The 71,763-nt window shown below is 42.0% G+C and overlaps 2 protein-coding genes across 7 annotated transcripts; both read left to right on the top strand.

Annotated features, from left to right (window-relative positions):
• The first annotated feature begins 14,934 nt into the window (after nucleotides 1-14,934).
• SPATA5L1 (spermatogenesis associated 5 like 1) lies at nucleotides 14,935-32,972 on the top strand. Of its 6 annotated transcripts, XR_006344076.1 has the most exons (9): nucleotides 14,935-16,108; nucleotides 17,895-18,080; nucleotides 23,034-23,192; nucleotides 27,680-27,889; nucleotides 28,693-28,917; nucleotides 30,184-30,318; nucleotides 30,621-30,669; nucleotides 31,059-31,184; nucleotides 32,631-32,653. XR_006344076.1 is itself a non-coding variant. In XM_043920596.1 (8 exons), exons 1-8 carry the CDS (start codon nucleotides 15,014-15,016, stop codon nucleotides 32,796-32,798), a joined length of 2,304 nt encoding a protein of 767 aa, XP_043776531.1. In that variant the 5' UTR covers nucleotides 14,936-15,013; the 3' UTR covers nucleotides 32,799-32,972. The 6 variants fall into 6 exon arrangements, 3 of the variants coding, with proteins under 3 accessions (XP_043776531.1, XP_043776532.1, XP_043776533.1); XM_043920596.1 differs by lacking the exon at nucleotides 30,621-30,669 and having other exon boundaries at nucleotides 14,936-16,108; nucleotides 32,631-32,972; XM_043920597.1 differs by lacking the exon at nucleotides 30,621-30,669 and having other exon boundaries at nucleotides 14,936-16,108; nucleotides 28,693-28,885; nucleotides 30,188-30,318; nucleotides 32,631-32,972.
• Nucleotides 32,973-41,316: 8,344 nt separating this feature from the next.
• Nucleotides 41,317-44,755, top strand: C12H15orf48 (chromosome 12 C15orf48 homolog). Its single transcript, XM_043919943.1, has 5 exons — nucleotides 41,317-41,422; nucleotides 41,561-41,621; nucleotides 41,781-41,866; nucleotides 42,775-42,835; nucleotides 44,389-44,755. The coding sequence occupies exons 2-5, from the start codon at nucleotides 41,586-41,588 to the stop codon at nucleotides 44,455-44,457; spliced, it is 252 nt and encodes an 83-aa protein (XP_043775878.1). The 5' UTR covers nucleotides 41,317-41,422; nucleotides 41,561-41,585; the 3' UTR covers nucleotides 44,458-44,755.
• Nucleotides 44,756-71,763: the final 27,008 nt, after the last annotated feature.

Below are 71,763 nucleotides of genomic sequence, written 5' to 3' on the forward strand. Positions count from 1 at the left end.
ACATCCATACATGACTACTGCAAAAACCATAGCCTTGACTAGACGGACCTTTGTTGATAAAGTAATGTCTCTGCTTTTGAATATGCTGTCTAGGTTGGTCATAACTTTCCTTCCAAGGAGTAAGTGACTTTTAATTTCATGTCTGCAATCACCATCCACAGTGATTTTGGAGCCCAGAAAAATAAAGTCAGCCACTGTTTCTACTGTTTCCTCATCTATTTGCCATGAAATGATGGGATGGGATACCATGATCTTAGTTTTCTGAATGTTGAGCTTTAAGCCAACTTTTTCACTCTCCTCTTTCACTTTCACCAAGAGGCTCTTTAGGTCTTCACTTTCTGCCATAAGGGTGGTATCATCTGCATATCTAAGGTTATTGATATTTCTCTCGGCAATCTTGATTCCAGCTTGTGCTTCCTCCAGCCCAGCGTTTCTCATGGTGTACTCTGCATATCAGTGAAATAAGCAGGGTGACAATATACAGCCTTGATGTACTCCTTTTCCTATTTGGAACCAGTCTGTTGTTCCATGTCCAGTTCTAACTGTTGCTTCCTGAGCTGCATACAGGTTTCTCAAGAGGCAGGCCAGGTGGTCTGGTATTCCCGTCTCTTTCGGAATTTTCCACAGTTTATTGTGATCCACATGGTCAAAGGTTTTGGCATAGTCAATAAAGCAGAAATAGATGTTTTTCTGGAACTCTCTTGCTTTTTCGATGATCCATCTCTTATCCTCCCTTTATTTGTGGAGACTTTGGTTTAATAGATAATAGCAATTCCTTGAATTTGTGGGAAGCTAAACTAAATTATAATTGTATAAGATAGTAAGTTTGGACAGATTAAAAAAATAAGCATATGATGTTAGAATATGAATTTAAGTAGTAAACACCTCTTTGGGGGATACCACCATGGCTACCCTGGTGGTCCAGGTGGCAAAGAATCTGCCTGCAATGCAGGAGACCCAGGTTTGATCCCTGGGTCAGGAAGATCACTTGGAGAAAGAAATGGCAACCTACTTCAGTATGCTTGCCTGGGAAATCCCATGGACAGAGGAGCCTGGCGGGCCACAGTCCATGGGGTTGCAAAGAGTTGGATGTGACTTAATGACCAATACTTTCACCATGGCTGAGAGGATTCACGTCAGTAAACTTTCCAGATAACTGAAATGCATTTCTTTAATCACCAAGAGGGTTTTTTTTTTTTTAATATATAAACTTCTCCCATTTTTCCAGCTGCCTTTCCAAGATGTATGCTTTTATCTTCTTGAACAGAATATTCTGAACACAAATATAATGTTGTTACAAAGACTGATCATTATACTGAAATTCACAGTGATGATGATGGTTAAACTTGACCTCAAAAGTTTTTTCCAATCCAAGTTTAACAACTATCAGACAAAATTAATGATGCTCTGTCCCCAAATAACCAAAGACTTCTTGTTTTAAACCTGAGGTTTTTACCTTCAGCTGGTGTCAGCCTTACTTCTAGACCGGAAGGAAGCAACAGGTGTTCACACAAGAGCATGCAGGACAGCTCATGCAAATCGCTCAGGGAGGTGGTTAAAAACCAGATTCTGATTCATACCTGAGATTCTGCATGTCTAACAACCTTCCAGGTGGTGCTGGTGCTGCTGGTCCATAGATTGCTCTTTGAGTGGCAAGGACCCAGGAACTCTACCCACCAAACTGTGCAGTCTGGCTGTTGGCAAGGCTTTAGGAGGCCAGGAAGTTCCTGGCACAGAGCAGATCTGCCAAGAACTTTGACTAGACATGGATCATTCACAAAGTACAGACAGAGCTTAGAAAAAGAAGGAGCTAGGTGACAAAAATAAATCACTCATCCTTCTAAAATAATCCAAAGGAAGGAAAGAGAATTCTCTTCCTTAAGAGATGTATTAATACTTTAGAGACAAATATTTTCTGGTCTCTGTGGTTCCTTTGACGTTGAAAGAAGTACCCAGGCCACATCAAAAAAATAATAAGCTAATGTTACATAAAGATCAGTTTTGTGGAGAGAGGTCCACTTCTACAGCTTGAGACTTCTTATCCTAAAATTACACTTGAGAATTTTAGGATGCACTAATGTGCGTTTTATATGATTGCTTCTATTATTTTCTCACAAACAAAGGTTGGTTTGTCCTTCAAGATCCAAGCCACCACAGCCAAACCCTTAGCTGCTTTCAAATTAAGCTAATATGACATATGGAATCTATTTATTTAAATCTAAAATGATTCCTCACTACCCAAAGAGGGTTGGCTCCAGGACTCCTGTGGATACCAAATCCATGGCTGCTCAAGTCCATTATATAAAATGTTTGCATATAAATGATACACATCCTCCAGTATAGTTTAAAACGTCTCTAGATTACTTATAATACCTAATACAATGTATATGCTTTGTGTATAGCTGTAAATGTTAAAGCTATGTAAATACCCTCCTACATTTGGTGGGAATGTAACTTGGTACAGCCATTATAGAGAATAGTAAGGGAGTGCCTTAAAAAAAACAAAAATAGAGCTATCATAAGACCCAACAATTCTACTCCTAGTCATATATCCTGAGAAAACCGGAATTTGAAAGGATGCATGTACCCTAATTGTCATTGCAGCATTATTCACAATAGCCCAGTAAAGTAATCCTCAAAATTCTCCAAGCCAGGCTTCAGCAATACGGGAACCGTGAACTTCTAGATGTTCAAGCTGGTTTTAGAAAAGGCAGAGGAAGCAGAGATCAAACTGCCAACATCTGCTGGATCATCGAAAAAGCAAGAGAGTTCCAGAAAAACATCTATTTCTGCTTTATTGACTATGCTAAAGCCTTTGACCATGTGGATCACAATAAACTGTGGAAAATTCCGAAAGAGATGAGAATACCAGACCACCTGACCTGCCTCTTGAGAAACCTGTATGCAGGTCAGGAAGCAACAGTTAAAACTGGACGTGGAACAACAGACTGGTTCCAAATAGGAAAAGGAGTACATCAAGGCTGTATATTGTCACCCTGCTTATTTCACTGATATGCAGAGTACACCATGAGAAATGCTGGGCTGGATGAAGCACAAGCTGGAATCAAGATTGCCGGGAGAAATATCAATAACCTCAGATATGCAGATGATACCACCCTTATGGCAGAAAGTGAAGACCTAAAGAGCCTCTTGATGAAAGTGAAGGAGGAGAGTGAAAAAGTTGACTTGAAGCTCAACATTCAGAAAACTAAGATCATGGCATCTGGTCCTATCACTTCATGGCAAATAGATGGGGAAACAGTAGAAACAGTGGCTGACTTTATTTTTATGGGCTCCAAAATTACTGCAGATAGTGACTGCAGCCATGAAATTAAAAGTCACTTACTCCTTGGAAGGAAAGTTATGACCAACCTAGACAGCATATTCAAAAGCAGAGACATTATTTTGTCAACAAAGGTCCGTCTAGTCAAGGCTATGTTTTTTGCAGTAGTCATGTATGGATGTGAGAGTTGAATTATAAAGAAAGCTGAGCGCTGAAGAATTGATGCTTTTGAACTGTGGTATTGGAGAAGACTCTTGAGAGTCTCTTGGACTGCAAGGAGATCCAACCAGTCCATCCTAAAGGAGATCAGTCCTGGGTGCTCACTGGAAGGACTGATGTTGAAGCAGAAACTCCAGTACTTTGGCCAGCTTATGCAAAGAGCTGACTCATTTGAAAAGACCCTGATGCTGGGCAAGATTGAAGGCAGGAGGAGAAGGGGATGACAGAGGATGAGATTATTGGATGGCATCACCGACTCAGTGGACATGAGTTGGGGTGGACTCCAGGAGTTGGTGATGGACAGGGAGGCCTGGCGTACTGTGGTTCATGGGGTCAAAAAGAGTGGGACACAACTGAGCGCTGAACTGAACTGAACTGAGTTCACGGAAGGAACCTAAACGTCCAGTGACCGAGGAATGGAGAAAGAAGATGCAGTCCGTGAGTGGTATAGAATCTAGTCAGCAGTAAAAAAGGAATGAAATAATGCCATTTGCTGAGATGTGGATGGACCTAGAAATTGTCATACAGAGTGAAATAAGTTAGAAAGAGAAAAACAAATATGGCATAATATCACTTATATGTAGAATCGAGAAAACTGGTACAGATGAACTTATTTGCAAAGCAGCAATAGAGTCACAGTTGTAGAGAACACACTTACGGTTACCAAGGGAGAAGGTGGGGTGGGATGACTTCTGAGATGAGATTGGGATTGACATATATACCCTACTATTTATAAAATAGATAACCAATGAGAACCTACTGTATAGTACAGGGAACTCTCCTCAGTGCTATGTGGTGACCTGAATTTGGGAAGGAAATATCAAAGAGTGCATATATGTATATGTATGACTGACTCATTTTTCTGCAAAACAGAAAGTAACACAACATTGTAACGCAACTATACTCCAATAAAATTTAGCTTTACAAACCATGTAGACAGACACCAGAGTGCACAAAATTCAAGTTTCACTTTCTGAAACTTTCTGTAATTTTTTTCTAAATATTTTTGATCACAGTTGGTTGAATCCACAGATGCCCGAACCTGGAGATACAGAGGGATGACTGTGCAATGAAATTATGATTCCTGAGTGAAATGTAGTGTCTTTATTAGGGCAACTAACGAAGGATTTCTTTCTTTTTAAAATTTATTTGTTTTATTTTTGATTGTGCTGAGTCTTTATTGCTGTGCACGGGCTTTTCTCTAGTTGCGGCGGGTGGGGGCTTCTCACTGCTGTGGCATTTGGCTGTGGAGCATGGGCTCTAGGCACACGGCTTTCAGCATTTGCAGTGCGTGGGCTCGGTAATTGTGGCGCACCGGTTTAGTTGCTCCATGGCGTGTGGAGTCTTCCCTGATCAGGGATCAAACTTGTGTCCCTTGCATTGGCGGGCGGATTCTCCTACCACCAGAGAAGTCCATGAAGGGGTTCTTGACTGTGAGAAAGCTTTCACATCATCATATGCGTTACAGCAGGCTTTTGGAAATAGTTCTGGTCAGAAATTCAGTACTGAGGGGAAAACACCACAGACGGATCTGGAGACCTGAATTCTAGCCCTGCTCAACCAGTAACCATTTGGATAACGTTTACCACTTGGGCAAGTCACTTAACCTCTCTAGGCCTAACTGTATAAACCAGATGACCTCAGGGTTTCTTTCAAGCCCTGGTTTTTCACCACTCCATTCCCATATCTCAGAAAGATGTTTTGTGTACATTTCAAAATAATACTTATCCCTGTTTACAGTGTCATTAATAAAGCTGATTCTGCCAACATGTGCTTAACCCTTGAGCAAGTAGAAATTGAATGTTATATCAGATAAATATCAGAGAAAAAAATAGCTGAGATTTGACCTCATTTCTTGAGTAGATATGTTTGTGGTTGTCAGCTAGCTAAGCCACTATTTTAGTTAATATTATACAGAGTTATTGCTAAACTCGCCTTTCCCCCAGATAATGACTAAAAATCAAAGTTTATAGCATGGGTTATTACCAGTTGGTAAAACTCTGAATTCATCATACTGGGTAGCAAATATTATATTAGAGTTTATTTTATTTATCTATTTAAGAAATTTTGGCCGCACCACCCGGCATGTGGGATTTTAGTTCCCTGACTAGGGTTTGACCCCCTTCCCCTTGCAGTGGAAGCACGGAGGCCACTGGACTGCCAGGGAAGACCCCAGAGTTGATTTTAGATAGAAAAAAATGACTCTAGCATCATTGACGGAAATATAAAAGGTAAAGAAGAAAAGTGCTAACTGCTGCCTGAAAAAATTTAGCTTGGTAAATATATATCTGAAAGTGGCAGGCACTGTGGCAGGGTGAGATGCAATCAGCATAGCAGTGAGAACATGGGTTGCAGAGCTGTATATTCAGATCTGAAGTCTGACTCTACCACTTGCAGGCAGTATGACTTTGTGAAGTTGCTTAAACCCTCTGGACCTCAGCTTTTTTGAATGTGACAGGAACAATACTAGTACATAACTCACAGAGTTGTTAGGATGATTAAATAATACATGTAAAGCACTTAAAACACCACTCATTACATGTTCACTGTTGTTACTGTTATTAACAGGAACTGAAATGGGGAGAAGGAGAACTAGTCAAGACAGGAAGGCAAGCGTGGTCACATTAAGAAAAAGATGCTGAGAGCAAGTTCAGAAATGGGGAAGATAGTAGTACTTTCCATGTCTACTTCCTACATCGATTATTCTCTGGATGTGACTACAATACTCTTGTATATAACCCTTCACTCTCTGCATGTGTGTGGGTAATATTTCAAAGTGATTTCATACATATCTCATTTGATTATCAGCAATCTAGGGAGGTAAAATCTCTTACCCAATCTAGCAAATACTGCTGACTGGCCCAGAATGTGGGTGAGGCAAGCCCAGGACAGTCCCTGAGAGCACATGAGCACAGTGCCCGAGAGCACGGCAGAGCACAGAAGGCTGGCTCCTATCTGGACGCCCAGAAGTGTTGCTGGGCTCTTTATATGCCACTGGAGATGTAATGTGGGGTTGTTTCCTTTCCCACGATGACCTTATTGTACATTTTTTAAAAGCATTACGTTTGATCATCCTCATAGCTTCACATCTACCATCTGTACCTCATGTTTGTTGGTACTAATAGTAAGCATATTTTGCATGCTTCACCCAGACTTGCACTTCCCTTGTGGCTCAGCTGGTAAAGAATCTGCCTGCAATGCAGGAGACCTGGGTTCAATCCCTGGGTTGGGAAGATCCCCTGGAGAAGGGAAAGGCTACCCACTCCAGTATTCTGGCCTGGAGAATTCCATGGACTGTATAGTCCATGGGGTCGCAAAGAGTCAGACATCACTGAGGGACTTTCACTTCACTTCAGCTCACCTCACCGGCTCTAATTTTGTATCATGTAGCCATTTAAAGCACTTTCTTTGCTTAACCCTGGGAGGCACTTGTATTGCTGCATCTTATGTTGTTTGTTTTTACTATGATAGCAAAGAAATATCCTATGGAACAGTGCCACAAAAATATTTCACATAGAGTTAGGGAACCCATAGAAAAGGTCTATATGGTAATGATGGAACATAATCTCTGGCTGAGTAACAGGAAATGTGTCATAGAAGTTATTGGCTTCTTATTATAAATTAAGACAATAATTAACATTTACCACCTTCTGTGTGCCTGGCAATATGCCAGGTGTTTTATGTGAATGTAATCCACATGATATTGCAGTATGCCCAGCATATAGCAAACAGTAGGAGTTTAATAGATATTTGTTGAGTAAATAAATCTGTGGGATAGGAATTACTTTTATCCATTTTACAAATGATGAAAATCAGTTTAGAATTTTAAGCTTTGCCCAAGATCACATAACTATTAAGTAACTAGTGAACCTAGTTGGTCAACCGAAATTTGATTGTAGCATAACATAGTGTAATGGTTAAGCGTGGGAACTCTGGAGACAGACAGACCACCTAGTTTCAAATCCTAGCTCTGCCACTTGCAAACTGTGTGACCTTGAGGAAGTTACTTGGCCTTTCTGTGCCTCAGTTCCTTCATCTGTAAATTAGAAATAATAATTCCAACTTCCCAATGTCATTGAGACAATTAAATAAGATCATACATGTAAAGCACTTAGAACTGCGCCTGGCACTCTCTAAATATAACTATTACTGTTTAGTAGAGTCTTATATTACATACCAGTAGAGCTTTCTACTTTTCAAAGAAAAATTTTTATAAATTATCTCATAATATCCTTATAAGGTATGCAATAATTATTACAATTAATATAATAGTATTTTATGGAGTATAACCTATAAAAATATTGAGTCACTATGTTGTACACCCAAAACTATTATAAGTCAACTATATGTCAATTTAAAAAATAATAGTATCTCACTTAATCTTCACAAGAGTCCATTTTATAGATTACAAGAATCAGGCTAAGAAAGATTAAATGCATTGCTGAAGATCACAAAGCAACTAGTTAGGCCCTGTTGGGAAAAGGTAGAATGAAATATTAAAGATAACACACAGTGTCAACTCTTAGAATAACTTTTAAGAAGGGAGTAGAGGGAAGACAGATAGGAAAACAACTAGCCCATTCAAGGCATAATGAAGGCATGTGCTAAACAGGGTTCAGGTTACATGTTGAAAAAAGCCAAAAGAAGAATTGATGAATTCTGTTTGGAGGTAGTATGTTTGCCTAGAATCCATCCCAATGGCACCAAAGCAGGTCACTGTTTTCATGGCAATGAAACATACTGCGTCTGCTTGAAGTCAAAAAAGTTTGAAGGTCTGGGAGTAGCAGATAAACATGGAAAGGAGTTTCCCAAAGAAAACTTTGAAAAATGCCTAAGCATTCATAATCACTCCCACACATTTGGGGACGTGGGAAGGAAACAGTGACCTTCATTTTAACAGACAAATGAAGTATTCAGTACCAAGGATAATGTGAACAGTGTAGAAAATGAGTCGACATGGCCTGACCCATGTAGAAATTATGTGAAAATAAGTAACTATATAGACAACAGACTGTTTCATACACCTGGGTGTGAATCTTGGGAAAACCTAGAAGCCACAGTTGAGAACAATTCCAACTCAAATCTTAGGGCCTCTTTGGTTCTAGACTCCCTCTAGTGGTTCAACATTGGTGCTTTAATTGGTACTCGTCAGTTGATAGAATCACCAAATTTGGGATCATATTAAAAGCAAATAAGCAGGGAATTCCCTGGTGGTCTAGTGGCTAAGACTCCACACTCCCAATGCAGGAGACCCGGGTTCCATCCCTGGTCAGGAAACTAGATCCCACGTGCCAAAACTAAGAGCTTGCATGCTGCAGCTAAATGTCCTGCATGCCACAATGAAGATTGGAGATCTTCACTGAGTGCCACAACTAAGACCGGTGCAGCCAAATAAATAAAAGCAAATAAGCAAAAGAACCACACAACTCTTCTTAAAATGGTTTCTCACAAAAAGAAACTATTTTGTTGAATGGTATAATTTCAACTATTGAGGTAGTGGGAATAATAGTGTTGCAAATGGTCTGATCTAAAAAGGAACACAGTGGATATCACAGGCTGACTGGAAAAGCCAGTTATAGTTCTGCTGATGTGTGGGTAAGAGCTGAAGGTCAAGGAACAGGGTTCCTGTATGCTTTTGTTTGCAAACTAAGGTGAGAACACAACTTTTTAGGGATAGAGAAAAGTGGATATTTTCTGGGTATATGGATCCTACAGGGTCAGAGAATTCTAGCTTGGCCTTGTATAAAGTCAACCTTTAGACTAACCCAAAGAAATATGTAGTTTCTTTCCTATCATATTCCTAATGTTGCAGCCTCTACATCTCTATTAAACCAAATTCAGAAAATTCCAAGAGTGATATAACTGTTTCCCTGCACTGGCTGTGGTTACACCCTTTGGCTATGTCTTTAAAAAGTCTCCTACTTCTTCTACACGACCACATGAGGAGGAAGACTTCTGTGTTTCCCTTCCTTCCAGTTCTGTATTATAGATACACATAAATCTGCCAGCTTTTTAATATAACAGCCCTTTACATATTTAAGAGTGTTATCATGTCCTCATGAAGTCTTCTTTCCCTTTTTTGGATTTCCAAAGCTTTTTGGGACCAGAATAAAGGAACCTCTGTGAGGTACAGCTATCATGATTGAATAAATTAATGGGCATTTGTTCAAACCTTCAGAGGTAAAAACACTGGCTTAAAAAAATATGTATTGGAATATAGTCGACTTACAATGTTGTGTTAGGTTCAGGGGCACAGCAAAGTGAATGAGATACATATAAACATATATCCATTTGCTTTTTTAGATTTTTCCCCCATATAGGTTATTACAGAATGTTGAGCAGAGTTCCCTGTGCTATTCAGCAGGTTCTTGTTAGTTATCTATTTTGTATATAGTAGTGTAGTAGTGTGCATATTATGTTAATCCCAATCTCCTAGGTTATCTTCTCCCGTCCCTTTCACCTTTGGTAACCATAAATTTGCTATGTCTGCAAGTCTATTTCTGTTTTGTAAATAAGTTCATTTTTATCCTTTTTTAAGATTCCACTTGTTAGTGATATCATATGATACTTGCCTAAGTTCATCCGTGTTGCTTCAAAAAACAATGGCTTTTTATTTCAGAAAATACAAAGCTGTTCTTCAGGATAGAAAGCCCAGAGATGAATCCATGCACCCATGGACACCTAATTTATGACAAAGGCGGCAAGAATATACAATGGAGAAAAGACAGCCTCTTCAAGTGGTGCTGGGAAAACTGGACAGCTACATGTTAAAAAATGAAATTAGAACATTCCCTAACACCATATACAAATGGTGTTAAACAGAATGGATTAAAAACCTACATGAAAAAAAAAAAAAAAAAAAAAAAAAACCTACATGTAAGACCAGGCACTATAAAATTCTTAGATAAAAACATAGGCAGAACACTCTTTGACATAAATTACAGCAAAATCTTTTTTGATCGACCTCCTAGAGTAATGAGAATGAAAGCAAAAATAAACAAATAGGACATAATTAAACTTAAAAGCTTTTGCACAGGAAAGGAAACCATAAACCTGACAAAGAAACAGCTCTCAGAATGGGATAAAATAATAGCAAATGAAGCAACTGATAAAGGATTAATTTCCAAAATATACAAGCAGGTCATATAGCTCAATGTAAAAAATCCAATTAAAAAAATGGGCAAAAGACCTGAATAGATACTTCTCAAAGGAGACACAGAGATGGTCAACAAATACACGAAAAGATGCTCAACATTACTAATTATTAGAGAAATACAAGTCAAAACTACAATGAGGTATCACCTCACACTGATCAGAATGGCTATCATCAAAAAATTTACAAACAATAAATTCTGGAGAGGGTGTGGAGAAAAGGGAACCCTCATACTCTGTTGGTGGGAATGTAATTGATATAGACACTATGGAGAACAGTATGGAGGTTCCTTAAAAAACTAAAATTAGGTATAACACAGCAATTCCATTACTGGGTGTATACCCAGAGAAAACCATAATTCAAAAAGACACATGCGCCCCAATATTCAATGAAGCACTATTTACAATAGTTGGGACATGGAAGCAACCTAAATGTTCATCAGTAGAGAAGTGGATAAAGAAGGTGTGGTACATATATACAATGGGATATTACCTGGTCATAAAAAGGAATGAAATGGGGCCATTTGTAGAAACGTGTATGGATTTAGAGACTGTCATACAGGGTGAAGAAAGTCATAGAAAAGTGAATATCCTTATTAACTCATATATGTGGAATCTAGCAACATGGTATCAGTTCAGTTCAGTCACTCAGTCGTGTCTGACACTTTGCAACCCCATGGACTGCAGCACTCCAGGCCTCCCTGTCCATCACCAACTCCCAGAGTTTACTCAAACTCATGTCCATTGAGTCAGTGATGCCATCCAACCATCTCATCCTCTGTCATCCCCTTCTCCTCTCATCTTCAATCTTTCCCACCATCAGCATCTTTTAAATGAGTCAGCTCTTCCCATCAGCTGGCCAAAGTATTGGAGTTTCAGCTTCAGCATCAGTCCTTCCAGTGAATATTCAGGACTGATTTCCTTTAGGATTGACTGGTTTGATCTCCTTGCAGTCCAACACCATACTTCAAAAGTCTTCTCCAATGCCATAGTTCAAAAGCATCAGTTCTTCGGCACTCAGCTTTCTTTATAGTCCAACTCTCATATCCATACATGACTACTAGAAAAACCATAGCCTTGCCTAGATGAACCTTTGCTAGCAAAGTAATGTCTCTGCTTTTTAATATGCTGTCTAGATTGGTCATAACTTCCCCCCCGCCAAGGAGCAAGTGTCTTTTAATTTCATGGCTGCAGTCACCATCTGCAGTAATTTTGGAGACCCCCAAAAAAGGCAGCCACTGTTTCCACTGTTTCTCTGCCATGAAGTGACAGGACTGGATGCCATGATCTTAGTTTTCTGAATGTTGAGCTTTAAGCCAACTTTTTCACTCTCCTCTTTCACTTTCATCAAGAGGCTCTTTAGGTCTTCACTTTCTGCCAGAAGGGTGGTGTCATCTGCATATCTGAGGTTATTGATATTTCTCCTGGCAATCTTGACTCCAGCTTGTGCTTCATCCAGCCCAGCATTTCTCATGATGTACTCTGCATATAAGTTAAATAAGCAGGGTGACAATATACAGCCTTGACGTACTCCTTTTCCTATTTGGAACCAGTCTGTTGGTCCATGTCCAGTTCTAACTGTTGCTTCCTGATCTGCATACAGGTTTCTCAAGAGGCAGGTCAGGTGGTCTGGTATTCCCATCTCTTTCAGAATTTTCCACAGTTTATTGTGATCCACACAGTCAAAGCCTTTGGCATAGTCAATAACGCAGTTCAGTACAGTTTAGTCGCTCAGTCGTGTCCAACTCTTTGTGACCCCATGAATCACAGCACGCCAGGCCTCCCTGTCCATCACTATCTCCCAGAGTCTACTAAACTCATGTCCATTGAGTCGGTGATGCCATCCAGCCATCTCATTCTCTGTCATCCCCTTCTCCTCCTGCCCTCAATTCCTCCCAGCATCAGTGTCTTTTCCAATGAGTCAACTCTTCGCATCAGGTGGCCAAAGTACTGGAATTTCAGCTTCAGCATCAGTCCTTCCAATGAACACCCAGGACTGATCTCCTTTAGGATGGACTGGTCAGATCTCCTTGCAGTCCAAGGGACTCTCAAGAGTCTTCTCCAACACCACAGTTCAAAAGCATCAATTCTTCGGTGCTCAGGTTTCTCCACCGTCCAACTCTCACATCCATACACGATTACTAGAGAAACCATAGCCTTGACTAGATGGACCTTTGTTGGCAAAGTAATGTCTCTGTTTTTAAGTATGCTATCCACGTTGGTCATAACTTTCCTTCCAAGGAGTAAGCATCTTTTAATTTCATGGCTGCAATCACCATCTGCAGTGATTTTGGAGCCCAAAAAAATAAAGTCTGACACTATGTCAACTGTTTCCCCATCTATTTCCCATGAAGTGATGGGATCAGATGCCATGATCTTAGTTTTCTGAATGTTGAGCTTTAAGCCAACTTCTTCATTCTCCTCCTTCACTTTCATCAATAGGCTTTTTAGTTCCTCTTCACTTTCTGCCATAAGAGTGGTGCCATCTGCATATATGAGGTTATTGATATTTCTCCTGGCAATCTTGATTCCAGCTTGTGCTTCTTCCAGCCCACCGTTTCTCATGATGTACTCTGCATATAAGTTAAATAAGCAGAGCGACAATATACAGCCTTGACGTACTCCTTGTCCTATTTGGAACCAGTCCGTTGTTCCATGTCCAGTTCTAACTGTTGCTTCCTGACCTGCATACAGGTTTCTCAGGAGTCAAATCAGATGGTCTGGCATTCCCATCTCTTTCAGAATTTTCCACAGTTTATTGTGATCCACACAGTCAAAGGCTTTGGCATAGTCAATAAAGCAGAAATAGATGTTTTTCTGGAACTCTCTTGCTTTTTCAGTGATCCAGCAGATATTTGCCAATTTGATCTCTGGTTCCTCTGCCTTTTCTAAAACCAGCCTGAACATCTGGAAGTTCACAGTTCATGTATTGCTGAAGCCTGGCTTGGAGAATTTTGAGCATTACTTTACTAGTGTGTGAGATCAGTGCAATTGTGTGGTAGTTCAAGCATTCTTTGGCATTGCCTTTCTTTGGGATTGGAATGAATACAGACCTTTTCCAGTCCGGTGGCCACTGCTGAGTTTTCCAAATTTGCTGGCATATTGAGTGCAGCACTTTCACAGCATCATCTTTCAGAATTTGAAATAGTTCAACTGGAATTCCATCACCTCCACTAGCTTTGCTCATAGTGATGCTTTCTAAGGCCCACTTGACTTCACATTCCAGGATGTCTGGCTCTAGGTGAGTGATCACACCACTGTGATTATCTGGGTGGTGAAGATCTTTTTTGTACAGTAGTTTTGTGTATTTTTGCCATCTCTTCTTAATATCTTCTGCTTCTGTTAAGTCCATACCATTTCTGTCCTTTGAGCCCATCTTTGCATGAAATGTTCCCTTGGTATCTCTAATTTTCTTGTAGAGATCTCTAGTCTTTCCCATTGTACTATTTTCCTCTATTTCTTTGCACTGATCACTGAGGAATTCTTTCTTATTTCTCCTTGGTCTTCTTTGGAACTCTGCATTCAAATGGATGTATCTTTCCTTTTCTCCTTTGCTTTTTGCTTCTGTTCTTTTCACAGCTATGTGTAAGGCCACCTTAAACAAAGCAAGAGTAAAGACAGAGACATAGAGAACAGCTGTGTGGATACCAAGAGAGAAGGGTTGGGTGGCAGGAATTGGGAGATTGGGATTGACATATATACACTATTGATGTTATGTATAAAATAGATAACTAAGGAGACCCTACTGTATAGGGAACTCTACTAAATGATCTGTGGTGACCTAAGTGGGAAGGAAATCCAAAACAGAGGATATGATTCACTTTGCTGTACAGTAGAAACAACATTATAAAGCAGCTATACTCCAATAAAAATTTTTAAAAATTACAAAGCTGTTCTTGAGAAGTCTGAATTTACAGTCTTTGTTCTTCAAAGATAGCAGAAAGCAATAGGATTAAGAGAAAGAAGAAAACAGGGTTTAATTGATGACTTCCCCATCTCAGGATCTTTTCTCAGTATAGTTTCCTGGTTCTTTTTAGGTTGTTCCAGCCTAGAAGCTGGAAACAGACAGCAGAGGTCAGTAAGTGACTATGGACTCCAGAAGTCACTCATAGTGTCTGCAAAGCTATAAAGAGGGCGATGAGATTTTACCAAACCCAACACCGTGGCAAAGTAGCCTGACGGTCCCATCATTGTCTAACTTAGTGTAATTTCCTATTGGTCCTTTCCACCTATCAGGGACTCGCATCTGCGGCTTCCCTGGCGCATGCGCATCACCTGCTTCCGGCCGCGGTGTGCCGGTCTTTCCGGCCCGGTGGAAGTCCTACCTTATTTTCCTGGCTTTTGCGTCTTTCGTCAGAAATGGCTCCGGACTCGGGTTCCTTTCCGGAAGGACCTCCCTTAAAGCTGCTACCCGTAGATGCCAGGGATCGAGGCACCCAGCGCTGTCGTTTGGGCCCTACCGCCCTCCGCGCCTTAGGCGCCCACCTGGGCTCGGCGGTGAAGATCTCGCTGCCTGACGGTGGCTCCTGCCTCTGCACCGCCTGGCCGCGGCGGGATGGAGCGGACGGCTTTGTGCAGCTGGACCCGCTGTGCACGAGCCCGGGGACGGCAGTGGGGGCGCCGGGGTCTCGGGGGATTATTAACCTGAACCGATTCCGCTTAGTGCCCTGCCCGCCACTTCGGCGCCTAGCGGTGTGGCCGGAGCTGAGGGAGCAAGCGGGCGCGTCCGGTGCCCAGAGCGCAGCCGCGGTGCTGGAGGCGGTGCAGGAGCTGCTGAGGCACCGTCCCGTCTCTCGGGGCCACGTGGTGGCCGCTCCGCCAGGCGCTCCGGGTCCAGTGGTCGCCCTGCACATCGTTAGCGGGGCGCCCAGCCCGAATCCGGCCGGGCTGGTCACCCCTCGCACCCACATCAGTCTGAGCGAGGTGCCTCGGTCGGAAGAGGAGCCGCAGTCCGAGGTGACCCTGGGGGGGCTTTCGGAGGCGGCCGACTCGCTGCGGGAGCTCCTTCGCCTGCCGCTCTGCTACCCGCGCGCCTTGGCCTCTCTAGGGCTAGAAGTGCCACGCGGGGTGCTCTTGGCCGGCCCCCCGGGAGTGGGCAAGACCCAGCTAGTGCGGGCAGTGGCCCGGGAGACGGGCGCGGAGCTGCTGGCGGTGAGCGCCCCCGCGCTACAGGGCTCTCGGCCCGGGGAGACGGAGGAAAATGTGCGGCGGATCTTCCAGCGCGCCCGGGAGCTGGCCAGCCGCCGTCCCACCCTCCTCTTCCTGGACGAGGTGGACGCCCTGTGTCCCCGGCGGGGCGGCCCACACCAAGCCCCCGAGAGCCGCGTGGTGGCCCAGGTGTTGACGCTGCTGGACGGCATCGGTGAGGACCGCGAGGTGGTGGTTGTGGGATCCACCAACCGGCCGGATGCTCTAGACCCAGCGCTACGCAGACCTGGGAGGTTCGACCGAGAGGTAAATGCTCAGCCAGTGAGCGCGTTACCCCTGAACCTGGCCTTATGTGCCTCTGGTTGGTTGCCCCGAGGCGTTTCCCACTTAACTTTGGAAGTCGGGGAGACTGGAGTGGGGCTTTTTTTTTTTTTTTTTTTAGAGAACCCGTTCTCTGGTCTACAAATGATCTGCGAGCCAGGACCCTTTCCCTCGCAGAGTCAAATTGCTCTGAGAAGCCAGGGGGCCGTTTGGGATTGTTGTGCAGGCCCTGAGGATGAATACTGTTACCAGTAGTGTTAGTTGTTAAGGACTACTACAAGCTATTAAATGGCAACCTACTCCAGTATTCTTGCCTGGAGAATCCCATGGACCAAGGAGCCTGGTATGTTATAGTCCATGGGGTCACAAAGAGTCAGACATGACTAACACACAAGCTATTAAACTCTTAGGTTTTGGAATGAGAATCTAAAGTAGAAAGATAGCCTCAAGAAACAAATGTGTTGAAATAAGAAAGAAGGCAGGGAAGAACTAAATCAAAGCAGACGTTAACTCTTCTATCTAGATTTATTCATTCCTTGTCTGAATGCCAGCCTCCTGTACCACAGTTGCTCTCTTAGTTGCCAGGAAGATTGAATATTCAAAATATTCAGATATTCAAGTATTATTTTATAAACTTCAGCCCTAAATTGATTCTTGATTTCTGTTAGATAGTTTGAATAGTGGTTGTGATGTTTGAACTTTGTGGTAGGATTGTAAAGAGACAGCTGATAATTGCAGACATTAGCATAATCTGTTTAGAACTTGAGTGGATTTCTTCCTCACACCATCTAATACTTGCCTGCTGAATAAGATCCATAAGGGCGGGGACATAGACTTTCTCATTTACTGGCTCCTAGAATGTGGTAGGTTCTCAAAAATAACAAAATAAAAACTTCCTGACGTTGTTGTTCAGTCACAAGTCATGTCTGACTCTTTGCGACCGCATGGACTGCAGCACACCAGACTTCCCTGTCCTTCACTATCTCCTGGAGTTTGCTCAAGCTCATGTCCGTTGAGTCAGTGATGCTAAGTAATCATCTCATCCTCTCTTAACTCCCTTCTCCTTTTGCCTCCAGTCTTCCCAGCAGCAGGTTCTTTTCTAATGAGTTGACTGTTTGTATTAGGTGGCCAAATTATTGGAGCTTCAGCATCAGCATCAGTCCTTCCAGTGAATATTCAGGGTTGATTTCATTTAGAATTGACTGGTTTGATCTCCTTGCAGTCCAGAGGACTGACTCTCAAGGGTCTTCTTCAGCACCACAGTTCAAAAGCATCAATTCTTAGGCACTCAGCCTTCTTTATATGGTCCAACTCTCACATCTGTACATGACTACTGGAAAAACCATAGCTTTGACTATATAGACCTTTGTCAACAAAGTGATATCTCTGCTTTCTCATTTGCTGTTTAGATTTTTGTCATAGCTTTCTTTCCAAGGAGCAAGCATCCTTTAATTTTGTGGCTGCAGTCACTGTCCGCAGTGATTTTGGAGCCCAAGAAAATAAAATCTGTCACCGTTTCCACTTTTTCCCCTTCTATTTGCCATGAAGTAATGGGGCCAGATGCCATAATCTTAGTTTTTTGAATGTTGAGTTTCAAGCCAGCTTTTTCACTCTTGAAAAGAAGGATTTTCTCATATTCAGAATCTAAGATATGTACTTAAGAGTACTCAGTAATAGTTCCAGATTTGTTCGCTAAATTATTATACATGTTTGTGAAGATAAAAAAATATTTTTAAGCTGTAAATGTTTTCTTTTCTTGCTTCGCACATAGGTTGTCATTGGAACTCCCACTCTTAAACAAAGAAAGGCAATTCTACAAGTGATTACTTCAAAGATGCCTGTCTCTGGTCAAGTTGATTTGAACCTCCTTGCAGAAATGACAGTTGGCTATGTTGGCGCAGACCTGACTGCACTCTGTAGGGAGGCTGCCATGCAGGCTCTGCTTCATAGTGAGAAGGTAAGAAGTATTGGTTTATGACCTGCATTAACCCTCTTATTAATTTAACAAGTTAATTTGGGGACTTAAAAAAGTGGTAAGTACCTTTTCTTGAAACTTTTGATACCTTAGACATCTGTTTCTTTTTTTTTTTTTTTTCATTTATTTTTATTAGTTGGAGGCTAATTACTTTACAATATTGTAGTGGTTTTTGTCATACATTGACATGAATCAGCCATGGATTTACATGTATTCCCCATCCCGATCCCCCCTCCCACCTCCCTCTCCACCCGATTCCTCTGGGTCTTCCCAGTGCACCAGCCCTGAGCACTTGTCTCATGCATCCAGCCTGGGCTGGTGATCTGTTTCACCATAGATAGTATACATGTTTCAATGCTGTTCTCTCGAAACATCCCACCCTCGCCTTCTCCCACAGAGTCCAAAAGTCTGTTCTGTACATCTGTAGACATCTGTTTCTTATATGTATTTTTACATCTGAATTCCATATATAAATAGTGTATGACTGAAAGTGGGGACAGAGAGCTGACTTCTCTAGGTCGGCCGAGGGACTGTTCCCGTTCTCCCATGCTAACTCTTTAGTGCTAAAGCCCAGAGCAATGAGGAAAAAGACACTATACCCCCAGAAGAATCAAACATGTGTCTTTAAAATTTTCATTTTATTTTGAATCTACTTCAGACTTAGAGAAAAGTTGCAAAAATAGTACAAAGAATTTTTGCATTTTCTTCACCCAGATTCTTCAAATGTAACATTTTATCACCTTTGCTTTATCATACTCTCTTCATGTGTATGGTTGTTTATATATATATATATATACTCATACTCTCAAGTGCAGCCAAGATGCCCACATAACTTTGAAAATTTGAGTGTTTATTTCCTAATATCAGACTAACCAATAGTACAATAATCAAGATGAAGAAATTAATACCAACTTTCACTTAATCTATATAGACCTTATCCAAATCGCACCATTTGTCCCATTAATTTTCTTTGTAGCAAAAATTTTAAAAGGAAAAAAGAAAAAAAAATTTTTTTGATCCAGTATTACACATTGCATTTGTTAGTTGTCATGGTTTTCTTAATTTTTAATCTAGAAACTTCTTCAGTCTTTCTTTTATGACTTCAATTATTTTTAAGAGTACAGTTCAGTTGTTCTGTAGGATATTCCTCAGTGTAGGTTTGACTGATATTTTCTCATGGTGTGGTTCAGGTTTTGCATTTTTGGCAGACATATTCCAGAAATGATACTGTGTTCTTCTCATTGCATCTATTAGGTAGAAATGATATATCTTTGTCCTGTTACTGGTTTGATATCTTGGATAAGGTGGTTATTTCTGAGATTTCTCCATTATTAAGATACTGTTTTCCCCTTTTTTATCAATACTCATCTTGTAGGGAAAAGAACCTATTCTTACTCTGGAGAAGTTTAGGTGTCTGGAATTTTACTTAAATTCATCTTTGACATTTAAATCCTTAATTCATGACTGCCTTTTGAAAAAATAGTTGGGATATTAACTTAAATGTAGTAGTTCTCAACAATATAGATTGGAAAATCTGTTCACTTTGTATGTAATAAGTCATCCTGAGTCCCTAAACTCCTCCAGAAAAAATTAATTTCGTTGTGCTAGGGATTCTATTGTAACACTTAAAATTGTCCTTTGATCTTAGATACTTTTTAACCCCTAATTTTGAGGGCTTTTTTTTTTTTTTAACCATAAAAGGATGATTTATCCTAGATTTTGAAAACATTTTTACCTAGTTAATTTCTATCCTTCCTCATCTTCTTTTCCTTTATTTTTACTCTTACACTGAAGGTAGGGAAGGAATTATGTGAACTTTAAGTCCTCATCTTTGGGGTTTAGAACCAAAAGTGCTTAAAGATTTAATGACAAGTCCCATGTGTGAAGATGTGAGAATATATGCCTCTTGAAAGGAGGACAGGAGTACAGGATGTGGGAACAGAGGTTTACATTTAGAATTCCCTCTGCTCTGAAGTTCCAGGTTTGGCCTAAAGCACATTGGCTTAGGTGGACCAGCCCTCTGCAGTTGTCCTAGGGTGGAGCCCACTGCTGCCTCAGGAGGGCCTGCCCAGGCATAGTTACCACAGGTGATGGCTGAGTCCATAAACAACCAGGGAAAGTGGGAAAAAGAAAGGCAAAAAGGAAGAGTGGACAGAGGCGTCTGGGCATGTACTGGTTGCATCTGTTTCTTTTTCCCTCTCCAGGCAGCTGAGGGGCTGTTGCTGCCCCTGTCTATTACAGGGCAGATGAGGACACTTTAGAGTTTGTTCAGCTTTTTGTCAAGTATGTCTATTAAAGTATTGGAAATACAGTTTAACACATAAACATATACACATGGAGGGGAAATGATTTTATCTGCCTGAAAGGTTTATGAAAATCAAGTGAATAATACACACACTAATGATCTGGAAGTGTAAATGGGATTTTCAAATGTTAGTTGGTGTTCACTTAAAGTATATTAGTATTCATTTACCCAATATCTGATACTGTTAGCTAGAAAAAAAAAAAAAGATTCTATTAAAAAAAATTATTTAATAACATTCTTTGTGAGAAATTAAACAAGATAAAAATTATCTGAAATCTCATCTCCCAGAGATTATAATTATTAACATGTTTAGCAACACTGTTAAGAATAGCTCTGTATATACATATTCACTTATTTAATCTTACATAAATGGGATAAAATAGTTTGTTATTGAAAATGGGAATTTTGGGACAACTAAATATTCAGAATTTGATGTAAGGGTAAATACTTAAATATAATACAGATATTACAAATAGAAATATGAATTTTTAATAGCCAAAAAGAAGATAATTTACTGATTTGACAGTTTTAGAATGGCAAAACAATACTATTTTTAAAAAAGATGACAAGTTCAAAAGCAAAACAAACAATACTATAAGCAAAGGCAAGGACATGAGACAGACTGGGAAAAATACTTTCCCTTGGTATAGAAAGAAGTCTTAACAAAGCAATAGGACCAATCCAAGAGAAAATATGTAGTAACATATGAACTGATGAACTGATAGTTGACAGTGAAAGGATTACAAATGACTAATAAACATGAAAAGTCCTCAACTTTCTTTAAAGATTAGTCTTTTTTGATTCTTTCTCTTTTTTAAAAACTTATATTGAAATAATTAAAACTTCAGGGGAAAAATTTTAAAAATTAAAACTTCAAGGAGTGTTGAAGGTAGAGAATTCCTGCTAATTCCTTTATCCAAGCTGACAAGTTTTTAGCATTTTGCCATATTAGCTTTATCTTCCTCTCTTTTCTCTACTCTCTTTGTCTCTCTCTATATATACAGTTGATTTTTGAGCAACAGGGGTTTGCACTGCGCCAGTTCACTTTACATAGATATTTCTTGATAGTAAATCCTACAAGTAGTGCACGGTCCAGGATCGGCTGAATCTACACGGATGCGGGGAACAACAGATTTGTTGGGCTACCTCTACTTAAATGAGGATTAACCTCCATGTTGTTCAAGAGTCAACTGTATACATATACACATTGTTCTTTTTTTCTGAATCATTTGAAAATGGGTTGCATGCGTTTTAACCCATTTTCCCTTAATATTTTAGTGTCCATTTCCTATGAACGAGTATGTATAATCTCATTATATTCAGGAAATTTAACACTGATCAAAATGTTGTCAGATCTACAGTCCCTATTCTGATTTTGCTGGCTGTTTGAATTTTTGTAGCACCCTTTTCCTTCAGTGTAGGATTTAGTCCAGGATAATGTATTATGTTTAGTTTTTGGTTTTCTTTAATTTTGAACATTTCCATAGCACTTTCTTGGTGTGTGTGCGAAATTTTGACACTGACATTTTTAAAGATTTAAAGTCAGTGATTTTACAGAGCATCTATCAGTTTGGGTTTTTCTGTTTCCTCCTAGTTAGATTCAGGTTACGCATGCCCATTGGGAACACTGCATTAAATGTGAGTGTGTCCACCTGCTCCTCACTGGGGGTGCCCCTCGTGGATGACTGGTGCGATCAACTAGTCAAGCGTTGGTCCAGTTTATCTGCTATAGAGCTGTTATTTTTCCCTTTGCAACTAATAAGAAATCTGTGAGGAGCCCCTCTGAGACAATGCAAGTATCCTGTTCCCCGTCAGACTTTCTCTCCCCTAGATTGGCATCCACTGATGACTCTTGCCTCAAATAGCCATTACTGTAATGGTTGAAACATTTATTTTCTAATTCCATTATTCCTTTTACCTCACTCTTGATTGAAGAAATTTAATTAACACAATAGTAAACACCATGTCTTCTGTCACAATGGCAGAAATTTCACGTTTGGTCATGTCCAGTGTTAGGTGTGGGGAAAATAGCTTCATATTATTGGTACAGCTTAGAGCACATTTTAATAGTAGCTATGAAAATTGTAAGTGTGCATACTCTTAAGCACAGTAATTCTATTTTGAGGCAAGTATTATATAAAATACTTGAACACGTGTACAAAGACATTCAGTTGCAGCTTTGTGTTTAGCACCAAAAGACTGGAAAACCTCTGTTCAACAGAAGGATGTCATTAAAATACTCATGCAATATTATGCAGTTGTCTGAAAGAATGAGGTATTACTGTATTCATGGACATGAAAAGATTCTTGAGAGATGAAAAAGTACAAATTAATGTGTATAGTATGGTCCCATTTGTGTGTCTCTTTGAAAGGATATACGTATGTCATAAACATACTGGAAGAATACACAGGAGACTGTTGACATTCTCTGGGGATGAAGATTGGTGGGAGTTGAGGGGGAGACATTTAGTTTTTTCATACCATGTGTTATAAATTTCTTTATAGTGATAACAAAATAGATGTATAAATTCAAATAAGGATCACAATAAAAAAGTAATCATGTTTGTGTACCACAAAAAAGGCCCACCTGATTTTTGGTTTGATTTCGCTTTTGGGGTGGATTACTTCAGAACCAGGACAATCCGACGATTGATGAAACAGACTTCCTTGAAGCTTTTAAAAAGATCCAACCCTCATCACTTCGAAGTGTCATTGGACTGACAGACATCAAACCTGTTGGCTGGGAGCAGATTGGTGGCCTTGAAGATGTAAAACTGAAGTTAAAGCAGGTGAGATAGAGAATCTGCTTAAGCCAGTAGAATATGATGGTCTAAGTGTAATGCATTTGTGCTGTAAACAAGTGGGACTGAAACTTACGGCTGCCTTCACTAATGCGAACCTAACATCGGGATCTGATGATCGCCTTTCAGTCCTTGTTTAACTGGACTCTACAGACATCAAATGCCATTTTTCATACTTTCTTTCTTCACCTTTTTGTTTAGTTTTTGCTCTAAAGAGTTTCTAATTTAGATGAAGGATCAGTAAACTCTTTCTGTGGAGGACCAGAAAGTAAATAATTTAGGTTTTATGGTATCTGTTGCAGTCATTCAACTCTGCTATCACAGCACAAAAGCAGTCATATGTAATAAGTATTTATGTTCTGATGAAATTTTATTTATAGAGAGTGAAATCATATAATTTTCACATCACAGAATATTCTTTTTTTTTTTTAACATTAAAACATGTAAAACCCATTCTTAGTTCATAGACTGTACAAATACAAATTTTTCATTCATAGGTCTGAATTTACCCCAGGACTGGTAAAAACACAAAATTATAATTAACAGTCACTTTGGCCTGAGTAGTTACTTGATACTGATTCTCACAGTGGCTGTTAAGGGCCACAGCTCACTGGATTTTCTTGCCTGCATTGCAGTTCCAGAAATTAATTTTGCCAATTCCCCTTTGGGTGATCCTGCCATAAGAAAGTAGGTTTCTCAAATCAAGCACACACAAGACTAATTTATAAGTATCCATTATAATTTATTTATCTTAACTAGGAGCTGTATCTGCAGTGAACCCTGGAATCCTTGTATCCATGGGTAGGCACATTTTGTTTTGCTAAGTCACTAAGTTGTGTCTGACTCTTTGTGACCCGACTGATTGAAGCACACCAGGCTCCTGTGTCCTCCACATCTCCCAGAGTTTGCTCAAATTCATGCCCATTGAGTCGATGTTCCTATCTAACCACCTCATCCTCTGTTGCCCCCTTCTCTTCCTGCCTGCCCTCTTTCCCAGCATCAGGGTCTTCTAGTGAGTCAGCTCTTTGCATCAGGTGGCCAAAGTCTTGGAGCTTCGGCTTCAGCAACAGTCCTTCCAGTGAATATTCAGGGTTGATTTCCTTTAGGATTGACTGGTTTGATCTTCTTGCAGTCCAAGGGTCTCTGAAGAGTCTTCTCCAGCACCACAATTTGAAAGCACCTGTTTTTTGGCACTCAGCTTTCTTTATGGTCCAACTGTCACATCTGTACACAACTGTTGGAAAAACCACAGCTTTGACTATACAGACATTTGTCGGCTGAGAGATATCTCTGCTTTTTAATAGATATCTAAGTTTGTCATAGCTTGCCTTTCCAGGAGCAAGCATTTTTTAACTCACGGCCACAGTCATTGCCTACGGTGATTTTGGAAGCCCAGGAAAAGAAAATCTGTCACTGTTTCCACTTTTTCCCTTCCTATTTGCCATGAAGTGATGGGGCCAGATGCCATGATCTTAGTTTTTTGAATGTTGAGTTCTAAACCAGCTTTTTCACTCTCCTCTTTCACCTTCATCAAGAGGCTCTTTAGTTCCTCTTCACTTTCTGCCTTTAGAGTGGTATCGTCTGCATATCTGAGGTTGTTGATATTTCTCCCAGTAATCTTTATACATATTTGTGTGTGTGTGTGTGTGTGTGTGTATCTGTATATATGTATGTATGTATGTATTTGACTGTGTTGGGTCCTAGTTGCATCATACAGGGCCTTCCATCTTCATTGGGGCATGTGGGATCTAGTTCCCTGACCATGGATTGAACCCAGGGCCCCTGCCTTGGGAGCGTGGAGTCTTAACCACTGAACCGTCAGGGGCAGCCCTCTCCTGGTGGTCTTGATTCCATCTGGGACTTCATCCAGCCCGGCATTTCACATGATGTACTCTGCATAGAAGTTAAATAAGCAGGGTGACAATATATAGTCTTGTACACCTTTCTCAATTTTGAACCAGTCCGTTGTTCCATGTCCAGTTATAATTGTTGCTTCTTGACCTGCATACAGATTTCTCAGGAGGCAGTTTAGGTGGTCTGGTATTCCCATCTCTTTCAGAATTTTCCACAGTTTGTTGTGGTCCCCACAATGAAAGGCTTTAGCATAGTCAATGAAGCAGAAGTAGATGTTCTTCTAGAATTCCTTTGCTTTCTCCATGATCCAACAACTGTTGGCAATTTGATCTCTGATTTCTTCTGCCTCTTTGAAATCAAGTTTGTACATCTAGTTTTCAGTTCACTTCAGCCAGTTGAAGTCTAGGTTAAAGGATTTTGAGCCTAACCTTGCAAGTATGTGAAATGATGCAATTGTATGATAATTTGAACGTTCTTTGGCATTGCCCTTCTTTGAGATTGGAATGAAAATTGACCTTTTCCAGTCTTGTGGCCACTGCTGTCTTTCAAATTTGCTGACATATTGAGTGCAGCATTTTAACAGCATCATCTTTTAGGGCTTGAAATAGCTCAGCTGGAATTCATCACCACCACTAGCTTTGTTCATAGCAGTGCTTTGTAAGGCCCACTTGACTTCATACTCCAGGATGTCCAGCTCTAGATGAATGACCACACCATCCTGGTTATCTGGTTCATTAAGACATTTTGTACAGTTCTTCTGTGTATTCTTGCCATCTCTTCTGCTTCTGTTAGGTCCTTAACCATTTCTATCCTTTATCGTGCACATCCTTACATGAAATTTTCCCTTGATATCTCCTGTTTTCTTAAAGCACATTTAAATATGCTCTAATTTTCTTATATGCTCTCATTTAATCCCCACAAAATAGCCATACTTTGCTGTGAGACACACTGTCTTCCTTTAGCTCTGAGATGTTAGGCTTTCCTACCTTTTTGAGCACTCCTCTCCGTTACTTTAAATGCTAATTCTTCAAGCTCCGAAGAGTCCTCTTTTCGCATTTTCTAAGTGAGTCCTTCATCTCTTATCTCCTGAAGCGTGTCCCAGACTTCAGCTGTCTCCTGAAAGCAGCTAGCTCATAAATCTTTTGACCATCAAAACTACTTAACTCCCTGCCCACTAAATAACTTCCAGGGATCTCGGATTCAGCGTGGCATGTCCAGAGTTCAACTTGTCAATTCCATCTTTACATCTAGATTCCCTCTCCCAGTGAAGACAGCCAGTTACCCTATCCCCTAAGTCAGAGACCTGTCTTCTAAATGCATCTCATGTTGTATGTCACGTAACTTCCCCTCTGGACTTCGCCCCTGCATAAAATACACTTATATTTTATGTTTCAAGTCCATCCCTTCCACATGGTCTCTGCTGCCTGTGCCATACCCAGCCTTATTATTTCTGTAGTCTGAGTCATTGCACTCATTGACCACTTCCCTCTGGTTTCATTTCCTTCTAGTTCATTCTCCATACTGCTCCGATTGTTGACTAAACAGTCAAGGCCCAGTGTGATCTGACTCCTACTTCCATTTCAGCTCCATCACTCCTTGCCTCCCACGTCCTCCGCTCTGTTCTGCTTACCGCTGGGAGATGAACTGGATGGTTTGATGTGTCTCTGTATGTATTTGTTCCTTGTCCACGGAATGCCCTACTCTGGCCTGGTTGTTAGTTTTTAAGCCTATCTTCCCAACTACAATAGGAGTTTCTAGCACAGGGATCTTGTCTGTCTTTTCTTGTAGAGGCAATGTATCAGTAGTTAACTCATGCTCTTGACCTACACTGTCTGGGATTAGTCTAGTTTTGCTACCTCACTCTCAATAAGGTAATAAGGCCTAGGCAAGTTACTTCACTTTTTAAGCCTGAGTTTCTGCATCTCTGAAATTATGATGATAACAAAACCATCTACCTCAGAGGTACTGAGGATTTATTTATGATTCAGATAACATTTAATGAGTGCCTACTTTGTGAAGGTGTCATTCCAGGTGATGGGGATTTAGAGGTGAACTTTGCCTACATTCTGGCAAGAGCAGAATGACAAACTCAACATGGGAATACAGTAATTTCAGATAGCAAATGAGTGAGTGCTCCAAAAATAAAAAATGGATAGTAGCATAGAGTGCCTAGGAGGAGGAAGGTCTGTTTTAACTACAGTGGTTAGGGAAGACCTCTCCAAGGAAATGACTGTTGAATGGAGACCTGAGTGATGCAGAATAGCACACAAAGATTGTAAGGGAGTGTTTAAGCAGAGAGACTAGCAAGTGAAGGCCCTGAGATGGGAACAAACTGGGGTGTTTGGGTGATGGGTTATGTTAGGCCTTGTAAGCAGTAATAAGTTAGGAATTTGGATTTGAATATTGTAATTCTGACAAGTCATTGAAAGATTTTAAGCAGGAAGTGATGTGACCTCACTTACATCATAAGCTCACTGGGTGCTGTGTGGAGAGTGGACCCCATATCCAGCTCATAGCAGGTAGCTGAAGATTGTTGAATGAATTTATTGAATTTTTTTTTTTCACAGTATACTGAAACAACTGTTTCCTTTTGTGTCCTGTCTCTTTTTGTGTTCTTTTAGAGCATTGAATGGCCTCTGAAATTCCCTCGGGAATTTGTTAGGATGGGCCTGACACAACCAAAGGGAGTTCTTCTATATGGGCCCCCTGGGTGTGCCAAGACCACGCTGGTGAGGGCCCTGGCTACGAGTTGTCATTGCTCTTTCGTTTCAGTGAGTGGAGCTGATCTCTTCTCACCTTTTGTTGGAGATTCAGAGAAAATCCTGTCTCAGGTTGGTTGGTTTATTTTCCCTCATGTAGTTAAGTTTACTTTTGAATTTTTGTTTCTTGCCTTAAGGATAAACCTTATTACTTTTTTTTAATGTAACTGGCTATTTTTCCTGTTAACGTTATACCTGTTTGTGTATAGAAAACTTAGAAAATATAGAAAAGTATAAATAAGAAATCCTCCATAATCTTTCTACTTACTGTTAACATTTGGGTGAATTTTCTTTGTCGTTTTGTTTCCTTGGGCGGGAATATGTATTATATATATAATATCCACTCGTTTTATATATGTATATCCATTCATTATAGATACGTATATATACCTATCCACTCATTGGAGAAGGAAATGGCTACCCACTCCAGTGCTCTTGCCTGGAGAATCCCAGGGACGGTGGAGCCTGGTGGGCTGCTGTCTCTGGGGTCACATAGAGTCGGACACGACTGAAGCGACTTAGCAGCAGCAGCCCCATCCACTCATTATATATATGTACTATCCACTCATTTTATATGTATATATATATATCCAGTCACATATATATACGTATACATACATATATATCTTTATTGTGATTTAACTTAGTGTTACCACTTTTAAAATTCGGTAATATCAAGTGTTTTTTGAAAATAAAATTTTTAACCCCTGTATAATACTCTGTTCTTTATTTTATTTATTCATTCCCCAGTTCTTAGACATTTAGAATCTTTCTTTTTATATTTTAAAAATTATAAATAGTAGTGCAGAAAACATTCATTCATATGAGTAAGGCATGATGTATAGCCTTTTAATATTTCCACTTTTGAACAAAAGGTATTTCGACAAGCAAGAGCAAATACACCAGCAATTGTGTTTTTGGATGAAATTGATTCAATCTTGGGCTCTCGATCAATCAGCAGAACAGAATGTAATGTTCAAGATCGTGTTCTTTCTGTTCTCCTAAATGAATTAGATGGTGTTGGATTGAAGACTGTAGAGAGAAGAGGAAGTAAATCAGATCAACATGGTAAATGCAAGCAGCTGGAAAAAAATGAAGAGGTATTTACTAGCCAGGATACACCAAAAGTCCAGGCCAAACAGACTGCATCTATACTATCTTTCCCTATGCTGGCTTCATCTCATAGAATTCTATAATTTCAGTTTATTAGGATTTTTACAGAGCTGATAAAATTGTGATTTAGCTGGGAAGATGAGGCAAATTTTATAATAAAGTATTTTAGGTATGTATGAATGAATTTTTTCCTAAGATTAGAAATGTAACTACATACTGCTAGTGGAGAAGGGAGTGTCTTAATTTCTGTATCCTGTGAAACTGGTGTTTTACGTGAAATGGAAGAAAACAGACTATTCTTTCCAATAGTCAGTAATTAAAAATTTCCAGTTTTGTTGAGGTTTCCTTGGTTCTGATGAAGTTAAACTGACCTTTGGAAATCCTGTTCCTTCCTAAACTTTTATTTTTCTGGTTGTTTCTTAAATTGTTCCATAGAAATTGTCCCATAGAAAGAGAATCTTTATAGCTCCTTAGAGACATATGCCAGTAGAATTTGAAGGGACCCATGAGGTGTTCTAGTCAGTTCTCATAAAGCAGGAATTCCTGCTATAGCCTCTGACAGGTGTTTACCCAGCCTCTGTTAAAATATTTGCAGATACAGGGACCTCATTGCTTTGAGAGATCACATTACGGAAAAACTGCTCTGAAAATTAAGTTCAACAATTCTGAATGCTTAGCATGTGTAAGTCCTTGCTATAGCAGCTCTTAGATATTTTTTAAAAAATCTTCATCTTGGATTTATATACGTGCAACTTATATTGGTTGTCATATTTTTGCCTCTGTAAAGAAAAAAAAAAAAAAGAGAGGTAAAATAAATCTCCCTCTTCAAGAACATGATAGCCAAGAGTTTTCATAGGTATACTATGTTGCTAGTCAGATACTTCTGTCTTTTTAAGTCATGCATTTAAGTTGTAATCATTGGCTGGGACTCAGATGCATTCAGGTCAGCAGATAGATGTTCTCTGCTGTGGTGTAGAGCATTTTTCATCAGTTCTCACATTGAGAGATGCCCCACTGGGGTTGATCACTCCCTTCACCGTGTGCACAAAGTAGCTCTTCGATTAATAATTTGTTTCTAGGGTGCCTTGATATTGAGAAGGTGGTCTGGATAGGAAATGTAAGCATTCTAGAATGAAGAAAACAGTATTCTCGTATTTAAAAACAAATGGACCTGCTGATTTGTAATTTTTTAAAAATACATTTACTAATTAACAACTTATTGATATTACTTTGTGTTGTATTTTTTCCCTCAGCTAGAGTTTCAAGAAATTTTCAATAGCAACGTCATGGTTGTTGCAGCAACAAATAGACCTGATGTGTTAGATGATGCCTTGTTACGGCCTGGAAGACTAGATAAGATTATTTATATTCCACCTCCAGATGAAAAGGTAATCACTGTGCTCATTTACTCTGTGTGAGCATTCCTAGTAACACATCAGTGTCTGAGCTCTAAGAAGATGGCAGAGTTGAGTTCCTGACTGGATGTCGGTATACATGGTGTGTGTCCTGTATTGGATTCTGTGCTTTTCCTTACCTGATGGCCCATCATACATCATCATTTTCATCTGCTTTTGCTGGGTACTCTGGCCCTGTTTTCAGAGAAACATAAGCCTAAAAAATGGTAGTAATTTCAGCTTTGTGGAAGACTCAAAATACTGAGTTTAAGAGTCTCCTCAAAATTATTTTACAGCTAGAGTGGAAGAATCCTAAAGCGTTAAAGAGTTTTGGAGATTATCTGGGTGAGCATCCTTATTTTACAGTGGAGAAATCTGAGCTTAAGAGATCATATAATGTATCCACAGCCAAAGAATCAGTAAACCCTTTGTCCTTCACAACCAGAGCCACTGGCAGTGAGTGGTGAAAGACACAGAAATTGCATTTTTTATTTATTAGATTTTGAAGGGATGAAAAAATTTTTTAATCTATTTTACTTTTTTAAAATTATAAAAATGTTAAAGTTTATCTTGATGTCACATTTACTTTCTTACCTCTTGAGAAAAACTGATTCTTATTTTTTAATTCTTAAATATATATACTTTCTCTGTAATATAGAAAATTCTGTATGTTTTAATATAACATTGTGTCAAACATTAAGCTTCTAAACATATTATGTTTTATTTTATTCCAGGGAAGGCTTTCTATTCTGAAAGTCTGTACCAAAAACATGCCAATGGGGCCTGATGTTTCCTTAGAAAAGGTAGCAGCAGAAACCTGTTTTTTCTCTGGAGCTGATCTTGGAAACCTCTGCAAAGAAGTAAGTTAATTAGTGAAGAAAATTTACACATTTCTGCACTTATTCAGATCTTCATTCACTTGGCAGTATTTACTGAAAGGGAGGCACAATGGGAGGTGAAACAAGCCGCTCTGGTCCCTTACCTTCTCTTCAGGGCTTACGGGTTTATGGGGCAGGGGGTGGTACCGAGAGGTGATACTGAATTTAAAAATGTAGTGAGTTGGGGAAGTTTAGGGTGCTAAGAAGAATACCAGTCCAGACTTGAAAATAAGAGAAGGCTTTCTGAGAGAAGGTGTGTGTACATTGCAAGTGGAAGGATGATTAGGGAGTTAGCCAGTCCGTGGGAGAGAAGGGGAGTGTTTGAGGCACCGGGAATAAAACGTCCAGGTGATCAGAGGTGAGGGGATGACATTGTTGAAGAGGTGGCCAGTGGCCGGCTCCCACGGGTCCCTGTAAGGCACTCTAAGGCATTTAAACTTTATCTTGAGGGCAGAAAAAAGGTCAGCCATTGTAGGTTTTTCCTTTCCAAAAACTTGTGAAAATATAACATCAGAAAAATGCAGAGATCAGAAGGATACAGCCCACTGAATTAACATAAAGTGAACACACTTGTGTAACTACCACTTGGGTCAAGAAAGAATGTCATCAGCATGCTAGAAGTTTTCCGTGGGCCTTCCTACTCTATCACTAAAGAACCACTCTCCTGATTTCTAGCACTGGGGAGATGACTTTTGCTGCTTTTGCACTTTATATTAATGGAACCATATGGTATCCTTTTCTGTCTGCTTCTTTAACTCAAGATTATGAAGTTAATCTTCTGTGAAGTTCTTCCATGGTTTTATGTGTAACAGTGAAAGTGTTAATTGTTCAGTCATGTCTGACTCTTTACGATCCCATGGACTTGAGCCCGCCAGGCTCCTCTGTCCTTGGAATTCTCTAGGCAAGAATACTGGAGTGGGTTATTCTTTTCTCCAGGGGATTTTCCTGACCCAGGGAGTGAGCCCTGGTCTCCTGCATCGCAGGCAGATTTTTTATCATTTGAGCCACCAGGGAAGCCTAGTATAACAGTGGTTTGTTCATTTTCCGTTTCTTTATGATCAGTACTGTGTCCTGTTTAAAAACTCCTACTCTGAGATCAGGAATCCAGTTGCTCATCTTTTTTTTTTTTTTTTTTAAATTTTATATTGGAGTATAGTTGATCTCATCTATACTCCAATATAGTTGTTCTGCACGCTGCTCCACCCCTCCTCCCCCACATTTAAGCCTAGAATGTAATGTAGAAGGAAAGATGGTTCACTGAGAAGACTTAATCACTTTAACTTTTTAGCTTAATGTTTTTATTGCCACGAATATTGAACTTCTGTGAAGTGAGACTGAGATTTTGATGTTCAGATTTTAAAGTATAACCATATATCATAAAACAACAGTGAAGCGTATTTATTATTTCCTATTGTTTGTCTTTTATAGGCCGCCTTGCTGGCTCTGCAAGAAAATGGACTGGAAGCGACCACAGTGAAACAAGAGCACTTTCTAGAATCACTTAAGACTGTAAAACCGTCCTTAAGTCATAAGGATTTGACTTTATATAAAAACTTATTTCAGAAAAAAGAATTTTCTATCTTAGAAGATATTTAAAAGTTATTTTACATACCTGCTCAAGGCTTAATTGAAATGTGAATATGCACTATAATTTGTAACTTACTTTGTGTGTATTATTTCTTATAAATAAACAAACTTGTGCCCGATAGGCTAAGATTTCATACAGAAAAGTTAAAAGAATAAGACAGTCTTATGTACTTTTAACTCAGATTCACCAATTGTTTTTTTTAAATTTATTTATTTGGCTGTGCCAGGTCTTAGTTGTGGCATGTGGAATCTAGTTCCCTGACCAGGAACTGAACCTGGGGAGCTTGGATTCTTAACCACTGGGCCACTGGAAGTTCCTCTAGTTTCACCAGTTTTTAACGTTTTGCCACATTTGTCTCCTTCTCTCCCTCTTTCTCCTCCCCTCCACAGTATTTTTTATGAACTATTTAAAAGTAGATTTTACACATCACACATCTTTATCCCTTTAATACTTCATTGTACATCTCTTATAAATGAGGTTATTTTCTTATATGACCACAGTGCAGTTATCAGATTCAAGAAATTTAACATTGATATAACATTTTAATCTACTGACAATAAATTTCATCCATTGTTCCAATAGTGATTATTTTACCATTAGAAGATCTAGTCTAGGATCACACATTCCACTTAGTTGTCATTTCTCTTTAGCCTTTCTGCCTCTTAATCTGAAACAGTTCCTCAGCCTTTCTGAGTGACCTTGACACTTCTGAAGAGTACAGACTATTGTATAGAATAGTCAGTTCCTGCCGTGTGTGTGTCTTAAGTACATCATGATGGATTCGTGTCGTGCAGCAGTATATGTGCTGTCATGTCCTCAGATCACAGATGGAGACACGTGATATCTGTACATTATTGGTGATGTTAATTTTGACCGCTTGTTTCTGATATTGTCCCCATCTCCACAGTATAGCTATTAGTTTTCCTTTTGTAATTCTGAGTATTTTTTAAGGAGCTAGCTTATATGTAAGCTTTTATTTTCCTTTATTAAAAAGGTAATAATGAATGGAAAAATAAAATTAAAAGGTAATAATGCTAGAAAATACAGATGAACGTGAAGAAGACACTTGGGTGTTTAACCTCCTAGTCCCTTATACATATACAGATGTGTACAGGACTTTTTAAAACCAAAAGGCATGGTACTATGTAGCTCTTGTTTTTTTTCTCATGTGACAGTATCTGCTAAGTATCTTACTGAGACACCCACAAGGTGTCACAGAGAACAAGAGTGTGAGTGAAGGAGTCAGACGTGGCATGGAGAGGGCAGCTGGGAGCTGGGACCTCAGACAAATCATGCAGTGAATTAAGCACCAGACGAGCTTCAAAAGAAGTGTCTGTACAGTCAGAGCATGGTGCATGAACTATACAAAGTCATAAATGTGAAGCAGTTGTTGGAAAAGTTTCCTATTTCTGACTGGAGGCAGGATTATTACTAAGCAATTAAGGAGCAATTACTTTTGATTATTACTAATAATTACAACTGATTATTACTAAGCAATTGAGCAATTAAGAAAAAGGCCTGTCTTATTTATAGGTATAAAATGTAATTCATGGAGGAGGAAATGGCAACCCACTCCGGTATTCTTGCCTGGAGAATTCCATGGACGGAGGAGCCTGGAGGGCTACAGTCCAGGGGGGGGTCACAAAAGAGTCAGAAACGACTTAGCGACTAAACACCACACACTCAATCCAGTTATTGGGAAACATTTAAGTGTCTTTGGAATAACTTGAGTACATGAATTGACTTTCTTAACCATAAATTTTTTTAAATTTAAATACAAGAAGATCAAACCAATCCTAAAGGAAATCAATACTGAATATTCATTGGGAGGATTGAAGCTGAAGCTCAAATACTTCGGCCACCTGATGCAAAGAGCTGACTACATTGGAAGAGGCCCTGATGGTGGAAAAGATTGAAGGCAGGAGGAGAAGGGGGGCGATACAGGATGAAATGGTTGGATGGCATCACTGACTCAATGGACATGAGTTTGAGCAAACTCTGGGAGATAGTAAAGGACAGGGAAGGACAGGAACAGGGAAGCCTGGTGTGCTGCAGTCCATGGGGTCACAAAGAGTCGGACATGACTTAGCAACTGAACAACAAAATGCAGGTCAAAGGTTTCTGATGAAAATTTTAACATCCAAATCAAAATGCGCCATAAGTAAAAATGTACACTGGAATTCAGACTCAGCATGAAACAAACTGTTAAGCGCTTTATTAATTTGTCATTGATTACATGTTGATGTCACTGTTTTGATATGTTAGTATAGATAAAGTAGATTACTTAAAAAATTAAAATTATTCTAACAAAGTGACATGCTTTAGTAGGGAAAATACCTAGAAACTTTATTAGAATTCTAATTATTTTTGTTCATGTTGTGTCAGTTGATTTTGTACGACAAGGCAGCTATTAGGCCTTTGCCATCTCTAGGTCTAAGGCACTCTAGCCTGAATCCCTTAACTCTTCTAGCTATGGGCCCTTTGTTTTTTCCTAGAGGAAGTTTCCAGTGGTCAGCCTAGAAATTTAGTACACACACTTTGGTTAGAAGCTTGAGTTTTGCTTTGAAATTATCTTTTTATAACTTCTCAACAGAATTTCTGGAAGCTTCAAAATTCTTGAAGACAAAAAAAATCCATCTTTTTTCTCGCACTGATATAAATGATGAAGTCAGATTAAGGAGTTCTTTGACTCAGTTTCAGTGTGATTGAAGGTTTGCTCTGGGAAACTTCCAAAAGCTGTGTTCTTAATCGGTGAGAAAACACTTCTGCTTCTAAGTACCTGGGAAGTGTAAACAGTTCAGTTCAGTTACTCAGTTGTGTCCGACTCTTTGCAACCCCATGGACTGCAGCACACCAGGCTTCCCTGTCCAAGGTCAAATCCCAGAATTTACTCAAACTCATGTCCACTGAGTCGGTGATGCCATCCAGCCATCTCATCCTCTGTCGTCCCCTTCTGCCTTCAATCTTTCCCAGCATCAGGGTCTTTTCTAATGAGCCAGTTCTTTGCATCAGGTGGCCAAAGTATTGGGGTTTCAGCTTCAGCATCAGTCTTTCCAATGAACACCCAGGACTGATCTCCTTTAGGATGGACTGGTTGGATCTCCTTGCAGTCCAAGGGACTCTCAAGAGTCTTCTCCAACACCACAGTTCAAAAGCATCAATTCTTTGGCAACTTTCTTTATAGTCCAACTCTCATATCCATACATGACTCCTAGAAAAACCATAGCTTTGACTAGACAGACCTTTGTTGGCAAAGTAACACCTCTGCTTTTTAATATGCTGTCTAGGTTGATGATAACTTTCCTTCCAAGGAGTAAGCATCTTTTAATTTCATGGCTGCATTCACCATCTGCAGTGATTTTGGAGCCCCCAAAACTAAACTCTCTCACTGTTTCCACCATTTCCCCATCTATTTGCCATGAAGTGATGGGACCAGATGCCATGATCTTAGTTTTCTGAATGTTGAGCTTTAAGCCAGCTCTTTCACTCTCCTCTTTCACTTTTATCAAGAGGCTCTTTAGTTCTTCACTTTCTACCATAAGGGTGATGTCATCTGCATATCTGAGGTTATTGATATTTCTCCCAGCAGTCTTGATTCCAGCTTGTGTTTCCTCCAGCCCAGCGTTTCTCATGATGTACTCTGCATATCAGTTAAATAAGCAGGGTGACAATATACAGTCTTGACATACTCCTTTCCCTATTTGGAACCAGTCTGTTGTTCCATGTCCAGTTCTAACTGTTGATTCCTGACCTGCATACACATTTCTCAGGAGGCAGGTCAGGTGGTCTGGTATTCCCATCTCTTTAAGAATCTTCCAGAGTTTGTTGTGGACCACACAGTCAAAGTCTTTGGCATAGTCAATAAAGCAGAAGTAGATGTTTTTCTGGAATTCTCTTGCTTTTTCAGTGATCCAATGGCATGTTGGCAATTTGATCTCTGGTTCCTCTGCCTTTTCTAAATCCAGCTTGAACATCTGGAAGTTCACGGTTCATGGACTGTTGAAGCCTGGCTTGGAGAATTTTGAGCATTACTTTATTAGTGTGTGAGATGAGTGCAATTGTGCAGTAGTTTGAACATTCTTTGGCATTGCTTTCTTTGGGATTGGAATGAAAACTGACCTTTTCCAGTCCTGTGGCCACTGCTGAGTTTTCCAAATTTGCTGGCATATTGAGTGCATCACTTTCACAGCATCATCTTTTAGGACTTGAAATAGAGTTCAACTGGAGTTCCATCACCTCCACTAGCTTTGTTTTTAGTGATGCTTCCTAAGGCCCACTTTGCATTCCAAGATGTCTGGCTCTAGGTGAGTGACCATCGTGATTATCTGGGTCGTGAAGATCTTTTTTGTATAGTTCCTCTGTGTATTCTTGCTACCTCTTCTTAATATCTTCTGCTTCTGTTAGGCCCATACCATTTCTGTCCTGTATTGTACCCATCTTTGCATGAAATGTTCCCTTGGTATCTAATATTCTTGAAGAGAGCTCTAGTCTGTCCCATTCTATTTTTTTCCTCTGTTTCTTGAACGGTGTTACATTAAACGCAAACTCCTTCCTGAGTCACATTACAGCATTAAACAATACTTACAGATGTGAGAGTTGGACCATAAAGAAGGCTGAGCACCAAAGTACTGATGCTTTTGAATTGTGATGCTGGAGAAAACACCTGAGAGTCCCTTGGACAACAAGGAGATCAAACCAGTCAATCCTAAAGGAAATCAATCCTGAATATTCATTGGAAGGACTGATGCTGAAGCTGAAACTCCAATCTTTTGGCCACCCAATGCAGAGAGCTGACTCTTTAGAAAAGACCTTGGTGCTGGGAAAGATTGAGGGCAGAGGAGAAGGGGGCAAAAGAGGATGAGATAGTTGGATGGCTTCATTGACTCAGTAGACTGGAGTTTGAGCAACCTCCTGGATATGGTGAAGAATAGGGAAGCCTGAGTTGCAGAGTCGGACACGACTGTGCAACTGAGCAACAACAGACTGTATGAAATTTAGCAAATCCATATTTGCTAACCCTGGTAACAGGCAGCCACTGAAGGATGGGCATGAAAAAATAATGAAAATGTTCAATGAAAATATATTCTATTTTTCTTGCAAAGCCTAAGCTGGGCTGACTAAAATCTAAGTTAAATTCCTAGAGTGGGAACCAAGTAGCTGTGGTTTCATGTCCCTGCAAGTCTGGGTTACAGCTAATACCTTCCTGCCCCACCTTTCTGTCTTTATAAAAGTTTTCTGTTTGTACTACCCCTTGGAACACCTTTCTAGTTCATCAACTATTGAAAAAAGTCAATTAGGTCTTAAAATTGACTCTGTTGAATTTTGTTTTTTAACACTATATACAATTTATACATTTTAAAAGCATTTTAATCTGAATATTTTCGAACATTTAGTAATATAACAAACTCCCACATATCTATCACCTAGATTAGATAATCAGTATTTTGCTAAATTTGCTTCATTTGTTTTCTAACTGAAGTATTTTATGGTAAATCCCATATATATTTATTAATCTCTTTAAAAAAGTGTTTAAAAAAAAACCCCATAATACCATTATCATACCTGAGAAGATCAACAATACTCCTTTAATATTTCATCTCTGGTCTGTATTTAAGTTATTGCACCCAAAATGTCTTTTTACAGTTGGTTTGTTTATGTTCAAATAAATATCCTCACCTTTGGTAAGATTTTTCAGAGCCCCTTAGTCAGAATTAATCATCTGTCTTTGGCACCAAATCATGTTAGAAATACCCACGGAAAGTAAATTGGAAGAAATGTGATTTACCATGCCCCATTCCCAGAATAGGCTATTAATACACAAAACTGCATTTTGAAAAGCAACGACTTTGGCAAAGCAGGGCTCTGAGTTTCACTCAGCTTGTGGGACCCTAGTTCCCCCACCAGGGATCAAACCCAGATTCCCAGCAGTGGAATTTCAGAATCTTAATCTCTGAGCCACCAGGGAATTCCCAAGGGCTACACATTTTAATTTTAACTTGTGGGCTATGATAGATTCCTAGAAGATTTTCTCCTCCTTTCATCCTATAAACAATTTATCTTTAATTAAAATGAGGCTTTTCTTAAAACCTTCTGACAAGCTTTAGAAATTCTGCAGAAGGAGCATTAAAAGGCTTCTTTGATTCTGTTCAATACAAATTGTTCAGTTCAGTCACTCAGTCGTGTCCGACTCTTCGACCCCATGGACTGCGGTACACCAGGCTTCCCTGTCTATCACTAACTCCCTGAGCTTGCTCAAACTCATGTCCATCGAGTCGGTGAGGCCATCCAACCATCTCATTCTCTGTCGTCCCCTTCTGCCTTCAATCTTTCCCAGCATCAGGGTCTTTTCCAATGAGTTAGTTCTTCGCATCAGATGGCCAGAGTACTGGACTTTCAGCTTCAGTGTCAGTCCTTCCAATTAATAGTCAGGACTGATTTCTTTTAGGATGGACTGGTTGGACCTCCTTGCAGTCCAAGGGACTCTCAACACCACACACACTCCAACACCACAGTTCAAAAGCATTATTTCTTCAGCGCTCAGCTTTCTTCATAGTCCAACTCTCAGATCCATACATGACTACTGGAAAAACCATAGCTTTGACCTTTGTTGGTAAAGCAATGTCTCTGCTTTTTAATATGCTGTCTAGGTTGGTCATAGCTTTTCTTCCAAGGAGCTAGTGTCTTTTAATTTCATGGCTGCAGTCACCATCTGCAATGATTTTGAAACCAAAAAAAAAAAAAGAAAGTCTCACTGTTTCGATTGTTTCCCCATCTATTTGCCATGAAGTGATGGGACTGGATGACATGAGCTGCTTTTTCTGAATGTTGAGTTTTAAGCCAACTTTTTCACTTTCCTCTTTCACTTTCATCAAGAGGCTCTTTAGTTCTTCGCTTTCTGCCATAGGGGTGGTGTCATCTGTGTATCTGACTGAGGTTATTGATATTTCTCCTGGCAATCTTGATTCTAGCTCGTGCTTCACCCAGCCTGGCATTTTGCTTGATGTATTCTGTGTGTCAGTTAAGTAGGCAGGGTGACAATATACAGCCTTGATGTACTCCTTTCCTGATTTGGAATCAGTCTGTTGTTGCATGTCCAGTTCTAACCTGCTTCTTGACCTGCATACAGATTCCTCAGGAGACAGATAAGGTGGTCTGGTATTCCCATCTCTTTAAGAATTTTCCAGTTTCTTGTGCATACAAACTACAAAAAATGTTTTATTTTCTTTGAAGTAATCAACACACGTCTCTAGTTACAACTCGGGTTATACAGGAAGAATTAGGTGGTAGTAACTGGATTAGAAGTTATATTTATGTTCTCCCATATATAAAACAATTATTTGCAAATAACAATTACTATTGATTGAATGCCTACCTCAGGCAAAACAGAATGCTACATTCTCGGCATACAGTCTACCATTTTTTCCAACTCCCTGCTGAGCTAGGTTTGTCCCCATTTTATGAGAGTCATAAAGTTTAAGTAGTTTCCTTGAAGTCAGTCAGCTAATAAAGTGTGGCAGGGACGGGCTCTGAACTCAGGTCAGTTTGAATGCAAAGTCCCTGACTAGAACGAAAACCAGGTTGAACAGAGCTGGAACTGGCCCTTCAGAGAACACTGTTTTCGATTTTACATTAACTTATAGCTTGAACTTCAAACAGTTTTAAAATAACTTTTTAAAAAATAACTTTTTAAATAACTGAGCTTGCACTCTTGTCTTAATTTCACTTGCTAAGAGTGGGGTGCAGAAAGAACGGTGATATTGATTGTCAGAACTGGGCCCTGATTGCATCTCCACCACTTACTGACTATCCGACTAGAGCATCTCTGACCCTAAAAAACTTATCTTGCGAAAATGCCGAAAAGATTCTTCTACAGCGTCTGACACACAGATTCTGATTTAATTATTGTTCCCGTGATTCTGCAGCCGCCTGCATGTTCCGTGCAAGGCTTGGCTGCTAGCTTAGGGGTGAGTTAAAACCGGATAAGACAAAGCCAGCCTTCAGGGTCGTCTAAGAAATCTTCTCTTGGAAACCTCTCCAGTTGATTCTTTTTGTTTCTTCTCCCTCACATCCTGATTTTTTTTTTTAATGGTAAAAAATCAAGACAACGAGGAATTATTCTGAAAGGAACTTTACAATTTATTCGTGTGCCACATCCCATTTTTGGAGCTTTTAATGTGACTTGGATTAATTCTAAGTTACTTGCCTGCACCAAGGAGCCTCCCATGGGACCCCCGTTTCTGCGGCTCCTTTTCCGGATCTCCTTTTAGAGGGGCTGCTTTTCATCAGTTTTGGCTATCTGAGTTCTCTTGGTTCTCAGTTGCAGGGGCGCTGACGCTCAGCCTGGGCTCGCTCCGAGCGGAGGTTGAGAACCGTGGCGGGCGGCAGGGGGCGCTCGCGTCCTGCTGCGCGGCGACTGCGGACGCGGAGTCCTGCAGGGGGCGCCCAGTTGCCCGGCACCCGGCAGGGAAAGCGAGTCAATCCCCGCACGGCCCCCGCGCGACCCGCGTGACCAGAACGCTCCGGCCGGCCTTCCGGAGCGGGCGGGGTTGGTATATAAGGCGCGGAGGTTGAGATCAGGTTCGGTTCTGGGCGTTAGCATCGTCCGCTCGTGAGGTCCCGCCGGATCCCTCAGGTGAGCCTCCCTCGGATGAAGGCGCTGATCATCTGGCTCGAGGCTGGCTTTGGGATACGTTAGCCGGTTTGGCGTCCACCAGGTTGAGTCCTAGTAGCTGAGTTTTGATCAATATTTTGGATTTTTCTCCCCCTATAGATTTGGAGTCTACTCTTAAGTCATCATGAGCTTTTTCCAACTCCTGATGAAAAAGAAGGAAGTAAGTTTTTAAAGCAATTGAAAATTTTGACTAAAAAGATTAACTTTTAAAGATGAACAGATGGTGCCGATTTGGAGAAAGTATAAAATGATATAGAGCTATTCTGTTATATTTCAAGTGTTTCTCATTGAAACATCGGAATATTTTGTTCTCTGTTAGCTTATTCCTTTGGTGTTTTTCATGGCCGTGGCAGCGACTGGAGCTTCAGCATTTGCTGTATATTCCCTTCGAAAAACCGATGTGATGTAAGTAAGCATTCATCATTTATAGAAACGTTTTTAGTAGTGTTAGGCTGACCTTCAGTTTATGAAATGCATGGTATCAGTTTCCTGGTTTTTCCCAGAGAATAAGAATGTCGAATTGTGAATTGGGATTCAGGGCCAGAAAGCATCCAGGTTTCACAAGGCTATTAAATGATGATATTGATGGAATAAGTTTGTTTCTTGTATCTAAATATCCTTGCATCCATTTCAACCTTTCATCCTCCTCTTCTGCAGAAAAATAAGGTTTTTTTTTTTTTAAACATACATTTTGAAATGTAAAGTTCTTGGATAGTCTTTTGGGATATGTATCATCAATCTTAAATCATCATTTTAATGACATTTTAAAATGTCAGTTTACTAGAAAGGTCTTTCCTAATGTGGTAAAGTTGACTGATTCAGTTGTCTACAATAAACTTAATTTCAGCCCTGGATATAAGGTAAAATACCATGTATCCTGGAATATAAGGAACAGAAAAACTTGAAACTGATCTTGGCCCGATGCAGGACTCCATAGGCAGTAATGGGAAGTTCTGGCAGTTCACCACCTAGAGGGTTCAAGCTGAGCCCTTCTGCCCCTCCCAGAAACTGGGGCAGGAGCTTATCTGCTTGCTCTTAGCCTGGCATTTCCGCTCTCATTGCTCTCAGCTTATGAGGACATTTTCCAGTGTAGCTCCGTAAAGGCACTACAGACCTTGTACCCTGCAGAGAAATTGATCCTTAATGTGTGAGCCAAACTGTGAAACTTTTTAAAGAACTGTTCCATCAATTTCAGTTAGTGATGAATGCCTAAGTATGCACTTGAGTCTGTCCCTAGAGTAGTATAAACCCAATATCAGAGTTGGTTTAAATGCACTTACTTTAATGTTTAATCAGCTTTCTTTTTCTTTTAGCCTTGATCGAAAAAGAAATCCAGAACCTTGGGAAACTGTGGATCCTACTGTACCTACAAAGGTATTGCTACATTAAAATATGATTTATACATAGCCCAAACCTTAGCACCTTTGTCTGCAGAACAGATGTAATACCTTTCGTGTTTAGGGTGCCATTTAGTGTAGTGTTAAGAGAGTGCTGTAGGATTCTGGAGATCTAGTTCACATCCTTGCTCTGTTATTCACAGGTGATTTTAGACAACTTGGTCTCTCTGCGGTTCTCAGAATCTATAAAATGGGCACAGTAATAAGGCCCTGCCTCAGAGATTAGAGGCTTAAGGAAGATAAAGTAGATATAGCCCTTTAGCACGGTGTCTGGCCCATAGGAAGCACTCAGATAATTAACTTTTATCATTGTTGTGATACATCATCTCCTTTTTAACTTATTTTTTATCTATATTGGAGCATAGTTGATTTCCAATGTTCTGTTACAATAGTTTCAGGGGTACAGCAAAGTAACTCAGTTATATATATATATATATATATATGTATACACATATATACACATACATACATATATCCATTCTTTTTCCAATTCTTTTCCCATATAGGTTATTACAGAATACTGAGTAGAACATCCTGTGCTATACATAGGTCCTTGTTGTTTATCTGTTTTATATATAGAAGTGTATGTATATCAGTCCCAGACTTCTGATTTAGCCCTTTCCCCACCTTTCCCCTTTGGTAACCATAATTTTATCTTTGAAATCTATGAGTCTGTTTATGCATGATCTCATTTTATCCACTGTTTATCAAAAGTTAATGTAAGGTCTATTGTGATAAATAACAGGAACTCCTAAAAACAGCAGTGGCATTCTCTGTAAGCAAAATTAGCTAATATCCTCTCATCCAAATGAGTAGATTTTTAAGACTATTGAAAAGACTTTTTTACATTTTAAATATTTTGGAAGTAAACATGTAGTCTGTTGGAATGAACACGACTTAAACTGTCTCCAGAAAGTTGTGTGTGTGTGTGTGTGTGTGTGTTTAAACAAAGCATTCAAATGACACAGCTTGACTTAGGGAAGGGCGTTTAGGATCTTTAAAGCTACATCTTCCTGTTGCTGGGGGAATAGAAAACTTGCGAGAATAAATGCGAATCTCTGAATGTGAGTTCTTTGGAAGTCAAGACTTGTCCTCAGCTCTGTCTTTCCCCTTATTGTGTAACTCGGATCATTGGTACCTTTGTTGAGTGAGGAAATTTTAAGTGCCTAGCTCTGTGCTAGGAACATTATATAGCCATTCACACAGAACAGATACACTTTTTGAGCTTATAGTTCACATAAAATCATAGGAAATAAAAAAATCTAGAACCTGTTAAGTGAAAATGGGGTAAATGTATATGATCTTTCTCTCTAATCCTGTAACACCGAGGAACCCAAAGACTTTATTTAGAGGGGTAGAACCAGTACATGTTACTGTTTTAATTAGAGATGGGAAGAGGTGATTCTTTGGCTACAAATGTTATGGTGATACTTTTTCCGGATGGAACTGTGTACAGATCTGAAAAGGGGACCTGAGGATGGACAGATCCTAACAAAACATTTTAATTTTGTTTTATTTATTTTTTTAAAGCTTGTAACAATCAACCAAGAGTGGAAGCCCATTGAAGAGTTGCAAAAGGTCCGAAGGGCAACCAGGTGACCAGTCCTCGCCTTTTTCTTCCAAAGAGTACTCTATGAATCTAGTGGAAACACTTCTGCACAGACTAGATTATGGATACCAGTGTGCGGAAATGCTTCTGCTACATTTTTAGGGCCTGCCTACATTTTTGGACTCTGGATAAAGAATTATAAAGGTAGTACAGCATAACCACATAGTCCCAAAATAAGATTCTGTGTTGTTTTGTGTATTGAAATTTTTGTGTTTATAATGCCTAAATGTTTTCCTATAAAGATTTGTTAAATTCGATTGTCTCTAATAAAATACCATTTGTGTAAGATTTCTTAAAGATCAGGTACATATTTAAATGGAGGGGAGAGATCTTTTATGGGAGATAAACACATTTTGAAGCATGGAGATTCATTATTAAATTTTATTTATTTTTAATTTTTAAAAGATATTCATTTTTTTTTTTACTTATTTATTTTTTTGTATTTTGGTCATGCCACACGTCATGTGGGATCATTCTCCCACCAGGGATTGGTCCTGGGCCTCCAGTGAAAGCTCTGAATCCTAACCACTAGGCCACTGGGTACCTTCATGGAGCTTCATCTTTTTAAAATAACACCCAGTGCAAATTTCTGTGTAACCTTTTTTTCCAAATTCATGCATTCACCAGAGATCTGTTGAATATCTGCTGTTAGCCGCATACTGTTCTTGTGCAGCCGAGATAAATCAATGAACAAAACCAAATTTTGGAGGGAGAGGAGTAAAAGATGGCAAGTACAATGAGGAAAGTGAAGACGAGATGGAGTATGAGACTTTGGGATTCGTCTTGGAGGAAGTACTGGGATTCTGGCAGTGGTGGGAATGTGGCGTATGTGAGACTGGCCCTCCAGATGCCAAGGCTAACAGTGGTGCTCATGTGGGGAGGGGAGGATGGAGAGCACCCCACAAGTTTGGGGCTTCTCTTCACTCTGGCCAGTGGTCCAGGGAGATCAAAGATGCAATCAAATCCAGCATGCCTTTTGGCACTCCCCCTTGACTGTTCCTGAAAAAGAGACCAAATAGAAAATAGCTTTTCATTTACTTTTTAAAAAAATTGAGATATAATTCACAGAGCATAGTATTTAAAGTTCACAGTTTGGTGGTTTTTTAGTAAATTCACGAAGTTTTACATCTCTAGCACCTAATTCCAGAACATCTTCGTCACCCCAAAAGAACCTACTTCTGATCCCTCTGTCCCCAACCTCAGGCAAACACTAATCTTTGTCCCTATGGATTTGCCTATTCTCTGCACGTCAGATAAATAGGATCACACCTTATGTGACCTTGGTGCTTAACTCTTAACAGCATAATGTTTTCAGGATCCAGCTGTGCTGTACCATGAATCAGTACTTCGTTCCTTTTTATGGCTAATATTCCACTGTGTGGATATGCCACATTTTGTTTATCCATCAGCTGACAGATATTTGGGTTGTTCCTACCTTTTGGCTGTTATGAAGAATGCTGCTGTGAACAGCCACGTGCAAGTTTTTGTGTATCCATATATTTTAATTTCTCTTGGGTATATACCCAGGTTCGTTGACTCATAAAAATCCTAAGTCCCCTTTTCTTAATTTCCATCTGAACATAATAAAAATTTAAGAGAAGTGCTAAATTCTAACCACCTTCAGGGCAATAAAAATTATCTAGATCTTACTAGAGATTTGGCAATTCTGAAAGGATTAAAGCAAGACTACTTTTGCAACTTTTGCTACTTCCTTATCACCTCAAATTTTCCCAGATAAAAATCTCTGATTGTTGATCTCAAGGAATTACATGTACCAATTATGAAGTACAATTTTATTTGCTTAAGCTTCTAAAGAGCATTGTGGCCCTGTAGAGGCAAATAAAAATGAACAGCCTTGTGATGGTTGGCCAATTAGGAGAGCAAATTGTAGTGTTTGGGAGGGGGGACTGTGTCTTTCAACTTTAAAACACAAGTCTGATGGAAATGCAGTGGCTTTACAAGATGAACAAGGCGGTGGAAGGTACCATGCAGTGGGTTTGGGAGGGGAAAAGGCCAACAGCAATATTGAAATGTACGTTTCAAAAGATTTATTGATTTTATTTTTGATAGTGTTCTCAGCATTTTCCCCAAATGTTTTATTTTGAAAAATTTTCAAATATGCAGAGAAGTTGAAAAACTAGTACAAAGAACATTCACACTTTTGATCAGTTGACATTTTTCCACATTTGCTCTATCTTTCTGTATACTGTGCTTTTTAAAATGAACTCTGAAACTAAGTTACAAGGTAAAGCTATTTATGCCTAAGAGTAAGGATATTCTAGCCAACTGTTACACTATTATCAGTCCTAAGAAAATTAACATTAATTCAAACATATGACCCATTTCCTCTAATTTTAATGTCCTTTATAACTGTATTTTTTAGTCCAGAGGCTTATCTAAGCTTCACTTGTTGCATTTGATTGTTAGGCTGTTGTACTGAATATCCGACAGCTATGTGGTCATGGAGGTGACTCCCAAGGAGCTTATAGAACTGCTTTCTCTAGAGTTTGATCTGGATGCGATTCTCTTGGATTGTGGGCTTTGAAATTTAAATTTGAGACATCCTAATGACATTTTCAAGTAATCTAAATATTTAATAAGTTGTACAGTTATTGGGCATTCACTGTCTGGTGGGTGTTGTGCTGACCTCAAGGATCTGACAGGAAAAGGACACACACTTATGAACAAATCCAAGCAATGTGATGACAATAAAGCAAGGACAGAAATGAGCACATGGTACAAAGGAAGCCTTCCGGAAGAACAGGGATTCCTGAAAATCTAGTTTCTTTCAAAACCAGTAATTAAAATTCAGAAAGGCAATTGAAGTAGAGACACATATTTACCAAGCCACAGAGGGCTCAGATAGCAATCTTTAGAAACTTGAGTAATTTAGTACATGAAATTTAATATTGGAGGGTAAGGTGGGATAAGATATTATGCTATTATCCTGCAGGCACAAAGGAACTAGATTAGGATTTTTATTATATATATAAGATGGGGATGAACATCATACAGTTTACTTAAGGGAGTGTTGACTGTTACCAACTAGAGGTTTGTGATGTGCGTGGAGGCCAGAGACCAGCTGCTGCCAGTGGTCCTGGGTCCAGGTGGTGAGCCATGACTCGCTAAGGAAATGGCAGAGGGAATGGAGAAAGAAGGATGTACTTGAGAGTGATTGAAGGGGGGAAGGCCTCAAGGCTTATTGGATGTGGCTGGACTCAGATTTCTCACCCCAGTGGCTGGGTGGGTGGTGGTGCCAAGACCGAGGATACAGGAGGGAAATAAAATGGAATGTTCAAGGGAGGGGTGGATAAGGAATGAGTTAGGTTTTGGAACTGTTCATCGGAGAGCCCAGGAAGCTATCTAGGTAAATTATTTCTCAAGAACTGCAAAGATGTGTGTTGGAGACAGTTCAAAGGATGATAAAAGCCAGGGTGTGGATGAAACTGCCTACAGAGCCAGTTATAGAGTGATATGAAGACGAAACAGACAGGAGTGTCATCATGAAGGGCATGGGCTGGAAAGAGGATGTGGGCCCTGGTGAGGACGGAGAGAGGGCTTCCCAGGTGACTCAGTGGATAAAGAATCTGTCTGCAATGCAGGAGACACAAGAGGGTTCAGTCCCTGGGTTGAGAAGATTCCCTGAAGAAGGGCATGGCGACCCACTCGAGTATTCTTACCTGGAGAGTCCCATGGACAGAGGAGCCTGGTGGGCTACAGTCCATGGGGCCACAGAGACACATGACTGAAGTGACTGAGCACATATGCACAAGGACTGAGGAATATGGGGAAGGAGAATCAGCAGATACATCATGGAGCCCAGAGAAGAAGGAATGCTCTTCCCTCGTTGGTTCCAGTTTGCAATTAAACCAAAAACCCAGAGTCCTTCAGTTAATGTCCTTGAGCCTTAAGCAAACACCCATCATTCTCTCCTACATAAAAAGAAGATATGGAATTAAGCTTTCTGAATAAAAAGGTTAAAGTCCATATCACTAAAAAACGAGTGAAGTCTAATTACGTACTCACTCAACATTATTTTCCTGGGGGAAATTTCCTCACATTTTAGTTGAGACTTTGGAGAATGAAACTACAGGCTCTGAAATCAGACCACTCTGCCACTTTTCTACCCATGTTTTGTAACTCAGATTCCTGGTCTATGAACTTGGGTTAATCTGTACCTGCTTGGGTTAGTTGTGAAGATGATGTGAGATAAAAATACCTAACTTGGTTCTTAACATGCAGTAGTTGCTCAGTGTGTGTGTGTGTGTATTCAGTTGCTCAGTTGCATTCAATTCTTTGCAACCAGCCCTCTAGGCACCTCTGTTCATGAGATTCTCCAGGCAAGAATACTGGAGTGGCTTGCCATTCCCTTCTCCAGGGGATCTTCCCAACCCAGGGATTGAACCTGAGTTTCCTGTATCTCCTGCATTGGCAGGCGGATTCTTTACCTCTAGCATCATGTCATGGTCCTTTTTGCTTTCTAAAGAATGATTATTACTATAAAAGAGAAAGCTCTTAATGTGTTGAAAATTATATTCTTCCATGAGTGAGAATGTTGCCTGTTTGAAATTCACACATGTCGACTTCTGGTAACTGGTCCACCTTTGGCTCACAACGCCCTAGTTATAAACCTTTGCCAGAGCACAGACACACCCAAAGATAAACAGGGCTCACCTTTACTCTCACCTACAGAGACACTGAGCTAGAAACAAGAGCCTCTGCATGTGTGTGCACATCTAGAAAAGACATACTAGCAAAAGTAATTATTTATATATTTATATATATATAATATATGGACATGAATTTGAGCAAATTCTGAGAGTGGAGGGCAGAGGAGCCTGGCGTGCTGCAGTCTATGGGGTTGCAAAGTGTCGGACACAATTTAGAGACTGAACAACAGCAATATAATGTTAAAAATGTCACTAGCAACCTACCTTTATTTTAGTAATCACCGTATTCCACAAACACACTACGTATATTCTTACATTCAAAAATGATGGTAGGTGGAGTTCCTTAGTAGTCTTCCACTCCATGCTCTTACTGCAGAGAGCCTGGGTTCAATCCCTGGTCAAGGAACTAAGATCCCACATTCCACAAGCCATGCAGAATGGCAAAAAAAAAAAAAAGTTTGTATGAATAAGGAAGGGAGGTGAAGTTGAGTATATGTATGTAAGAGAACACTAGGAATCTAATTAGTTTTCCTGGTAATTATTCCTTATAATATCTTTTCTCCACGATTAGAAAGTTACTCTCAGGTATTTATGTAGTTTCTCCCTAAAAACTAAGGCTTTGGTTTTAGTAGCATTTTACTACATCATTTGCCTGTGTGCTTACTACTTAGCTTTAAATTGAAAATTAGAATAAAATTAAGGAAAAAAAAACAAAAGCCATTTTGATAACTCTTGCTAACATGCTAAAAACAAAGTGCTGTTTTACCTGGTGTGACTTATGATACATATATAATAAAATATTGCTTATTTGGAGAGAGGGCATACTATTTAAAAAATTAAACTCTACTTTTTTGTATTTTCACCCAGTAATACATGTGATTTTTCCTTTATTTAGTTGTGTATAATCATGAAGTTGATACTATTCTATTCCCCAAGTGTTTGTTCAGGTTGCATTGCCTTAGGCAAGTTAACCTGATTATTTTGTAATGCCTGTGTTTATCTCAATTTTCCTTATCAACATTAACAAGAAATGAGTTCATGTCACAAGGCAAATGTGACTGTTTGCTTGTTATTTTGGAGACAAGTTCATTGAGTCAATCACTGGACATTTCTCAAATTTTGTTCCAGATTTTTGAAAGTAGAATCATTATTTATTTATTTTACATTTAGATATCCTTCAGATACTTGGAGGCTTTTTGGATGTGCATACCCTTCAGGGCACAAAGACTTGAACCTCTTGGTTTGCCTAATTTTGTGGGGTTTTCTGGGTCAATTGAATAACGAACCCTTTTCAGAGGTCACCTCCAGGCCACTTACTGGGAAAGTGCACCGTTTTCTTTTTAAATTATTTTTTTAAATTCAAGCATAGTTTAGATAGAATAAAATGAACAGGACATAATGGTTCAGTTAGAAGTTTTGAAAATTATACGTACCCATGGAAGTATCAGGCAAAACAAGTGAAAGTAAAAGTCTCTCAGTCATGTCTGACTCTCTGTAACCCCAGGGAATTCTCCAGGCCAGAATACTGGAGTGGGTAGCCTTTCCCTTCTCTAGGGGATCTTCCCAACCCAGGGATTGAACCCAGGTCTCCCACACTACAGGCAGATTCTTTACCAGCTGAGCTACAAGGGAAGCCCATCAGACAAAGCAAACTATTGAACATTTCTATCACCCCAGAAAGTTCTCTTGTGGCACAATTTACTTTAAAACCCACCAAACTGTACACTTTAAGAGGGTGAGTTTTATGGTATATGAATTATATTTTAAAAAATCTGCTCTATATTTATTTGCTCTCTCACCTCAAGAAATAACAGGGGTTGGCATAACTTTTTCCACCATATGTAGTAGTCTGCCCCCAATCCCCATATATTGTTACATTTTGGTTGTTTTCTTTTCCGAAAACAGAAAACTGGAAGTTATTGCAGATTGTAAGAAACACACCAACAAGAACACCTGGGCCAGGCCTTGTAGTTCAAGCTGTCCCTGCAGTGATAACAAACAGGCGTCCCTGGGCTTGGGTGTGGATAGACCCGGAAGCAGAGTTCAGACACTGGGTTGACCTGGTATCTAAATGATGTAAACATTACCACCCACAGAGGAAGGGCCCAGGCAGGCTACAAGAGTTACTGTAGCAACTAGACTATCCCTGCAATAAATCCTCTCCAGGACAAGGCTGTAAGCAGGCAAAGCAGGAGAAGTCACAGTTGACTTCACAACTGGATTAGTGTATGCTCCACCAGCTCATCTATGGTGTATGTCAGAGCTTGCCCAGAGAGCAAGGAACCTTCCATATCACCAAACCCAGTCCTCCCAAACCACACTAGGAAGCTGGCTCATTCTTTCAGTAAAAACAGCTGTTCTCAAACCTGAGCTGTTCTCAAACACCAGGCTCTCCTGTGAGGCATGTTAAAACATGGATCGTTGCTGTTGTTTTAGTCGGTAAGTCATATCTGACTCTCTGCGACCCCGTGGACTGTAGCCCTCCAGGCTCCTCTGTCTAAGGGGATTCTCCTGCCATGAACACTGGAGTGTGTTACCATTTCTTCTCCAGGGTATCTTCCAGACACAGAGATCGAACCTGGGTCTCCTGCATTGGCAGGTGGGTTTTTGACCACTGAGCCAGCTGGGAAGCCCAAAACATGGATTGCTGTGCTCCCAATGCAAAGCTTCTGCTTTAGTGATTCTGAGGTGGCACCTAAGTATTTGGGGTTCTAATGCCTCCCCCAGTCCAGGCTGCCTGCTCAGTCACACTGACCCCAGCACCCTAACCTGAGGAGTGGTGGGTCTAGAAGGTGTCTGTGGCGTTAGATGCAGATGCCTTTTTGACATCTTCATTTCTCTCTAGAGATGACACTACTGACCACCCATGTCAGGACAGATGGCAGTGGTTCTACCAGTAACAATCAAATCTGACATGAATTCAGCTTCATGGTGGGCCCAGTGGGCAGGGAGCAAGCAGACAGGTCAGCATGTGACTCCAGGCTCTGCCAATCTAGAGCTGGGTGACCTGGGTGGTTTTCCTAACTTCTCAGAATGTTACTTTGCAAAAGGATCCTTTGCAAAAGGATCGTCTTAAGGGTAAGCCAGTGCAATGGGTTAATATTTAGAAATGTCTTCACTGAGATATCTTATTTCTGCACTATTTCCTCCTTGCTCTTCTTCCCTCCAGTGTTCAGTCAGAGCACCTTTTGCCTCAGGGTAAGGACTGAGATGCAAAAACAGTCCTACTCTGGGACTTCGCTGGTAGTCAAGTGGTTAAGAATCTGCCTTCTTCACCAATTCCCTGACACATTCCCTGACTCAGGTTTGATCCCTGGTCAGGGAACTAAGCTTCTTCCGGTGGCTCAGTGGTTAAAGAATTTTCCTGTAATACAGGAGACACAGGTTCAATCCCTGGGTCAGGGCGGTTTCCTGGAGGAGGAAGTGGCAATCCTCTCCAGTGTTCTTGCTTGGAGAATCCTGTGGATAGAGAAGCCTGGTGGGCTAAAGTACATGGGGTTCCAGAGTCGTACGTGACTGAGTGACTAAACATGCACGCAAGGAACTAAGACCCCACATGTGCTATGCTATGCTATGCACTGTGCTCCATCGTGTCTGAGTCTTTTGCTACCCCATAGACTGTAGCCTGCCAGGCTTCTCTGTCCATGGGATCTCCCAGGCAATGGGGCAAGTAAGTCCTTCGCCCTCCCCCAGCCACAACTACTGAGCCTGCACACCACAACTAGAGAAGCCTGCACATTGCAATGAAGACCCAGCACAGCCTCATCACCTGGGTCCACACCCATACCTCCTGAATCTGCATCTCTGGAGGGAGGCCCAGGATTCTGGGTTCAGTACACATCCTCTTCAGGGTCCTGCATGGCTTAAGTTTGAGAAGCTCTCGTCTGGAACAAATAAATAGAAACACAGAGGCTTCGAAATCCATAGCTGACACCATAGCCTGCCCCAAAGCCAGAAGGCACATATTTGTGGCAAGTTGGGAGAGAAAGGGTTTTTCTTTGGTGGACAAGCCTTGGTAAATTGAGGCCAGAGGTTATGTTCTAAGCCACAGCATCTGGAAGACTTTGTGATGGTGTAGTAGCCATCTGTATATCCCAAAGGAAAACCAGTTTGACAAGCAGGAGGAAGAGAGGATGAGAAGAGGCTGAGATTAGATCTTCAAGTACCTGCAGGGTTTTCTGTCCCCTTGTCAGTGGTCCCGTGAGGCCCTGGCTTGAAAAAGGATTACTGTGTCAGACAGACTCTCTCAGAAGCTTAAAGTAAGAGACAAAAGTGACAGCCAGGGGAAAGTCAGGGACATCATAGGGTCACTTTCACCCTAAGTTATTGAAGGAGTATGGGTGGAAAGAAGTCAGTCAGGAGAGAGGGGGTACCTGAGCAGAAAGCGAGGAAGGGGCCAAGGTATGGGCAGTTGCACGTGTCCAGAGTCACTAGGATTATTGCTATGAGCTCAGGGCCCTGGGAAGGGGTGCCGGCAGTTCAGAGACAGAGCCTCAGTCACTCCGCATCTCCTGATTGTAGACTGTTCAGTCAGTGTCTCGTCCAATTTGTCTGAGGGTCACTGCTCCAGGCCTGCCCTTGACCTCACCCTGAGCAGACCCTGGGGAAGGTTCTATCCCTGCAGATCTCTGACTATGGAGGAGCTGGCATGAGGAGGGGAAGAGGCTGGCAGAGGCAGGGGGTTGGGGAGTAGGCTGTATTGCCCTGCAGTGTTGGGCAATATGGGAGTGTCCCTGAGTTTCCTGGAGAGTTGGCTCATTTCCTTGACCAAAAACAAAACTGGGACGCCCTTGGTGAAGTCAGTTTCAGTTTCAGCTGCTTTGCACACGCACAAAAAATTCTTTCTCTTCTTGACTGGAAAACTTACACCTAAAACTTGAGCGTGTTGTTGGGTGAGCCAGAAGGTGTGGGTTTCCTCTTACTCTGAAGGACCTTTGGGGAAATGACCCACACAGTCAGCGGATGGTGGCACCTTGTTCAGCATGCTCAGAACACGGTTCATGATGGACAGGTCGGTAGGTGGCTGGATCCATGTACAGACCGCTTCCTCAAAGGAGCCTTTACTGAGGCCCAGGCAGATCCTCTTGCCCACATTTCCACAGTCCTGTGACCCTTTCCTTTAATAACTTTTTCAGACTCATTTTATGTGCATTTGGAAGTCTAATTTCTTCCCCCACAAATCTGGAGCGCCATGGGGACCTATTTTCCACTTGTCATTGGATCACTAAGCCACTGGTATGTGCCTGGTGTGTCATGGGCACGCGTCATATCTATTTGTTGGATAAATGAATACTTAAATGTATGCCAAAGTTCAATTATGGCACGAGTCTTTGCAAAAGGATTCATCACGGTTGAATCATCCAGAAAACACTTAAGGGGCATCTGCTACCTGCCATGTGCCGTGCTAGGTGATACGGTGAGAGGGCTTATATGAAGGGACAGATAACAGGGGCACAGGTAGAACTTCCCTGGTGGTCCAGTGGTTACGATGCTGCACTTCCAGTGTGGGGGGTGCAAGTTTAATCCCTGATTGGGGAACTAAGATACTACTTGCCACATGGCCAAAAAAAGAAAATCAGCACAGGCTGGGGGTAAGGCCCACCCTCTACTGTGGCTGCTCTGGTGTCTCATCCTGTTGTTCTTCCTGTGAAGGAAGCCGTTTCATACCTGGTCGTGGTTGGGGGTAATCAAGAGCACATCCTAGCTCTCATAGTTAGAGGAACAGACGTGGCCATCCTATGTGGGAGCCTTGCATGGTCAGACAGTCCATGAACCACCTAGATTTAGAATTAGAGGCATAGGAAGTTGGACATGGGAGAGATCTCACAGATGGCCCATTGAGTCTGCTCACCCTGGGCCCCCACATACAGACCAGCCTGTGCTCACAGTTCCGAGAGCCCCAAGCTCTCCGCATCTGAAAAGCTGGGAAAGAATGGCCCAAGTGCTGTGGTGAGGATTCAATGACATGATGCTCACAACACTTCTGTGAAGAACCTGGCCAGTGAGGGCAGGGTCCTGCCCACTCCGAACACATGGGCCATACTGCTCACCTCCCTCCCATTGGCCCCAGGCTCTCTGTACTCCAGACAGCACTCTGGGGCAAAGTCATGCTGCCCAGGGGGCAAGGGAGCTGAGGTCACTGTCTGCTCTCCATTCTTGTCCCTGAGTCACTGCCTGGGTCTGAAAAGGGGAAAGCCAGCCTTGCTGGCTGCAGCCACCCTGCTTGACTCCGCTGGTTCTGGGGATCCCCACTGTCCCTCGGGGTCTTCTAATGCCTGGGGTCCGGCAGTTGCCGAGGACAGCAGGCAGACAGTAGAGTCAGGAGCCCTCTCCACTTTGCTGCCTGTTCTCCATGGAGCCTGCCTCTGGGGAATCTGTGAGGTGTGTGGTGTTTTTTTCCAGTCCCTTCTGCTGGTGTCAGGTCAGCCGCCCACAAGCCACCCGCCCAGGGGGCTCACATCAGCTACCTTCACTTCAACCCGCGGCTCTTGGCTCGCTCATACCGAAAGCTGGCTGGCATCCTGGAGAACTCATGCGCCCTCACACGGAAGCCACGGAATTTCCCCAGTAATTTGGCAACTCCAATTTCCCCCTTTGGCAACTCCAAGACCATAGGAAGTTCACAGCTGGTGAGACACAGAATGTGAGGGAGGAGGCGCCAGCCGTGACCACTGTCTGGGGCCCCTCCCAAGGGGACAGGAAAGCTCCGAGTCTCCACAGACAGGACCCTGACACCACCAGGGAGCACCTCGGCTGCAGGTGGGTCTCATGTTACGTACCTGACACCAGCTCCCCCCCCACCCCACCGTCTAGGGCTGGAGTTGTCAGTCCTGGCTGCACCCCAGGCCACCAGGTACATCAGAATCTCTGGGGCGGGACCAAAGTGGGTTACCTGTGCTTTTTTAAGTTTTCCAGGTGTTTGCTGTGTGCACATGGTGTTGAGGGTCGCCACTTAGGAAAATAAAACCCTTAAATCAAATCTTTGTGTTTGGGTGTGTGGGGCCTGGGGGCAGCCAAGGTTCAGATCCTGCCCCTATTACTTACTAGTTGTGCCTTCACAATTCTGAGTTTGAAGCCTCAATCTCCTCATCTGTTAATGTGAGAATAATAATGTAAGTGTCTACTTTGTGGGATTAGATGTGCCAGTCTGCTTACAATAGTGCTGGTCACTGCCTCCTGACTATTTCCTTATAAATCATACTCTGTCTTGTCTCTACCTCCAAATGTGAAACCTGTGTCTACCCAGCTTGGAGTGCCCAATACTTTGTCTATACAGTGCTTTGCACATCACTATACTCAATAAATACGAGTCAAATAAAGGAGTTGGAAGAGGATCCTTGTGCAGTGCTAAGACTTGTTTCCTAATTAAGCATTGGAGTAAATCCACAGTCCATATACTGATTCTGTTTAGCAAATTATTACTTTTTTGTGTCCGCTATGTGCTGGGCCCTAAGTATTTGATGATAAAGACATAATTGCTGTCACTGAGGAGTTGAGTCTGACGGGGACACAGATTCATGACCTCACACTTTATCGTCTATAAAGTTAGTACAGAAGCACTCCAGGCAAGAGGAGGAGGACGGGGTGCAGGAGAAGGAACAAGAGGAGGGTGAGGAGGAGGGGGAGGTAGAGGAAGAGAAGGGGAGGAGGGAGGTATCCACACAGAGAATGGCAGATGACTTTTGAGATTTTTTTTCAAGTTTTTTATTTATTATTATTAATTTAGTTTTGGCTGTGCCGGGTCTTGGTTGCTGTGTGGGTTTTTCTCTAGCTGCTGCGAGCAGGAGCTACTCTAGTTGTGGTGTGAGGGCTTCTCTCTGCCACCAGCCCCAGGCGCTTGGGCTTCAGTGGTCCTGTCACATGCGCTCAGCAGATGCGGCTCTCGGGCTCTAGAGCGCAGGCTCAGTAGTAGCACAGGGGCTAAGTTGCTCGGCGGCGCGCACGTGCGGGCAAGTGCACGCTCAGTCCTGTTGACTCTATGACCCCATGGGCTGTAGTCCATCAAGCTCTTCTATCCTTGGCAGTTTCCGAGCAAGAATGGGAGAGTGGGTTGCCATTTCCTCTTCCAGGGGATCCTCCTGACCCAGGGATGGAACCCCCAGTCTCCTGCATTGGCTGAGGTGGGTCATAACAACGGGAAGGAGCTTGTCAGATGGAGAAGCAGAGAAGGGTGTTGGAGGCAGAGGGAACGGCACCTACAAACCCAGAGAGGCCTGGAGCGTGTTGCGCCATGTTCGAGGATGGTGTGACGAGGCAGGAAGGAGCATGGGGTCCACTTGGTGGGAGATGAGGTTGGACAGTCAGGGTGAAGCCCAGCTGGGAAAGGCTTGGGGGCTGGGCTGAGGGGCTGGGGCTTTATCCTGTAAGGACAGGGAGAGACCCGTCCTGTTTGCGGGCCGGGCGCACACCTGTGTTTGGTTTCTTCCTTAAGGCATTAAGGCAGCCACTCCTCGCCCAGGGGAGCCCTGCCCCCGCGTCACTGAGCGGCCTTTTCCTCCTGGTCCCCGCCCGGGAGAGCCTGTCAGGTTGGGTCAAGCTTTGTCCCCGCTTCCTGGTGTCAGAGGGGCAGATGAATGAGATGGGTGTGAAGGAAGGTGCAGGCGGGGGTGGCCGTGATTTCCGTTGAGTTTCACTCACTGGAGGCATGACTTTGGGCTTCAAACCAGCTGGAAAAGCTGGGGCAGCCTACCCTAAACAGGTGGGCTGGGGGTAGGGTTAGCCAAGGGCCCCTGGCGGAGGGAGGCCCAGGAGACTGCCTTTTTTGTTGTCAAGCACGATTACCTCGCCTGCTGTGGTACCGTGGGCGCTGAATTCCCTCTCAGACAGCAGCTTCCTCAGCTTTGAAGTGAAGGAGGCGGGCCACGCCATCTCCCAACCCCGATTCCGAGGGAGGAGCGTAGGACTCGGCGCGCAGGCTGCTGGAGGTGGGGGACTGCCCGGCAGGACAAAGCCTCTTCTAGAGGGACGGGCGGCTTTCCAAGGCTCGCCTCCCTGCCGGACCTCGGCTGCTCCGGGACCTGCCCGCAGCCGGGCGCAGGCTGACGCGGGACCTCGGAGGTGCGAGCGGAGGTCCGCCTCCAGACCCGGCAGATGAGAGACCAGGCAACTCGGCCGTGCTGCGCCGGGAACAGCGCTGGGACGCAGGAGGGGCCAGCTGCTCCCTGGGGGTTCCCCCTCCTTTCCCGGGGTCCCTCTCCCCCCCGCCGCCCGGGGGCAGTGAGGAGCCCACAAGAGTTAAGTCCAGGGGCAGACACCGGGCCCCGCAGGCAGGGTGGTGGGTGACAGCAGGACGTCAGCAGGGGCCTCTGGGCGGAGAGCCCGCCCAAAGGATGGAGACACCCCCACCCCCGCAAAGCCAGCCAGACCGCCGGCGCTCGTCATCCCCCAGACACCCCCACCAGGCAGCCCCGCCTCTTCCGCCGCCCACCCATCCTTACTCACTCAGTCACCTGAAAGCTCTGGTCTTCAAAAGCATCCTTGTTTTAAAAATAATTTCTGTTTCCTTTATTAGCACTCAGCTCCAGCTTTCATAAATATGTGAAATCGATGTAAATAATTTTTTAATTAAAAATGCACATGTTCCCAGGTGGATCAAGAAGACCTAGTGGTCATTCTCAGGAGTTCTGTGTTGGGCCTGGGGAACACAGCCCTGTACTCAGCGTCCTCACAGGGCTGAGGGCCATCACAGGACCACAAGGGGGCTTCAGGGAAGACTCTCGGGAGGAAACCTTGAGCTGAGACCTGGGGCTTAACAGAGATCTGGCCAATGAAGAAGAGAGGGCATCTCAGGAGAGGGGCCGACCTAGGCAGGATCAGCAGGTGGGCAGCACCAGGAGTCGTGGTCAAGCAGGGTACTGAGGAGGAAATGTTCCTTTTTCTGAACTCGTCACACTGATAATCATTTGTACAAGTATCTGTCAATATCTGCCCAGGTAGGTTACAAGCTCCAGGCGAGGAAACGGTATACATTTTATGGTTCCTCAGGATACTGGTGTTCAGTACGATGACTGGCACACAGTAAGTATTCAGTTAGATTGGTGTTAATTGACCAAGTAAATGAGAATTCTCTGGTTAATGTGGGTTTGGTCAGAAAGAGCTGAGAAGCCAAGCTAACTAGAGTGTGAATGTTATCGTAAGGGCAGTAGGGAGCCACTAAAGGTTGTAAATACTTGACAACAACAAAAGTTTTAAATAAGGGAATGACTCGGTCAGCTTTGTGTTCCAGGAATCCCTTTTTGGCTTTGGTCTGGAGAATGGCTGGAGCCAGAGTCCAGGTGGCAGACATATTGTCCTTACCTTGGAGCACTGTTTGACTTAGTATCTCTTTATGTGACTCTCCCTCAGTAGGCCATGAGCCCTGGAGGGCCAGGGCCAAGCCTGTTCACCCAGCACACATGGCACGTGGTAACGGCTCTGTGGGTTTAATGGGTGAAATTCTGATTGGAAGTTGCAAATGCAACTTTAAGGGTAGGTGATGATGTTTAATGCATGCAATATCACAGGCAACTTTCAAAACATGGGGAGCATGAAGGAAAAGGTCATTTAAGTTTGGGAAGCAGTGGTCAGAGCTCTGGGAGGTGGGGTGGAGGAGGAGGAGGAGGGGTGTGGGGAGATGGAGCGGGCTTCCCAGAGCTGTGACAGTTGCTGGACTGATGAGGCCTTCCAGGTTTGGGATCTTTCTGAGATGTGAGGCTGAGGTGGGAAGCAGCAGGTTTGGAGGACTAGGTGAGGTATTTGGGTGTCTATGGGACATCCAGCTTGAGACTGGGGTGTCTCCAGCAATAGAAGATTCTGGAAGCTTTCAGGGTGAGCATATGGCAGAATGTGGGGAAGTGTCTGGAATTCCCTGGAGAGGAGAACTTTTAAGTAGGAGCGGAGGAGTGAGTCAGGGAGTCAGGCGGGATGGAGAAGCTCATCCAGGAGCTCCTACCGCAGAACTGTGAGCCGGTGACTTCCTCTCTGTTCCCTCCAGACTCTTCATTATGAGCCCATCATAACAGCCCTGTCAGGAACCAGCACTGCAGAGCCTCTGGTGAAGCCCAACTCCATGGGGCTCAACTTCTGTGTGTTCTTGGCTCACCTCCCTTTTGTGATCAAATTGCCACATTCTGTGATTGCCTTCTGTCTTCACAAGACCTGCCTTCTGGACATTATATTTTCCTCCACTCAGTCACTTTACTGATTTCATTTCTGCTTATCACCTTTCTCGTGCTCCTGGCTTTTCCAAATAGTTCTGCCCACGCCCTAGTGAGCCAGGCTCCCTGATGCTATGTCCTGGGGGAACCGAGGGTGTTTTCCAGCTTTTCTCCACTTCCTCCCCTTTTCTCCCCCCTTGTCTGCCTGAGCAAAGGTCCAGCACTGGCAGCAGTGGGGGGAAGACAGGGCTGGCTGCCCTCCCAGCCACTGTGCATCCAACTGTGGGCCAGGCACGATGGTGTACCTGTCAACAAATAACTGGTACTTGGGGCAGAAAGCCCTGATTTCTTAATTTCTGTGGTGTAAATGTTTCCACCACCATCAGTTTCAAGCTACCAACAAGATGTTACTGAATGCAGAATTGGGGACAGGTGGGCAGCAGTGCACTGTCACATAATATTTCCAGCAAGCAGACGCAACAGGTGTAGACAGCCTCAAAAGCAAATATAATTACAAACTTCGGTCAAATAATTGGGAAGTTTTGAGTATTTGTTGCTTTTAAAAAATATAACTTTCTCTTGTAAGATTTTATAATTATTATTATAATGGCTATTTAACAACTACTTTGCAAAAACCAAAACAACAGCTTTGCAGAATTCCTTAAAACTTAACAATTAGATCTTGTAAGCAGTACAGACTGGCTTCAGCAAACCACTGGGTGCCACATGGGCCAGGAGAATAAGTGGAGACTCCAAGCCCCAAACTGGAGAGCATTCTCACCTGCAGCCTCTCCCTGCCCAGGCTGTGTGGGTGGCAGGTGACAGGTAGCAAGCCTCTGCAACCCAGGAGGAGCAGAGCTGGGCTCTGGGCACCCCCTCCCACCTGTAGACATGCACTTTTCTCTGCGCCCACCCAAGCCCCAGCCTCCAGACACCTACCTTAGTAGCCTCCAGAATGAGGAAGTCTGAGTGGTGCAATTTCCTCTAACCTAGAATGTGTGAAATACTGCTCAGAAAGCAGGCTTGCCCAATTACCCACAATGAAAAGCCAGGAGAGGACAAAGCCTCTCTTTCTAAGCTTCTCTTTATATCAGTGGGCTGCAAGGCAGGTCGTGCTCGGTCTGAACAGACGTGGGATGGAGAGGACTTCAGGCGTGCAGCTCAGTCTGTGGGCCTTTCTGAACATTAAAAATGAAAAGCACCAGTGAGCTAATTTGACCTGTTCTAAGTGTGCCAGTCTTTGCACTAGGTCTTGGGGACTCAGAGGTGGTGACCTACCATGATAGAAACCTTGTCTTGGCTACTCCAGGAAATAGCTGAATCTCTGACTTGATGTTCCTGTGTTCTTGCCAGTGACCATTGTGAAGCCTAGATAAAAGGGGTCACCTTCTCACCACATCCTATATGTGCCTCGGACCCTGGTTTATGTCTTTGCATAAGTATTAATAACTAAAGGTGTCTTTTTACTCATAATCACGTCCCATCACAAGCCAACCCATCACACCTGCCCCCTCAAGCTCACTTTCAGAGCTGCACCTCTATTTGCAGCTTTTCCACATTCTCTCATGGGGTCTTCCTTTGAGTGTGGGGTTTGTGTGCTCTGATATTTAAGCTCAGGAAGGCCAGGACTTCGTCACTCACACACTCATTCATTCCTTTGTTCAGTGGGGAGTGGGCTGGGGAGGAGGCAGGAGGATGGAAAGGTCTGTCCAACTCTAAGTGGGGGCACAGCTCAGGGAAGGCTGCACCCTGAGTGGAGGCAGGAGAAGCAGAGAGAGGCAGGAACAGAGACCAAACCCCTGTTTCTCTCTGCTTTCGGACTTTGTGCTAGGGGGTACCTGCATTTTGTAAACAGTGAAACAGTGTCTGAATGCGAGGTGAGGTAGTTATTCATTTTCTTTGGACTGAAGGTTACTCCCAGAGGGTGTTTCCATGGATTTGCCCACCACAGGACAGCCTCACCTGTGTTTCCTGCTTTGGGGTAAAAACTTTTTTATTCCTTTGTTTGCAACAAAAAACATTAATGTGTTGTTTTCCACCCTCCGACCAAAAAAAAAAAAAACAGCAGCTCTAGCTGTATTCCATCTAGCTGTATGGTGGCTTAAAATTTTGATTTCTCATTATTTAACATTGCTTACTTGCAGTATTTGGGGAAATTTAGCTGAAATTCAGGCACGGCCAGTGGAAGGCTCAGGAACAAGGTTATGGCGCCATCTACTGGTAACATCTAAGTATGACAAAGTTGAACTTGCATTGAGCCTCTTGCGTGGGTGAAAACGACTTGATTTTTAAGTGAAGAACAGTTGATTTACAATGTTGTGTTGCACATGAGTTGATTTAAAAACTTAAAATGGAAAGTGTGTGTGCATCAACATATGCAGATAACAAGTTAATATAAAAAACCTCAATAGAAAAATGAGCTCAGAAAAATGCATGAGACATAAAGGGGTACTTCATAAAAGAGGATATCCAGTGCATGATTAATTTCTGAAAGATGGTCGACTTTTCATTCTTGGAGACTCCTGGGGGAGGAAGAGACGTGACGGAGGGCCTCAGACCAAAAAACCAACAAAAAACAACCTTCCAAGTAATTCAGATTTTATCCACCAGGGGGAGGAATTCCACTTTAAAGCGCATCAGGGAGCTGCCAATTGAAACCACAGGTGTCACCATTTACCCTAGAATGGTTAAAATTAACAATAAAAGACTGTCAGTGCCAAGTTGGCAAAAATGTGGGGTTATGGGTATTCAAATACACTACTGCAGGGAGTTGTTCTGCGTTATCTAAAAAAGTTGAACAAATGGCTTAATCTGTGACATAGCAACTTGGTATATACCCACCAAAAATATATGCCCATGTACCCTAAGATGCATACACATTGTTAACAGCATGAATGAAGCAAAGCTGGAATCAAGATTTCAGGGAGAAATATCAATACCTCAGATACACAGATGACACCACCCTTATGGCAGAAAGCGAAGAAGAACTCTTGATGAAAGTGAAAGAGGAGAGAAGTTGGCTTAAAACTCAACATGCAAAAACGAAGATCATGGCATCTGGTCCCATCACTTCATGGCAAATAGACGGGGAAACAATGGAAACAGAGACTTTATTTTGGGGGGATCTCCAAAATCACTGCAGATGGTGATTGCAGCCCTGAAATTAAAAGATGCTTGCTCCTTGGAAGAAAAGCTATGACCAACCTGCTGCTGCTGCTGCTGCTAAGTCGCTTCAGTCATGTCCGACTCTGTGTGACCCCATAGACGGCAGCCCAGCAGGCTCCTCTGTCCCTGGGATTCTCCAGGCAAGAACACTGGAGTGGGTTGCCCTTTCCTTCTCCAATGCATGAAAATGAAAAGTGAAAGTGAAGTCGCTCAGTCATGTCCGACTCTTAGTGACCCCATGGACTGTAGCCTACCAGGCTCCTCCATCCATGGGATTCTCCAGGCAAGAGTACTGGAGTGGGTTGCCATTGCCTTCTCCTATGACCAACCTAGACAGCATATTAAGAAGCAGAGACATTACTTTGCCAACAAAGGTCTGTCTAGTCAAAGCTGTGGTTTTTCCAGTAGTCATGTATAGATGTGAGAGTTGAACTATAAAGAAAGCTGAACACTGAAGAATTGATGCCTTTGAACTGTGGTGTTGGAGAAAACTCTTGAGAGTCCCTTGGACTGCAAGGAGATTCAACCAATCCATCCTAAAGGAGATCAGTCCTGAATATTCTTTGGAAGGACTGATGCTAAAGCTGAAACTCCAATAGTTTGGCCACCTGATGCGAAGAGCTGACTCACTTGAAAAGTCCCTGATGCTGGGAAAGATTGAAGACAGGAGGAGAAGGGGATGACAGAGGATGAGATGGTTGGATGGCATCACCAACTTGATGGACATGAGTTTGAACAAGCTCCAGGAGCTGGTGATGGACAGGGAAGCCTGGTGTGCTGCCGACCATGGAGTTGCAAAGAGTCGGACATGACTGAGCGACTGAACTGAACTGAACAGCATAACTGGTAATAGCCAAGAAGTGGAAACAATTCAAATGTCCATAAACAAACAATAGGCTAGATAAAAAGAAGAAACTGTAGTGTATTAATGCAATGGAATACCTAACAGCAAAACAAACAAAAGCAAACAAAGTGCAGCCACATAGCAACAGCATAGGTGAGTTTTACAAATGTAATATTGAAAGAAATTGGACATAAAACAGTGCCTACTTTGTGATAATGATTGTATAAGTCAAAGAGGCAAGTCATTTTATAGTGTTGGATGTCAGGATGATGGTGTGGAGGATGGAGGCAGAGATCAGGACTGGGCTGGGGCTGATGATGTTTTATTTCTTGACCTGGTGGTTATATGGGTGTGACCACATTGTGATCATTTATCTTTGATTTGAGCACTTTAAAAATAACACCTTTTAACTAAGTGTTAATAATTTAACCCTTCATTTATAAAATTAAAAAATAAAAATAGTTAAAAGTGGAAAGGTAGAGTGGGATTCCTAACCAGTATAATATAGGCAAAAGTGTGGAAGGAAGGTATCAGAAACTCGGGAAAAGAGAGAACAGTTGTTGGCTGCAAAAAGGTTCCAGGTAATTCAGATTCTTCCCACTAGGGGTCTGCTTCTCTGTCTTCTCTCAGATTCTTGCCCTAGGCAAACATTTTGTTTGGGTTTTTTTGTTTGTTTGTTTTTTTACTTTTGAAGTATTTCCAGAGGGGAAATTTTCACGAGTAGAATAATTTGGTCGAAGGGTATGGCTATTTTAATGTCTTGTTTTATCAACAACTGTATGGGTTGACTGTATCAACCCATAGCAACTCAAGAGTGCTCCAAAGTGTGTGTTTCTAAAACAGGGATTTAAGAGTTTGTGGATTTAACATTGGCAAAATGGTATGGAAGTGGACTAATTTACATTTCCTTAGTTATTAGTGAAACTAAACATTTTCCTTTAAAATGCTTAATAATAATTCCCTCTTATACATTCTGGCTGGTTAGTGTTTTCTCTGCCTGTTTTCTCTTTGGATCTGTATTTGATCTTTATATATTTTATTAGCAAATTTGTGTCTGTCACAATTATCACAGTTTCTCCAGTTCTCATGTGTTGGTCCTTTAATGGACCGGAACCTAGTGGTTCCGAGAGTAAGAGAGAGAAAGAGGCTGCTATCCCCTGGTTTACGCGGAAAGCCAATAGAGCCCTGCGCTGCTGCACGTGGACACCTGGCGCCCTCTCCAGTGGGTGAAGGCACAGTGCGCCTTCTCGAGAGGGTCTTAGAAGCCCGGGCAATAAAGTGAGTTCAGCGGGCCTCCGTGCTCCAAGGAATTAGCCAGAAATAGAGAGAGAGAGAAAGAGAGAAGGAATAGAAAGAAAGAAAGAAAGAAAGACACGGGGACCAAAGCTCTGATGGAGCAAAGGTGTTTTTAATCAACATGGCATGGGCATATATACTGTCTTACAAGGTGGTTATTCTCAGCAAAGACAAAGATTAAAATCCCAGACTTACAAAACATGATAATCCCTATCAAAGAGAGAGTTGCAAATGATCACCTTTTACCATTTGGCTCATAATAAGGAAGAGGGTACTTATCACTGTAATGAGAAATGCCTGGATTCCTCAGCCTCAGAAAAGGCGTACCTCTCCTCTTAATTCCTGAATATTCAAGAATCAATAAGGGCCAGAGGGTTCCTGACACATCCAAAACAGCACACAGGAAGCCTTTTGTTAAATGCTTCCTGACACTCATGGTTACTTTTTTCCATCTTAATTTTTATTATTTTCTTTTGTAATACACTGGACTGCTCCTGTGGTTATACCTTTCCATTTTTTTCATCTACTTTTAAAAAATTAATAGTAATAATATATATGTCACCAGAGGAATGGTGATTTCCTTGATTCTTGTTCTCTCAAGGGAAAGGATTCAGTTCAGGGACATGGAGGAGTTTTAAGTAACAAAACGTTTGTTTCTTTATTTATTTGTTTGACTTAAACACCAAATTTATTTTCTCAGAATTTTGGAGGCCAGTTGTTCAAGATTAAGGTGCTAGCAAGATGGTTTTTTTAATTACTTATTTTATTATGGTTAGAACACTTAACATTAAACATAAAAACTTAACACAATAAAATTTTAAGTGTAAAATAACAATATCATGATCCATAGGCACAATATTGTTCAACAGATCTCTACTGATTATCTGTCTTGCATAACTGAAATTTTTCAACTGCTGATTATCAACACTGCATTTATCCCTTTCCTCAGCTTCTGAAAGCCACAGTTCTGTGGTTTGTTTCTATGGGTTTGGCTGTTTTCCATACCCCATATAAGCAGCATCATGTATTTGTCTTTCTGTGGCTGGCTTGTTCACCTTAGCATGATTGCCTTCAGGCTCATCCATGTTGTCGTATGGCAGAATTTCCTGCTTTTTAAAGGCTGAATGACAGTCTGTTGTATGTATATACCACACTTGCTTTATTCTTTCATCTATTTATGGACATTTATGTTGTTTCCACATTTTGAGTAGCAAGAGTTTTAAGGAAAAGGGAAAGTACCCGCTCAAGGAAGGATGCGATCCGGCTGTCTGGAATCCAGCAGCAGCCCGGTGTGGGGCGTGGGGCGTGGGGCAGGGCTGGGTGTGTTAGGAGTGGGGGTGCCTCCCTGTGTCCCGTGTCATCTGACTGACAAGTTGATAGTTAGCTTTAGGTTACATAGCTTTTCCCCTAGTGTGCTGCTGCTTTCCCCGGGGAACCCATGGTGGTGGGGGTGGGGGTCAAAAGCTGCAGTGCTAATTTATTACACATACAGCACAATGAAGCCCAGGTTACTTTGAGTCACCTTTTAGGTCTTGGTGCTTGTGTGCCAATGTGTGCTGGTGGTTTCTTTCTTGCCTGGTCATGATATGCCTGCATACCTAGCAGGGGGCCTTGGCCACAAGAAAGAAGGTCTTCTCATCACCAGAGTCCCGGTGGAGGAGAGAAAGATGACTCGGTTCAGGATAGGGCATGGACCCACTCATGTCTGACTGCCTAACATATGTATATTTCTTCCTAAATAAAGGTAAATGTGTATGTCCCCTAGGTAGTGTTTCCCAAATCAGTTTCCTTTTATCTCTTTTAATGTTAATGCATTTTCTGAAGGGGCTCCATGGTCAAAGAATATTGGGGAACAATGAATTAGACAAAAACTAAACAACTTCCTTTACTACAGTACTTATCAGATCATAAACATGGTAGTTTATTCATTGAACAAAATATTTATTGAGCGCCAACTATGAGGCGCTAGTGAACAAAGAGCCAAATGTGTATTTCTAGGTGAAGGACACAGTAGCCAAATTTTCTCTAATGCGTTTGAGCAAAAAGTTTTTATATCACCCATTAATCTTTTATATGATTCCACAGAATATCCTGACCTGGAATTTTTGCAGCATGATGTGAAAGACATGAATCAGCTTTCATTTTTTCCTAACAGACTCATCCATATTCCTTCACAGAATTTGTTAAATGTGATTCTTCTTTGTGTAGTTTTGTTGTCTTCTACTCATTGAATATACATTTTCCATAATTTGGGGATCTGTGGCAGAGTTGTTTGTTTCATTGGTTCCTATTTCTGAACAGTGTGTTGATAATGAAGGAACTGTTATTCAGTCACCAAGTCGTGTCTGACTCTTTGTGACCTCAGGGACTGCAGCACACCAGGCTTCCCTGTCCCTCACGATCTCCTGGAGTTTGCCCAAGTTCATGTCCATTGAATCGGTGATGCCATCTAACCATGTCATCCTCTGTTGCCCTCTTCTTCTTCTGCCTTCGGTCTTACCCAGCATCAGGTCTTCTCCAACGAAAATAAGGAACTAGCTGTATCCTAAAAGGGACAAGAACTTTCACTTTTCCCACCTTTAATTCTTGCTAAGATGAAGTGGTGCCCTTGAGCTGCAGTTTCCCTAGGCATCTGCCAGCAAGAGCTGGGCATCTCTTAGAAGAAGCATGAGAGCAGAGGGTATAATGTCTCTGGAGCCTCCTCAGTCCATTCAGCCACCGGGAGGGCTGGCCCTGGCTGGAGCAGGAGTATTTGGAGTCAGAGCAGGAAATTGATAGTTACTGAGTGCTTACTATGTGCAAGCCACATTGCAAGTAAGGAATATTTAAGGAGAAAGTAAGGCAGCCAGAGGAAGCAGCAGAGAAGTGAAAGGAGAACCAGGAGGGAATACATACAGACTGAAGGAGGCGAGTTCCCAGGATGGGTTGGTCAACAGAGTAAAAACTTATAATCTGTTCTCGGTAAAACAAAAAAAATCAGCCTATAATTCAGGAGACTGGGTTCAATCCCTGGGTTGGGAAGATCCCCTGGAGAAGGGAATGGCTACCCGTTCCAGTATTCTGGCCTGGAGAATTCCATGAACAGGGAAGCCTTGTGGGCTACAGTCCATGGGGCCCCAAAGAGTTGAACACAACTGAGCAACTAATACTTTTCACTCTTACCATATAATCGAGCAAATCACAATCCTTAGAATCTAACCAAAGGAGCTGAAAACTATGTTCACACAAAAAACCTGCCCTTGGATGTTTATAGCGTTGTCATTCATAATTGTCAAAACTTGGAAGCAATTGAGATGTCCTTGAGTAGGTGAATGGATAAATAAATTGTGGTACATCCAGACAATGGCACATTATTCAGAACTAAAAAGAAAGGAGCTATCAAGTCGTGAGAAGACATGGAGGAAAGTTAAATGCATATCGCCAAGTGACAGAAGCCAACTTGAAAAGGTTACGTACTATGTGATTCCAACCGTATGGCATTCTGGAAACATCAAAACAATGGAGACAGTAAAAAAAAATCAGTGTTGGCCTAGAGTTGGGTCAGAGGAAGGATGAATAGGCGGAGCACAGATTAATGGTGAATGCGTGCCACTATAAATTTGTCAAAACTCACAGAATGTACATCAAGAATGAACTCTAAAGTATGGACTTTGGGTGATAATGATGTGTCAATATAGGTGTCTTTTGTTGTTTTTGGATTTTTGTTTTGTTTTGTTCTGTTTTTTTGCTGCACTGCATCTTCCTTTTTGGCCTGCAGGCTCTTTGGTGTAGTGAGTAGCCTTCTCTAGTTGTGGCACATACAGGCCTGGTTGCCCTGCAGCATGTGGGATCTTAGTTACTGGACCAGGGATGGAACCTGCATCCCCTGCATTGGAAGGCAGATTCTTAACCACTGGACCACTGGGGAAATTAGGAATATAGGTTAGTCAGTGACTCAATGGACATGAGTTTGAGCAAACTCCAGGAGACAGTAAAGGACAGAGAAGCCTGGCATGCTGCAGTCCACGGGGTCGAAGAGAGTCAGACAGGACTTAGTGAGTGACCACAACAATAAACAAAAAGAACAAAGCAGCACTCCCGATCTGGTCATGTGGGTTAAGTCAGCACTCACTGACGGAACACCCTGAGGGAAATTCAGGATGGAAAAACAGGGTACACCAGTCCCTGATAGTTAAGATGCATATCTAAGGAAGAATTTCAATGATTCCAGATTCTTGCACCTTCTTAGACATAGAAAAGCAGGAGAATCATTAACTGGAGATGTCTGTTCTTTGTGACTAGCAGTCATCTTTTACCAAAATGTATGCTGGATACATGTATTTCCCAGCCAAAAAATTCACATATATATACTGGCTATTCCCCTAACTCTTTGAAGTAGTCCCTTCAAAGCTAGTAAGAGGCTATTTTCTGGGGTGAGGGGATGTTGACAGTGGGAGAGACTCTGCATGTGTAGGGGCAGAAAGTAAATGGGAAATCTCTTACCTTCCTCTCAGTTTTGCCATAAACCTAAAACTTCTCTAAAAAAATAAAATCTTAAACCCCAGTCTTGCAGATCCAGTGAGAACTCAGCTAGACAAAAGAGTTCCAATTACTGGCATGAAAGATGATTAAGATGATATTCCTAGATGATATGAAACTGAGTCCCCCTAAAACCAAGTACCCTGGCCAAGTTTATGATTAACCTCTCCAACCAAAACTTTTCTCTTTTTTTGTCCCACACTTGTCCCCTCAGGACTGAGGAGTATCAAAGGGGAGACTGAAAGCTAGCAGGACCCTGTGGAGCCCTCCCAGGTACAGTCTCCTCCATGCCGCCCACCCCCTTCCTGTTACTAGAAAAAGGCTTCAGCCTCCTAGACCTTTAGTTTCAAAGGGCAGATTCAAGGACTTCCTAGTTAGGGAAGAGAGGGAATGCAGAAACAAAGGAAAAGCCGTCAAAAAACAATGTGTATGCGTATTCAGTCGAGCCAGATTCTTTGCGACTCCATGGACCGTAGCCCACCAGGCTCCTCTGTCCATGGAATTTTCCAGGCAAGAATACTGGAGTGGGTTGCCATTTCCCTACTCCAGGGAATCTTTCCAACTCAGGGATCAACCCAGTCTCCTGCATTGGCAGGTGGATTCTTTACCACTTGCCACCTCAGAAGCCCCTCAAGAAACAATGGTGCAGCAATTTAACAGAGTCCTGGTTCCTCCTCAAGGACTACCTGCACCAATCTGACACATAGGGTTGAGTTGTTCTGTAGGAACTAAGGCCCCCACCTTGGACCTATGTTCACAGAGCTGAATTTGAACTGACTGCAGGCAGGATCCCAGCCCTCTCGTTTCCACTGCACCACGCTGTCTCTCCTTAGTGTCTCACCCACAAAGTGTACGAGAGAAGAGGCACCAAGAGCAGAGCCCCTTGGGGTCTTTTATTTGCAAAACCTGCTAGAGAGCCTCAGGCAGTCCTGGGAGACATGGGGTCAGAGTTACGGTAACCTGTCCATCCAGCTGGACAATCACCGATGAAGCAAGCACAGTCCTGCTGGGTCCCTCTTATTCCACGTCCATCCCACCCACGCAGGTGGGTTCTTGCAATGGCCCAGGACAGTCAGCCCAAGCCCTTCTGACCCTCCGAGAGCACCACACAATATTGCACTTGATAACCCATGTGGCCAGTTACAGCTCTAATCACATCATAAAGGGTAAGAGAATGGATACTGGAGCCTGATCGCTTGGATTTGAGTCCCAGCTCAAGGTTACTAGCTAACCTTAGGCAAGTTTCTTAACCTCTCCCTGTCTTAGCTTCCTCACCCGTAAAAATGGGATGAGAATAACTCATAGGCTTGTTTCGTAGGATTCTCAAAAACCTGAAAAGCTTTTAGAACAGTTAAGTACCCCAAATGAAAATGAGCATGTCTCTACATGAAATGGATTAAGAAAAAATAAATACTTGAAACTTTTAGAACAATGCCTGGTATATACAGTCCTAAGTACTCAATCAGTGTTTTAAAAATAATAATAACAATTATTATTATTATCATTATTTTTGGGTATACCATGTAGCGTCTTAGTTCTCAGACCAGGGACCAAACCTGCACCCCTGGTGGTGGAAGCACAGAGTCCCAAACACTGAACAGCCAGGGAAGTCCCTATTATCATTATTCAGATAGCCAGACTGAGACATAGAAAAACAGAGTAACTTGT

This window comes from Cervus elaphus, chromosome 12 (assembly GCF_910594005.1).
Source record: "Cervus elaphus chromosome 12, mCerEla1.1, whole genome shotgun sequence".
NCBI lineage: Eukaryota > Metazoa > Chordata > Mammalia > Artiodactyla > Cervidae > Cervus > Cervus elaphus.

Coding starts and splice junctions, on each gene's coding strand:
- SPATA5L1 (XM_043920596.1), top strand. CDS start 15,014: ATGGCTCCGGACTCGGGTTCCTTTCCGGAAGGACCTCCCTTAAAGCTG. Junction 16,109..17,894: donor CTGGGAGGTTCGACCGAGAG/GTAAATGCTCAG, acceptor CTTCGCACATAG/GTTGTCATTGGAACTCCCAC. Junction 23,193..27,679: donor TAAAACTGAAGTTAAAGCAG/GTGAGATAGAGA, acceptor GTGTTCTTTTAG/AGCATTGAATGGCCTCTGAA.
- C12H15orf48 (XM_043919943.1), top strand. CDS start 41,586: ATGAGCTTTTTCCAACTCCTGATGAAAAAGAAGGAA. Junction 41,622..41,780: donor TCCTGATGAAAAAGAAGGAA/GTAAGTTTTTAA, acceptor GTTCTCTGTTAG/CTTATTCCTTTGGTGTTTTT. Junction 41,867..42,774: donor CTTCGAAAAACCGATGTGAT/GTAAGTAAGCAT, acceptor TTTTTCTTTTAG/CCTTGATCGAAAAAGAAATC.